Below are 72,089 nucleotides of genomic sequence, written 5' to 3'. Positions count from 1 at the left end.
GTTGTATTCTGATGCAACGAGGTAAGGTCATCACCTATGCCTCAAGACAGCTAAAGACACACGAGGTCAACTATACCACACATGATCTGGAGTTAGGAGCAGTAGTGTTTGCTCTGAAGATCTGGAGACACTATCTGTACGATACGAAAAGCACTATCTTTACAAACCCCAAAATCCTTCAGCATATATTCGACCAGAAGGAGCTAAACATGAGACAACGACGGTGGGTCGAGCTACTCAGTGATTACGAATGCAAAATTCGTTATCATCCCGACAAGGCCAACATAGTAGCTGACGCCCTAAGTCGGAAAGAATACTCTGGTCGTAGAGTCAAATCATTGACTATGACTATCCATTCACACTTGTCCACACAAATTAAGGAGGCTCAGCTCGAAGCCTTGAAACCTGAAAATGTGGTAGGTGAATCCCTAAGAGGGATGGATAAGAACTTGTTAGTCAAGGGCGGCGGAGTCTTATATCTCATGGATCGGATCTGAACACCGAAACACGTTGGTTTCAGAGACTTGGTCATGACCGAAGCACACAACACTCGATATTCCATCCACCCAGGTTCAGATAAGATGTATCTGGATCTTAAAAAGTTATACTGGTGGCCTAACATGAAAGCAGAGATTGCTACCTTCGTGAGCAAGTGCCTTACTTGCGCCAAGGTTAAGGTCGAATACCAGAAACCATCAGGTTTACTTCAACAACCGGAGATACCTGAATGGAAGTGGGAGTGGATCACAATGGACTTCATAACCAAGTTGCCCAAGACAACGGGTGGTCTCGATACCATATGGGTGATCGTTGACAGGTTAACAAAGTCCACACACTTCCTGCCTATCAAAGAAACTGACAAGATGGAGAAACTCACTAGAACATACATAAGGGAGATCATACGACTGCATGGTGTTCCCATATCCATTATCTCTGATAGAGATAGTAGATTCACTTCGAGGTTCTGGCAGTCGCTACAAAGTTCCCTTGGGACTAGGCTAGACATGAGTACAGCCTACAATCTGCAAACCGACGGACAAAGTGAGAGGACTATTCAAACTTTGGAAGATATGTTGCGAGACTGCGTGATAGACTTTGGGAAGGCATGGGATACTCATTTACCCCTTGTCGAGTTTTCCTACAATAATAGTTATCACACGAGCATAAAGGCTGCTCCATTTGAAGCCCTTTATGGCCGTAAGTGCAGATCCCCTATGTGCTGGGCTGAGGTGGGCGACACACAGTTAGCTAAAGGACGAGTTCTTGACAACACTCTCACAGGTCCGTAAATCATTCGGGAAACGACAGAGAAGATCGTTCAGATTTGTGAGCGATTGAAAGCCTCTAGAGACCGACAGAAGAGCTACGCAGACAAGAGAAGGAAACCTTTGGAATTCCAGGTGGGCGACCGTGTTCTATTGAAGGTCTCACCCTGGAAGGGCTTGATACGTTTCGGAAAGCATGGAAAGCTAAATCCAATATACGTAGGGCCTTAAATTCTCGCTAGAATTGGCCCTGTAGCTTACAAACTCAAACTACCTCGCGAACTCAATAACGTACATTTTACTTTCCACGTCTTGAACTTGAAAAAGTGACTGTCCGACGAGACTCTTGTAATCCCACTTGACAAGATCGAGATCAACGAGAGCCTCAACTTCGTGGAAGAACCAGTAGAGATCATTGACCGAGAGGTCAAGCAAATGAAGCAACGTCGTATCCCGATAGTGAAGGTTCGTTGGAATGCCAAGCGAGGACCTGAATTCACTTGGGAGCGCGAGGATCAAATGAAGCATCAAGGGTTTACAGCCGTAAATCCTTTCATGGCCATAAACTCTTGTGTTGATGGATGTTTTGGCCCTTAAACTCCCTTTTATTCGAGCCTAGAATCGAAAGCACTTGTTGAATGCTTGATATGACCATAAAACACCTCGTTTGCAAGTCCTCCCATGAGTGTACGGCCGTAAACTCCTTGACCGTACACTCTAGGGCCGTATACTCCCTTAGGCCGTAAACACAATGGCCGTAAACTCCATTGTGTGGTCGTAAACCCCTTAGATGCAATCCTTTGTGATTGTAACACTTCAATATAAGTGTTTCCTAGTTCCTAAGGTGAATCTCTATCATGATTAGTTGCTTATACACTAATTATATCCATATATGTATCATTATATGCTTATTAGGATCCGTTTGTGCTTGAGGCTTCACTTGACACTTAGCATCCTAAATCGATCTTTCATTCGTATCACTCACTACAGGTGAGTTCATACCCCTTAACTTATCTTTTAAATGATTTTAAATGCTTTTATGGGGGGGGGGGGGGAATACAAGTAGAACTATTATAGTTATTATATCAATCACATGTGATTAATAACTATCAAACAAGTGGATTTTTCTTATACTTCAAACTGTTTTATCAAGTAAACTATTTCAAAACACTTTATACACTGACATCAAGTCCTCGATAACCATTCAAATGGCCAAACCTTTTTATATGCTAAACTCTTTATTAAACTCTTTTAAACTTATATATTGTCAAAAATCATGTCTATATAGATATAGTTATATAAGTAAGGTTGAAAGGACTTAGGACTGATAACTCACTTTATTTCCTGTTCCTTGTTTGGTTGTGGACTTAGGGTATCCGGTTATTTGTCCGAGTGTCGTTTGAATCTTAGTTATATATTATGTATATCTGTATAGATATAAAAGTTCTTACATCAGCTCAACACCTTTGGGTAGCAAAGGTGTACAAACATACTCAGTCACTCAAACAACATTACTAGTAAACTACAATAGGTATAGTTTAAAGGTTTACTACTCACTATTTCTAGTACAATGAAACATACAAGAGTCAGTTCATTCATGAGTCAATACAAAATTACTATTATGAGAAACAGAAAGAACATACTATGATGAGAAACTAAGAGAACATACTATACACTAGAACAGAGAGAACATACAATACACTAGAACATACTATACAAACACTAGAATACTATAACATTAATGTGAGCCACTACTTCATGGCATGGCAATCTACTGCTGTGTCACGTTTTGTAACCAGAGTCTCCTGGAGGGTGAGCGTGAATTTGTGTATAGATCTATACGGGACTGACCGTCCTACACCTTGCTGCTAGCTACAGTGGGACCTGCAGGTCTACGGGTGACGAATGTCATACCATTTCGACGTCTTTGATTGCCGTGTTTTACTAGTCAATCAAGTATGGTTACAATCATATCACATTTTACCTTAATTAACAACCTGGTTTAAGGTAGTTAGTACATTGGTAGTTACCTATATACAATACTACAAGTACATCTTATTTATTTTCCCATTACATTCATATTGTGATCTTCTCACATAAACGGAAATGTAAACTATATTTTTGGTAAATGATAGTCTGTCATTGGGAAAACACTCACTTTTACAAAGGAACAAACATACAGAACATTCGGGCCTTGGTAGAAGGCTACTTTTTAGTAGAAAATATAGGATTTTCTAGGAGATACAAACATTTGCTACAAACACTTACAAACATTTACATCAAAAATTTACAAACACTTTCATACAAACAATGACACTAAAATACTTATGAACTCACCAGCTTTAATTTTGATCTATACTTTCAAAATAACTTGTATTCTCAGGTCACCAGTAGACAGGTACCGATGACCAGGTTTTGAGAAGACGGAGCTTTCAAGACTCGTCTTTATTTTGATTATTCATTTTTGGTGTCTTATAAACTACAGAACACACTTGCATTAAAAATTATATTATTAATGCAATCGATGATGTTTGTTGCTTGTTTACTATTATGCATTGTTGTGATACTGTACATGTCACACCCCAAAACCAAGAACGGCGGAAACGTTCAAGGGTGGAGGACGTCATGTAAAGTATCATAACATTGCAAAGTAGTAAACAAGCAACAACATCATCCATTGCATTAAAAGTAAAGTTTTAATACATGAGTGTTCTTTCATTGTAATAAGACACCAAAATATGTAAACAAAATAAAGACGAGTCTTGTCTGTGCTCCGTCTTCTCAAAACCCTAGTCATCGTACCTGTCTACTGGTGACCTGAGAATACAAGTTATTTTAAAAGTGTAGATCAGCATAAAGCTGGTGAATTCATAAGTATTATGGTGTCATTGATTCGAAAAGCTGTTATGAAAGACTTGTAAATGTTTAATGAAACATTTAGTATAAGTGTGAAAACCCTAGAAAGTCCCATATTTCCTACTAGTATAAAAAGTAGTCTTCTACCAAGACCCGGATGCTTTGAAGGTTTGCATTTCTGTATCAATGAAGATTTTTCCCTGTACAACTATTATTATAAAAATATAGTCTACCTCATCGTTTATGTGAATGTGTCACAAAATAAAAGTAATAGGGAAAATTATATAATCATTGAAATCGTATCCTTTTGCCTTAGGATAATCACGGCGTGGAAACTCGCCGAACAGTACAACCGAGAACATCCGTCGATGAACAGGTCCCGCTGTAGCTAGCAGCCAGGTGTAGGATGGTCAGTCCCGTATAGTATATATATAGTATTTCTCTCTGTATAGATATAGTATTTCTCTCTGGATAACATGTAATAGTATCTCTTCATATAGTAGTATAGACTCATGAATGAACTGACTCTTGTGTAATTCCTTGTAATAGGAATAGTAATTTGTATCCCCTAAACTATACCTATAATAGTTTACTGGAATGTAAATTGAATGTCCAAGTAGGTTTATACACCCTTGCTACTCAAGAGTTTTGGAACTGAAGAAAGAATGAAAGCTCTCATATCAATACATATATACATGAAACATAAGTGTATAGATATGGTTTTTAACAGTAAATTGAAAGAGGTTTTGTAAAACTTTTAAGAGTTTTGAACAATAAATAATAATGACTTGATGTCAGTTTATAAAATAATTCAAAAGTAATTTGTTGATAACAAAGTAAAAATAACCGAAAAGCATTGTATTTATCACATTTTGAAGTATGTGAAATCAGTTGTTTGAAAACACAGTTATAAATCACATGTGATTGATTCTATAACTTCCTGTTTTCTACTTGTATTCCCCCCCCCCCCATGAAAGCATTTAAAATCATTTAAAAGATTGATTAAGGGGGTATGAACTCACCTGTAGTGAGTGGTTTGGATGAACGGATGATGTAGGATGCTAAGTGTCAAGTGAAGACTTGTATACACACAATGATCCTAGTTAACATATAATAACACATATATGTATCCAATTAGTCATAAAACAACTAATTAACCAAATTTAAGACATCCTAAGACATGTAAAACACTTGATTTAAGTGCTATAAGTCCTAAGGATTGCATCTAAGGGTGGTAGGACCTTGCTATTGAGTTTAGGGTTCAAGGGTAAACTCCCTTGGAGTTTACGGTTTGGTGACCATAACTCATTGAGTTTACGGTCGTAAACCCATGAGTTTACGGCCGTAAACTCATGGTACTCGACCATTTTGTGTTTTGAAGCCATAAAGATCATAAGAAGCATTCCTACTTCATGTTTAAGCCTTAGGAAGAGATTAGGGCACCATTTCACTCCTTTAGGGAGTTTACGGTCCTTGGACCACTTCTCCTTGGATTTACGGTCTTAAACCCAAATGGTTTATGGTCTTTTGATGTTTTCAAGTACTAAGCATGTCAAGGAAGGGGTCTAGGCTAGTTTCCAAGGCTTGGTAAGGGACTAGGGCCACTTTGGCCCCTTTGTTAGGGTTTATGGTCCAAGGTGTTCTTGGACCGTAAACACCTTTGATCCTTTGATTCCTTGTGTTTTCTAGATGATTAGAAGTGTAACAAGTCTTATAATACACTAGGGTAAGAGTACTTACTAGGTAGAAGCTTCAAAAGGTGCTAAAAGTCCAAGAACACTAGTGTGTGTTCTTGGTGTTCTTGGTGAAACTTGAAGATCTACACTTTTGGAATGATTTCACGGATGGAATCATGTAAGATCACTAGATTAAGTAAGATATCAACTTTTTAGGGGTAGAAACACTTACAAAGTTGAAGATCTTGAAGAAAAGTCGGATGATACTTGAGAGAGAAATGGGTTTTGGATCTTGAAAATGTGAAAATTAGTAAATAATGACTAAGTGTCATATTTATACCCCCTTTTAGGGTTTACGGCCGTAAACACCTTTGTTTAGGCCGTAAACTCCAAACTCTTGTAGTTTTGGGACATTATTGTTGCACAATAAACCCTAGGGCATCCTCTCTCATGTTATCTCCTGAAGTACTAATCTTAAAACACTCAAACTTATTCCAAAAAGCTTGAAAGTTAGCAGAAACAGTTCTGACTTCTATTGAATTGAATGGTTGTACAGAATAGAAATTTCGGGTTGTCACAGTACATGACGTCCTCCGCCCCCAAACGTGTCCGCCGTTCCAGTTTTGGGGTGTGACATATGGTGAATAAGCTCTTAAAATTGGGTAGAAGGTTCGCATTTGTTAGGTTTTTACGAGTGTATGATGAATGGGCATTGGAGTTGAAACTTAGAACAAAATGGAGGGGGAGTTTTCATCGTTTTGAGCTTTGAGAAGGAAGTCAAGGTTAGGAACCCTATAAAAGCTTTCCATGGTGGCATCAACTCGCATGTAACTAATTTTAAAGGACGGGAGAAAACACCATGCTCTTATGCTAATGTTATGAATGGAGGATTATCGATGGAAGGAACTGAACCAATGAAACAAATTGAACTGTTTGATAATGAAGTTGATGCTAATCAGGAGCGAAAATGACATTATTTGGTAGGGTAAAGGATGTCAGAATCATTCCTAAACTTGTAATGTTGTTGAAAGAGGAAGGATTTTTATAGATCTTACAATAAAATATATTGGTGGAGATTAGGTACAAGTCCCTTTTGGTTCTATGGATGTGTGCAAGCGATTCCTTCAACATAAAGGGATCAAGTATTTGTTTTTGGGCTTGTAAACCTGTGATTGATGGGTTTCATGTGATTGAATGACCGGTTTAGTTTGATATCTCTTATATTCCTTAGTGTGCTTGGAATGATTCATGTTTCACCAAGGTGGATTCTCAATAAGGGGAGGCATGCTTCATGGAAGAAGATTCTCAATGTCCTTTGGAGATGAGAAGCGTGTGAATTAAATATTCATATACCCCCTTTTAGGGTTTACGGTCGTAAACACCTTTGTTTAGGCCGTAAACTCCAAACTCTTGTAGTTTTGGGACATTATTGTTGCACAATAAACCCTAGGGCATCCTCTCTCCTGTTATCTCCTGAAGTACTAATCTTAAAACACTCAAACTTATTCCAAAAAGCTTGAAAGTTAACAGAAACAGTTCTGACTTCTATTGAATTGAATGGTTGTACATAATAGAAATTTCGGGTTGTCACATCATCCCCCCGTTAGAAGGAATTTCGTCCCGAAATTAGAGTTTAAGCAAATAAGTAGTTACAAATAACTAAGTAAAAAGATGAGGATATTTCAGTTTCATCTGATCCTCTCGCTCCCAAGTGAATTCAGGTCCTCGCTTGGCGTTCCAGCGAACCTTCACTATCGGGATACGGCTTTGTTTCGTTTGCTTGACCTACCGGTCCATGATCTCTACTGGTTCTTCCACGAAGTTGAGGCTCTTGTTGATCTCGATCTCGTCGAGTGGGATTACAAGAGTCTCGTCGGACAGACACTTTTTCAAGTTCGAGACGTGGAAAGTAGAATGTACGTTACTGAGTTCGCGTGGTAAGTTAAGTTTGTAAGCTACAGGACCGATTCTAGCGAGAATCTCGAAAGGCCCTATGTACCTTGGATTTAGCTTTCCAAAGCGTATCAAGCCCTTCCAGGGTGAGACCTTCAATAGAACACGGTCTCCCACCTGGAATTCCAACGGTTTACTTCGTTTATCAGCGTAGCTTTTCTGTCGGTCTTCTCTGAACGATCTTCTCTGTTGTTTCCCGAATGATCTCCGGACCTGTGAGAGTGCTTTCAGGAACTCGTCCTTTAGCTAACTGGGTATCACCCACCTCAGCCCAGCACAGAGGGGATCTGCACTTTCGGCCATAGAGGGCTTCGAATGGAGCAGCCTTTATGCTCGTGTGATAACTGTTGTTGTAGGAAAATTCGACAAGGGGTAAATCAGTATCCCATGCTTTCCCAAAGTCGATCACACAGGCTCGCAACATATCTTCCAAGGTTTGGATAGTTCTCTCACTTTGTCTGTTGGTCTGTAGATGGTAGGCTGTACTCATGTCCAGCCTAGTTCCTAGGGAACTTTGTAGCGACTATCAGAACCTCGAAGTGAATCTACTATCTCTGTCCGAGATAATGGATATGGGAACACCGTGCAATCGTACAATCTCCCGAATGTAGGTTCTTGTAAGCTTCTCCATCTTGTCTGTTTCTTTGATAGGCAGGAAGTGTGCGGACTTGGTCAATCTGTCGACGATGACCCATATGGTATCAAGTCCACCCGTTGTCTTGGGCAACTTGGTTATGAAGTCCATAGTGATCCGCTCCCACTTCCATTCCGGTATCTCGACCTTGACCTTGGCACAAGTAAGGCATTTACTTACGAAGGTAGAAATCTCTGCTTTCATGTTAGGCCACCAGTATAGCTTTTTAAGATCCAGATACATCTTATCTGAACCTGGGTGGACGGAATAACAAGTGTTGTGTGCCTCGGTCGTGACCAAGTCTCTGAAGCCACCGCGTTTCGGTGTCCAGATCCGATCCATGAGGTATAAGGCTCCGCCACCCTTGACTTCCAAGTTCTTATCCATCCCTCTCAGGGATTCACTCGCCACATTTTCAGGTTTCAAAGCGTCGAGCTGAGCCTCCTTAATTTTAGTGGACAAGTGTGAATGGATGGTTAGAGTCAAAGATTTGACTCTACGACCAGAGTATTCTTTCCGACTTAGGGCGTCGGCTACTACGTTGGCTTTACCTGGATGATAACGAATTTCACATTCGTAATCCCTGAGTAGCTCGACCCACCGTCGTTGTCTCATGTTGAGCTCCTTCTGGTCGAATATATGTTGTAGGCTTTTGTGATCTGTAAAGATAGTACTTTTTGTACCATACAGGTAGTGTCTCCAGATCTTCAGAGCAAACACAACTGCTCCTAGTTCAAGATCGTGGGTGGTGTAGTTGACTTCGTGTGTCTTCAGCTGTCTCGAGGCATAGGCGATGACCTTACCTCGTTGCATCAGAACACAGCCGAGCTCTTGATTTGAAGCATCGCAATAGACAACGAAGTCTTCTATCCCTTCGGGGAGGGATAGTATTGGTGTGGTGCACAAGGCTCGCTTGAGCGTTTGGAACGATCTCTCTTGCTTCTCTTCCCAGTCAAAGGCCACGCCCTTCTGGGTCAGTGTTGTAAGAGGTTTCGCAATGCGGGAGAAGTTGTGAATGAACCTGCGATAGTAGCCAGCGAGACCTAGAAATTGACGAATTTCTGTAGGTGTCTTCGGTGCTGACCAGTTCTCAATGGCCTTGATTTTGGAAGGGTCCACGTGAATTCCCTCTTCACTAACTACATGGCCCAAGAATTCAACTCTTCGAATCCAAAATTCGCACTTGGAGAACTTCGCATAGAGCTTCTCCGATCGTAATGTTTCTAAGACTTGACGAAGATGTTGACTATGTTCCTCCTTACTACGATAGTAGATGAGTATGTCATCGATGAAGACGATGACGAACTGATCCAAGTAAGGACGACACACCCTATTCATTAAATCCATGAATACTGCGGGCGCGTTAGTTAATCCGAATGGCATCACTACGAATTCGTAGTGCCCATAACGAGTTCGGAAGGCTGTCTTGGGAACATCCTCCTTTAACATTCATAGTTGGTGGTACCCGGATCGTAGATCTATCTTCGAGAAGTAGTTGGCTCCTTGAAGTTGATTAAATAAATCGTCAATGCGGGGTAAGGGATAACGATTTTTAATGGTAAGCTTGTTGAGTTCTCTATAGTCGATGCACATACGAAACGATCCGTCTTTTTTCTTGACGAATAAGACCGGTGCTCCCCATGGTGAGAAGCTTGGCCTAATGAATCCCTTCTGGAGAAGTTCGTTAAGCTGACTGGAAAGTTCCTGCATCTCCGCCGGTGCCAGACGATATGGAGATTTGGCTACTGGAGTAGCCCCTGGCACTAAGTCGATTCTGAACTCGACTTGGCGTTGTGGTGGTAATCCTGGAAGTTCTTCTTGAAAGATGTCGAGACAGTCGCGTACTTCTGGGATGTTCTGAATATCTTTCACTTCTTGACTCGTATCGACGATGTGTGCGAGGAATGCATGATATTCCTTTCGCAAGCACTTCTGAGCTTGTATGCACGAAATGATGCAAAGGTTCGTACTAGGTTTGTCGTCGTAGATAACTAGAGTTTCGTTGTTAGAAAGGTTAAGACGAACTGCTTTTTCAAAGCACAAGATGTCGGCGCGATGAAGACTCAACCAATCCATGCCGATAATGACGTCGAAACTTTTAATTGGGACCGGCATGAGGTCTATCTTGAAAGTATGGCTATCTAAAGTTAGAGTACAACCTACGTATGTGCAGTTAGTACTTTCCATTTTCCCGTTTGCCATTTCTACAGTGAATGATTTATCTAGTGCACGTGGTTGTTGTTTAAGCAGGTGTGCAAATTTCTGGTTTACGAAACTTTTCTCCGCTCCACTGTCGAAAAGTATGCAAGCATATGAGTTATCGAGGAGAAACGTACCAGTAACTATTGTAGGATCAGCTACGGCTTCCTCGTGGCCTATGGCCAGAACTCTTCCTACTCCGCCAGCTATCCCTGCCTTAGGGCAGTTCCTCTTGTAGTGGCCCACTTCGCCACAACCGTAGCAAGCTTGGCCCACACCGGCGTTAGGAACTTGAGCGGCCGGCCTTGCTGGAGTCTTGCAGAAACGGGCAGTATGCCCCCTTCTGTTGCAGTTAGTGCACTGCATTTCCCGGCAAGGTCCGTTGTGATGGAAGGTGCATTTGTTGCACTTAAGAAGATTACCGGCATAAGGCTTCGCTGGTAAGGGATTAGCAAGGACAACAGGAGTTACCGTGGCAGCATTGATTGTAACTAGTTGTTGTCTCTTTGAGGATTCTTGCGAAGTCCCGCTTTTCCTCTTGTTCCACCCTTTTTTCTTGTTGTTGTTGTTGTTTCCCTTTTGTTGCTCGGGTGTAGAAATCGTTGGGTTCTGGTAGTTTCCGTGATCTATAAGAGATTGTGCCAGCTCTTTAGCGCTGTCAAAAGTAACAGGCCTTGATGCTAACACACTTGACTGGATCTGGGGCGAAAGTCCCAAAATATATCTCTCTATTTTCTTGCTCTCTAGAGCAACCATATCGGGGCAAAGAATTGCCAGATCACAGAATCTATTAGTATAGGTTGATATGTCAGAACCAACCATTACAAGACCCCAGAGTTCCTGCTCGAGTTTTTGAATTTCCCCTCGTGGACAGTACTCTCTCATCAGCATGGCCTTCAAGTTCTCCCAGCTTATCGAATTTGCCACTATTAGGGTCAGTGACTTAACGTACCCATTCCACCAAGTTAAAGCCCTGTCAGAAAAGGTACAAGTAGCAAACTTGACCTTATTGTTCTCTGGGCAGGCGCAGATTTTAAAGACTGCTTCTGTCTTTTCGATCCACTGCCTTAAGATCATAACCCCTCCAGTTCCATTGAAATTTTTGGGTTTGGCATTCGTAAAATCCTTGTAGGTGCATTCCCAGGGGCGCCCATGGCTCTCGCCATGGTTATAAATAGGTGCACCAGTTCCTGATCCACTAGGGACAGGAGTATTGATGTGGGACATGGCAGCCGCTACGGCCGCCGTGACAGCTGCTTGTAACATAGCAGCGTCGAACTGAGGAGGTGGTGGAGGTGGTGGTATCGGTGTTTCGTTATTATTGTTACACCTCGGATTTCTACGAGGAGGCGTCTTTTAACTATAAGTTTAGAAAGATGAAGACATTGATAAGAATTTAATAGGAAAGTTGATGAAAATGACTCATGGGCTAACTCTTCATAGCCCAACAGCACGATTGAATGTAGATCTAGAACTAACAGATGATAGCATTTGGATAATAATTTCCATGAGATTAGGTACCTGTCAATATTACTGGAATTACAGATGTAACAAGTTCGGGAAAAATGGCCTAGTAGGAGGCCTTACATCAACCAAGATGGGAAAATTTTTGACAGGACTACGACCTAATCAAGACCTAACAGGTCTAAGATTTACAAAGATAGGAAATTAGACCAGAGTTTTACATAACTAGGTTATATCCAAAAGAGAATTCGATGAGATTCTATCGGCGACGAGAACTACTAGAGTGAGTTCTTGATTCCGACAGAAGGCGTTCTATGTCCCTCACACGCCTGTCAGATCTTACTTGCTGAGCTCGAAGTTCCCTGACTTCAGCTTGGGTTCCAACAAGTTCTCTCTGCAGAGCTGCATTGTGGACCAGAGTCCTTTCATGAGCGGACTCTAGTTGGCGAATGCGGACTGTGTTAACGCCAGAGTTGGCGTCAATCTCCATGACTCGGTCGATAGGGGCTCGACCCTGTTCCGTGTTCCGGGAAATCCTACGAACCATGATGGGTAGGACCCTGTCAGCTGAACCTCCCTCAGTGAGGTTGTAGAAGCTTCTGTCTCCATTGTAGGGGATGGGTTGACTCTGTTCCTGACTCCATCTATTCAAGTTTGTGGCCCACAGAGGTGTGGGTCCTTGAAATGCTGGACGAGGGTTTGGGTCATGAGCAGCTGGGGGTAGATTGTTGACTTCTGGTTCTGAGTCAGAACTATCAGAAAATCCTTCAGCTTCGTGATCATCCAAAGGAATTGGGTGATCATTCTCTGGCTCTTCTCCGAGCCATCCAGCATTGTCGTGGTTAGGGTAGTACGGGTCGTTGTGGGGATGGAATCCAGCCATGATATCTATGCGAGAAAAGGGATATAAGAAGAAATTAATAGACGTACTAACTAAGATAATTATAAGATGATCTTTATCAGTTACTTCAATACTTGTTTAGTGCATACCAGTTATATGTACTCAGGACAGGATAGACCTTCGAATAAGTGACCCTAACTCTAAGCCCACAACCAAACAAGGAACAAGAAGTAAAGCAAAGATTCACAGATTCTAAGTCTATGACGTCCTAGGTGCATATAACGTTAGTGTATCCACTCAGCAACTATTGACCTACTGATAAAGACCTTTTAGTTCTCTGATAAGTAGTTATAGGAACACCAAATACCCCTATGGTATTTCATTGTGGTAATGTTGGTAAGTTTTTAGACTTGTTGTCATATCACAACCATTCTTGGGCATATGCTAATCACTCCTCGGACCAGCATAATTGATCAGGCTATGCCACTCCCAGGACTGACCATATATCCCCGAGCTTACTTGTGATATTCAACAATCGTAATACTTTTGTTTTTGTCGTTGTGACACTGATTTTAGTATGAATGCAGGCATGTATACTTAATTAAATATTTTATTATTTAAAAGTATAAACTCTTGGTCAGAGTCTTTTTTCCCATTGTATTTATAGTTAGTATATCTTTTATGGGTTGATATACTCAATTCATTATAAACAAAGCTCTGATACCAATCTGTCACACCCCAAAACCAAGAACGGCGGAAACGTTCAGGGGTGGAGGACGTCATGTAAAGTATCATAACAGTGCAAAGTAGTAAACAAGCAACAACATCATCCATTGCATTAAAAGTAAAGTTTTAATAAATGAATGTTCTTTCATTGTAATAAGACACCAAAATATGTAAACAAAATAAAGACGAGTCTTGTCTGTGCTCCGTCTTCTCAAAACCCTGGTCATCGTACCTGTCTACTGGTGACCTGAGAATACAAGTTATTTTGAAAGTGTAGATCAGCATAAAGCTGGTGAATTCATAAGTATTATGGTGCCATTGATTCGAAAAGCTGTTATGAAAGACTTGTAAATGTTTAATGAAACATTTAGTATAAGTGTGAAAACCCTAGAAAATCCCATATTTCCTACTAGTATAAAAAGTAGTCTTCTACCAAGACCCGAATGCTTTGAAGGTTTGCATTTCTGTATCAATGAAGATTTTCCCTGTACAACTATTATTATAAAAATATAGTCTACCTCATCGTTTATGTGAATGTGTCACAAAATAAAAGTAATAGGGAAAATTATATAATCATTGAAATCGTATCCTTTTGCCTTAGGATAATCACGGCGTGGAAACTCGCCGAACAGTACAACCGAGAACATCCGTCGATGAACAGGTCCCGCTGTAGCTAGCAGCCAGGTGTAGGATGGTCAGTCCCGTATAGTATATATATAGTATTTCTCTCTGTATAGATATAGTATTTCTCTCTGGATAACATGTAATAGTATCTCTTCATATAGTAGTATAGACTCATGAATGAACTGACTCTTGTGTAATTCCTTGTAATAGGAATAGTAATTTGTATCCCCTAAACTATACCTATAATAGTTTACTGGAATGTAAATTGAATGTCCAAGTAGGTTTATACACCCTTGCTACTCAAGAGTGTTGTAACTGAAGAAAGAATGAAAGCTCTCATATCAATACATATATACATGAAACATAAGTGTATAGATATGGTTTTTAACAGTAAATTGAAAGAGGTTTTGTAAAACTTTTAAGATTTTTAAACAATAAATAATAATGACTTGATGTCAGTTTATAAAATAATTCAAAAGTAATTTGTTGATAACAAAGTAAAAATAACCGAAAAGCATTGTATTTATCACATTTTGAAGTATGTGAAATCAGTTGTTTGAAAACACAGTTATAAATCACATGTGATTGATTCTATAACTTCCTGTTTTCTACTTGTATCCCCCCCCCCCATGAAAGCATTTAAAATCATTTAAAAGATTGATTAAGGGGGTATGAACTCACCTGTAGTGAGTGGTTTGGATGAACGGATGATGTGGGATGCTAAGTGTCAAGTGAAGACTTGTACACACACAATGATCCTAGTTAACATATAATAACACATATATGTATCCAATTAGTCATAAAACAACTAATTAACCAAATTTAAGACATCCTAAGACATGTAAAACACTTGATTTAAGTGCTATAAGTCCTAAGGATTGCATCTAAGGGTGGTAGGACCTTGCTATTGAGTTTAGGGTTAAAGGGTAAACTCCCTTGGAGTTTACGGTTTGGTGACCATAACTCATTGAGTTTACGGTCGTAAACCCATGAGTTTACGGCCGTAAACTCATGGTACTCGACCATTTTGTGTTTTGAAGCCATAAAGATCATAAGAAGCATTTCTACTTCATGTTTAAGCCTTAGGAAGAGATTAGCGCACCATTTCACTCCTTTAGGGAGTTTACGGTCCTTGGACCACTTCTCCTTGGGTTTACGGCCGTAAACCCAAATGGTTTATGGTCTTTTGATGTTTTCAAGTACTAAGCATATCAAGGAAGGGGTCTATGCTAGTTTCCAAGGCTTGGTAAGGGACTAGGGCCACTTTGGCCCCTTTGTTAGGGTTTACGGTCCAAGGTGTTCTTGGACCGTAAACACCTTTGATCCTTTGATTCCTTGTGTTTTCTAGATGATTAGAAGTGTAACAAGTCTTATAATACACTAGGGTAAGAGTACTTACTAGGTAGAAGCTTCAAAAGGTGCTAAAAGTCCAAGAACACTAGTGTGTGTTCTTGGTGTTCTTGGTGAAACTTGAAGATCTACACTTTTGGAATGATTTCACGGATGGAATCATGTAAGATCACTAGATTAAGTAAGATATCAACTTTTTAGGGGTAGAAACACTTACAAAGTTGAAGATCTTGAAGAAAAGTCGGATGATACTTGAGAGAGAAATGGGTTTTGGATCTTGAAAATGTGAAAATTAGTAAATAATGACTAAGTGTCATATTTATACCCCCTTTTAGGGTTTACGGCCATAAACACCTTTGTTTAGGCCGTAAACTCTAAACTCTTGTAGTTTTGGGACATTATTGTTGCACAATAAACCCTAGGGCATCCTCTCTCATGTTATCTCCTGAAGTACTAATCTTAAAACACTCAAACTTATTCCAAAAAGCTTGAAAGTTAGCAGAAACAGTTCTGATTTCTATTGAATTGATGGTTGTACAGAATAGAAATTTCGGGTTGTCACAGTACATGATGTCCTCCGCCCCAAAACGTGTCCGCCGTTCCGGTTTTGGGGTGTGACATATGGTGAATAAGCTCTTAAAATTGGGTAGAAGGTTCGCATTTGTTAGGTTTTTACGAGTGTATGATGAATGGGCATTGGAGTTGAAACTTAGAACAAAATGGAGGGGGAGTTTTCATCGTTTTGAGCTTTGAGAAGGAAGTCAAGGTTAGGAACCCTATAAAAGCTTTCCATGGTGGCATCAACTCGCATGTAACTAATTTTAAAGGACGGGAGAAAACACCATGCTCTTATGCTAATGTTATGAATGGAGGATTATCGATGGAAGGAACTGAACCAATGAAACAAATTGAACTGTTTGATAATGAAGTTGATGCTAATAAGGAGCGAAAATGACATTATTTGGTAGGGTAAAGGATGTCAGAATCATTCCTAAACTTGTAATGTTGTTGAAAGAGGAAGGATTTTTATAGATCTTACAATAAAATATATTGGTGGAGATTAGGTGCAAGTCCCTTTTGGTTCTATGGATGTGTGCAAGCGATTCCTTCAACATAAAGGGATCAAGTATTTGTTTTTGGGCTTGTAAACCTGTGATTGATGGGTTTCATGTGATTGAATGACCGGTTTATTTTGAGATCTCTTATATTCCTTAGTGTGCTTGGAATGATTCATGTTTCACCAAGGTGGATTCTCAATAAGGGGAGGCATGCTTCATGGAAGAAGATTCTCAATGTCCTTTGGAGATGAGAAGCGTGTGAATTAAATATTCTTCTACCTCCTTTATTCAATATTTGGTCAGGGTGGTTACATATAAGGTTGAATATGAAGTTTGGATACATAATGTGAAATCCCCATTTTCACGGCCAGAAAAGACCGATTTGTTTATGCTTCATTTTTAAAAATCAGAGTCTACTTTTTAAGAAAAGTGTTGCGAAATTTTGTTCCCAGAACAACATGATAAATATGTTATCAAAGCATTTCCGAAGAAATGTATTTTATTCATTTTAAAACTTTGGGATGTCAACGTCAATACAAAAATATAAGCATAAACAGAACTTACATTCATTTACACTAGTGATCCACATCTCTTTAATCTCTCGGTGTAGTGTAGCTTTATATCGACACCTATGATACAAATAAACTGAGTGGGTCGGGTTGGGAAACCTGGTGAGTACATAGGGTTTTCAACCCACAACAATATAGTTATTATGTTTAAACATCAAACAATCAACCCAATTATCATCCTCATTATCTTCTTTACTCTTAAGGATCTACCATAAGAATCATCTATCATTCCCTTTTTCATTCCTAAGGATTCTCCTAAGGAATAGGCACGAAGTCCATCTTTGCCTATGGCGCAACTGCCAATGTTCTCTATTAGGCGCAGCTGCCAATATTATCATATAGGCGCAACTGCCAGGATTATGACATTCTCTATTAGGCGTAGCTGCCGATATTATCCTTTTGCGCAGCTGCTAGGATGTTTAGAGTACATCGTAGTTTGAAAACATCTACAGGTTGTGGCGCAGCTACCAATATCCATATATATCATCTTTCACCCTCATCATTTATCTACCCAACATATTTGTAGATATAAAAAACATCTATAGTCTTAAATCTGAGAAAAGGTTCAGATCTGAAAACAAAATACATCTACAATTCAGATCTGAAGTAAAGGTTCAGATCTGAAAACAAAATACATCTACAGTTTAGATCTGAAGAAAAGGTTCAGATCTGAAAACAAATTACATCTACAGTCTAGATTTGAAGAAAAGGTTCAGATCTGAAAACAAAATATATCTATAGTCTAGATCTGAAGAAAAGGTTCAGATCTGAAAACAAAATACATCTACAGTCTAGATCTGAAGAAAAGGTTCAGATCTGAAAATAAAATACATCTACAGTCTAGATCTGAAGAAAAGGTTCAGATTTGAAAACAAAATACATCTATAGTCTAGATCTGAAGAAAAGGTTCAGATCTGAAAACAAAATACATATACGGTTTAGATCTGAAAAACAAAGAAGTTTAAATCTTTCATCTAGCACAAATCTCAAGTCAATATGCACACATAGCACGTAATTTATATAAAATACTTCATATCTATGTGTAAGATGAAAGTAACTATGCACTCACTTGATAAGGTGGTGATTCCAACTTGGACAGCGCTTTGCTTCGACGAAACCCGGAGGTTTGCTTGAAAACTGGGCTCTGCAGGGGCAGAGTTTCGAGCCGAAAAACTCTTTTTCTTGGAGCCTTCGGGCGCTCCGGAACTCGCTTCTAGCACTTAGGAAGTACTAGGGAATGGAAGAGAGGTTTTAGGGGTAATGGGAGAGAAAGAATGGTTTTGGTGTGAGTTTTGGGGGTGATCTACGCCTCTATTTATAGGCTATCTTGGGCCTCTCACGTCGTGAGCTTTGCGTAGGCACCAAGGCTTCGCCTGGTGCTGACACGTGGCGTCGGACGCAGGTAAAACAGCCAATTTTAAAAAAAAATCATAACTTTCACATACGAGCTCCGTTTTCGATGTTCTTTACAGTGACGGAGCTTGAAGTTTTTATTTGGGGGGGCGAAAGTATAATGTGTGTAAAAAATGGAAAATAGGGGGGACCAAAGTCAAATTTTATAGTTTTTGGCCTAATATGTAAATTTTTTTAATAGTAGAGGACTAATTCTAAAAAAAAACAGGGGGGCCACAGCCCCCCTAGCCCTAAAGAAGCTCCGTCAATGGTTGTTTAAATCCATGCGTTGGTATTGACAAGATCTACAACTTTCCTTTTGACTCCATTGGCTAATTCTTGACCGATTTTAAATTTAACAGTATGAGAAGATTACACTGTTAAACGACCGTCTAAAATTCATATCTTTTACATACGGACTCCGTTTTCGACTGTCTTTTTATCGTTGAGTTTCTAATAATGAGATCTTCAATTCTCATTTAGGTTGTGTCGGCTAAAAATCGATCGATCTAAAATTCGAATTTCAGGTTGTGCACTACTATGCTAAATCTTAGAAAATTCATAACTTCCTCATACGAAGTCAGATTTGGATGTTCTTTTTATGCACGCTCTTGGTTTAACGTATACTACGACTTTCATTTAGATCGCTAAGGCTAAAAAGTAATTTGTCAAAATTCACTTTTTACGTTATGCGGTGCCGTGCCGGTTTAGCCGTAAAACTTCGACAGGTTATAACTTCTTCATTTTAACTCGTATTTCGGCATTCTTTATATCTCCGGAATCCTTGTGACTACCACTACAACTATATTCATAGATATCGGGTTTATATAACATTTTATTTTTGACGCTTATTTTCATTCTTAATTTATTATATCATTATAAACAAGTATAAAGCACATAAATTCGCATAATTCACATAATACTCAAATAATTCCTTTTTATTACTTCAAAATAAGTTACGTTTGTTGACCCTAACTATTACATCATCATACTAATTCTTAGCCTAGAAACGAGGGCGTTACAATTCTCTCCCCCTTAGGATGATTTCGTCTCGCAATCATGCATCAACAAACAAATACGGATAGCGACTCATCATGTCACTCTCCATTTCTCAGGTGAGATTTGGCCCATTCGTATGTTTCCATCGCACAGGTCGACCATCTTGCGTCGCAACTTCTTAGTCTTACGGTCAACAATCGCCTCCGGCTCTTCAATTAGCCTCTTATTTTCATCCATCCTTAACTCTGAGATTGGAATTATGTCGGGAACTTCTCCCGTGAATTTCCTCAAATAACACACATGGAAAGTGTTATGAATACCATCTAGTTCTTGTGGTAGTTCTAGCTTGTAGGCTTGGTTCCCAATCCTCTTAAGAACTTTGAACGGTCCAATGAACCTTGGACTCAACTTTCCTCTTTTCCCAAATCTTATAAGTCCCTTCCACGGTGAGAATTTAAGCAAAACCAAATGTCCAACTTCGAATGCCATCGGTTGTCTCTTCTTGTCAGCATAGCTCTTTTGACGATCCTGAGCTGCTAACATCCTTTCCCTAATTACCTTCAACTTTTCAGCAGTCTGATGGACTATCTCAGGGCCCATAAACTGCTTTTCTCCAGCCTCAAGCCAACAAGACGACGTACGAAACTTCTGTCCACATAAAGCTTGGTAAGGTGCCATATTGATGTTCGAATGGTAACTATTGTTGTAGGAAAACTCTATCAGGGGTAAGTGCTCATCCCAGTTACCTTGGAACTCTAGGGTACATGCTTTTAGCATATCTTCCAGTGTTTGAATCGTTCTTTCGCTCTGATCATGAGTTTGTGGATGGTAAGTTGTACTTAAACACAACTTCACACCCATTTCCTCTTGTAGACTCCTCCAAAACCTTGACGTGAAACGACGATCATGATCTGATACAATCGTTAGAGGAACACTATGAAGTCTTAAAACTTCCTTCACTTAAGCATTTGCAAGCTTATACATCGACCATCTCTCATTGGCTGCTATAAAGTGTTCACTCTTAGTGAAAAGATCAACGACTACCCAAATCATGGCATGGCCGTTCTTCATCCTGGGCAGTTTAGTCACAAAATCCATGATAATGTCTTCCCATTTACCCATGGGTACAGCTAAAGGTTATAAACTCCCATACGGTTTCTGGTGTTGTGCCTTAACTCTCGAACAGGTTACACACTCGGCCACATACATTGCAACATCGAGCTTCATCGTCGGCCACAAGTAGTAGGGTTTCAGATCCTTATACATTTTAGTGCTGCCAGGATGAATCGAGTACATGGTCTTGTGAGCTTCTTCCATCAGAATATCTCTTACTTCCCCCATATTGGGCACCCAAATTCTATCTTGGGATACCTTCAATCCTTGATTATTCGTACCGAATGCCAATGTTTTGCCTAAACGTTCTTCCTTTCGGTCATTCTTCTCTAAAGCTTCCTCCTGAGCTTTCTTGATCCTTTCCACAATTGTTGAGACAACTTCTATTGATTGCTTTGATTATCTTTCACTTCAATCTTCTGGCTTAAGTCAGATGTTACATCGAACTTAGTTCTCTGAACCACGTAACATATTTATCTTAGTCGGACTCAATTTGATATGACCACTAGGGTCGGAATAACAATCATCTTCTTAGTCATTACCGAAACGATGGTAACGACTGACATGAACAAAACGGAATCAATTACTAGCTGCTTGGTAACCTTGTGACCTTCCCTAATCCAAGTGTGAGTCATGTGCTTCCGGTAGTATAGGTCTCTACTACCATTCACACCTACTCATACTCGTCCCAAGTATTGTCTCGCAGTTTTCCAAGTCACCATGCAAGAAAATCACATAACAACTCGACGCACCAAATAACAAAACCAAGGCTTATATTACTTCTTGAAATGATTACATAGATGTTAAAGTTCAACCTATACTATGCCTCTAATAGGCTACACCTCCTGATACTATCTGCATGGCTACTTCATAACTTGATCTTCGGGTATCAGCCCTCATTCTTGATTCCTTGAATTGTCATCTGCTTCATCAAGGATCATATGGAATGCTTTTGTCTTCGGCTTTGGTGGTGCATTTTGCTTTGTAGCTCCTTCCCTCTTTGGGCAGTCTTGCTTGAAGTGCCCTTCTTCATTACATCCGTAACACACCCTTTTATTAAATGTACACTCATTGGCATAATGCCCAGACTTCCCACACTTGAAACATGTCACCTTCTCGCCACATTTTCATGAGTGTTTCTTCTTGCACTTATCACACCATCTTACTTCACCTCCTCCTCCTTCGAACTTCTTCGAACCAGATTTCGAGAATTTTCTTTTCTCGTTGGACCTTGAGGATCCATCGAACTTCCTTTTCTCACCAATTCAGTTCTCTCCAGACCCCTTTCTCTTAACTGGGTCTCAACATTCTTGGCTGCTCTAACGGCTGCCTTCAACGTGCTTGTCATTTTGACTGTTGGGCCAAAGTCTGATGGCAATCCGCTAGCAAACTTCTCTATCTTGGCGAGTTCAGTGGGCACCAAGTATGGAAATAACTTCATCTTCTCGGTGAATGCAGTAGCATAGTCATCAATGCTCATTCTCCCCTTCTTCAAGTTCTGGAACTCATTGTTTAGATCTATCAGATCTATTTCGGAGCAGTACTGCATTTTCAACTGCTCCATGAACGCTTCCCAAGATATCTTCAAAGCTTCTCCTCGTGGCATTGTATCCGCTAATAACTTCCACCAGCTTAAACCTCCGGTCTTCAGTTGTCTGAACGCAAAGACGGTTTTATGCTTGTCGCTACAGTTACAGCTTTCAAATACCATCTCCATTTCGGAGATCCATTCCATCTCTACTGGCTTTGGGCTTTCGGAAAGACTTGGTGGTTTGGCACCCAAGAAGTTCTTATACATACGTCCATCTTTGTCGATTCCCCTCTCTAGGTCATTCCTTCTTGCCACTAGGGGTTCAACTTGACTGACAGTGCGGCTGTAATTCCCTTCCTCTGACTGTCCATCATTCAGTTCTGGTTGCTCAACAGGCATCGAAGGTTCATCCCTGTTGTTCAGCAACAGTTGCCTCATTTCTTCCCTCTGTTCAGCCATCATAGCCCGAATCATGGCTTGTACTCCAGCCATCGTGGTTGGCTCAGGTGCAGCTTCTACTATCGACACTTGCTCAATCACTTGGGGTTGAGGTCGCTGATTGCTGTTTTTATTCGCGTTTCCAGCTCCGATTCGGGTTCCCACCATGTTGATTTGTACACCAAAGTAGGTGAACTTAGATCTTTACATACGATTGACGTTTAAATCCTCCTTATCTGTGACAACCGTCAAATTCCATTCAAAGTTAAAGTCAACAAGTCTAAGTTAAAGTCAACAAGTCAAAGTCAAAGTCAACAAGTCAAAGTCAAAGTCAACAAGTCAAACCGGTCAAACTTAACTAGTACTTGTATGTTAAAAGTTATTCTATGTATAAAAATGTGCATTTGTATGTCAAGAATTCAAGTGTCTCGGAGAATCTATGTGTTTAGCAATGTAAAAACCCTAAAAAGGGAGTAAAACGCATCAAAACACGACTATGGACCCTTTTGGGGACTTAAAACAATCATAAACGAAGCATAACGAGGTTCACGAACCTTGCATTACGAGATTATACACTAATAATGACTAAAATTAAATCTCTCCCAAATCTCTCTCAAAATCTCTCTCAACTTTTTATAGTCATCCGGGTCATCCCGACCCTTAACTTGGCCAAAAACCGCTTGAATCGGGAAGTTATATCGAAAAACAGCGAATTAGGGCCGAAACCCCTCTTAGGAAACGAACCCTCTTAGGAACCGAACCCTCTTAGAACCGAACTGCTTGGAGCCGAAGGTCCCTTCATCACCGAACTCAGTCTCGGAGCCGAACCTCTTATGGACCGAAGTCAGCAGGACCGAAGCCTCCTGTCAGAACCGAACATAGCCATCTCGGACCGAAACCTCCATACACCCGAAATAGACCGAGCCCTCAGTCCATTTCGGTTCCCTGCCACCTTCGGACCCGAGCCTCCACCTTCGGTTCCTTCACCCATCTTCAATTCCTCCTTCTCCCATTCTCGGTTCTCACCTCCTAAGAGCCGAACCTCGCAGGTTTACTCCTTAAGCCCGATTTTCGACTACTTTCGCTTCCTAAGCCCGTTTTTGACGTTTTTGACGGGGATTTTTCACCAAATTCATATTTTTATCATTTTAAACTCCCTAAACTCATATTTTATTTATTTCTCAAGGATTTATTAATTATAAATCATTATTTTACATTAAGAGAAATATCTAAGGATGTTTACACCACAAGTGGGTCAAGTGTGCCCACTTGCCTTCCATGTATCATCTTCTCATTTGTCCAACCCTATCCACATCACACAAACCAAGGCAAACATCCTTTCAACTTTGCAACTTGCTCCAGCATCGTCTATATAAAGAAACCCCTGGAGTAACTTCTTGAATTCGTTGATCATTTCCTTCACTTACACACTCCTCTTACCCTTCAAGAAAGCTTCTTTTCTCTCTACTTCCAGCCACTTTTTGGAAGTGTTCTTGAGCTATTACTTCACTTTTTGTTAAGTATTCCATCTAAACTCAAGTGTTATTCCATGTTTCCATAACATCCTTGAATCATCTACACACATTTAACACCAAAAATCGTTCTTAGGATCATCCAACACTTCACGTGTTCATCAAGTGTTCTTGACTTAATACTCCTCATCTTCGACCTTCCACTCTTCAATAAATCACCCAAGGTGAGTTCATACCCCTACATTTTCTAGTTTTCTTTAGTTTTCAGGGGGGGGGGGGGAATACAAGTTAAAACACCAAAACATGTTTGAACTTAACTTGACAGCTTACAACAGAAAAGTTGTGACCTGTTCACGAACTGTTTTACCCAACTTAAACTTAATATTTTTCAAAACTGTTTAATATGAAAATCGTTCAGGTGTATACCTTTAAAATGACTACTTCCACATCTCCATACGATTTTTCTACAATTTATGGTGATTTTTACAAAACTGTCTATCACTACAGCAACAAAGTCGGACCAGGTTGTGAAGATGAACATTTTCACCCTGGTTTGAGACCACCAAAAATTATAGGAAAATTTATGAATATAGTAGCCTCTTTTTCCAAACTCTCTGAGTTTATGGATTCAGTTTTCGACTTACGATGATTGTTCTATAAATACTCTAAAACAGTGACAGTTAAGGGTAAAAACTGTCAAACACAAGTTTAAGAGTTATTCACACCTTGTAACATGCTGAGCAAGGTGTGTAAGATTTACACTTAGTAGTTTCAATGTCATTTTTGTTGAAATACAAAGTCATGCATATCAAGGTTTCATTAAAACATAATACACAACTGATAAACTATAATAGGTATAGTTTGAACACCTCATTTAACAAAGAAATGGTAATACAATCGATTTACAAAACGGGTATTTCATTACAAACAACGTGAACTTGTTAATGAATAAATTTTTGAGACATTCACCTTCGGGGTACTCTTAAGTACCACAGAAAAGTCCTGTAGTTATAATCAGAATCTCTTGGAGGGAGAGCGTGATAGTTGTGTATAGATCTATATTGGGTCTGACAAACCCGCTCCTAAGCTGCTTGCAACAGCTAGACCGGCAGGTCTGGGGTGACAAGTGTCATAACAATTCTGACGCCTGAAGAACGTCGAGTACGAGGTCTTCGAGTTTTAGTATGGTTATAACATCTCACATGGGGAATTAACAAAACACACAGTTCACGGGGATTTAAGGAGTTTTATTTATATATATATAATCACACATAAGTATGCCGATTTACTTACATATACTAAGTCTTGGTTCAGTTAAGACTACATCAAACCTTTTAGAAAATATTGGATTTTCTGGAAACAAACTTGTAACAAACTTTAAGGAACAACGTTCATCTTTCATTCATAAAACTGCTTATGAACTCACCAGCTTTATGCTGATACTCTTTCAAAAACAACTTGTATTCTCAGGTATTCAGTAATACAGGTAACCACAAGATTTTTGAAGGCAAGATGCTAAGGCGCAGATTTCTTTTGAACTATTTTGACATCATATGTAATTTATTTGGAAACATGTATTTTTTTGCAACGATGTAACCTTTTAAATTATATTTATGATGGTTGTGTTTACTTTCTTCACTATGGTTATGATACTGAGCATGACGTCCTCCGCCCCCGAACGTTTCCGCCGTTCTGGCTTGGGGGTGTGACATTTTCACTCCGAAACGTTACATGCTAGTTCTAATATCGTAATCGAACGCTTAGAATCTTAAACACGTAAGGTTTCCAGATCCGGTCGGCAACAGACCATAGATCCAAATAAATAATAGAATATACGACAAACATAAAGCATTTAACACATAAAAACATTTTATGCATCTTTCCTAAAATAAACTAGTGCCCGTGTCTAACATGTAGTAGACACTCATCTCACAATCATCGCTTAGCATTCTAAGTTTAAGTCTAGAAATCATACAAATTCCTAGTTCGCTTAAACTAATGCTCTGATACCAACTGTGACATCCCTATTTTCACGGCCAGAAAAGACCGATTTGTTAATGCTTCATTTTTAAAAATCAGAGTATACTTTTAAATAAAAGTGTTGCGGAATTTTGTTCCCAGAAAAACATGATAAATATGTTATCAAAGCATTTCCGAAGAAATGTATTTTATTCATTTTAAAACTTTGGGATGTCAACGTCAATACATAAACATAAGCATAAACAGAACTTACATTCATTTACACTAGTGATCTACATCTCTTTAATCTCTCGGTGTAGTGTAGCTTTATATCGACACCTATGATACAAATAAACTGAGTGGGTCAGGTTGGGAAACCTGGTGAGTACATAGGGTTTTCAACCCACAACAATATAGTTATTATGTTTAAATATCAAACAATCAACCCAATTACACATCCCCATTATCTTCTTTACTCTTAAGGATCTACCCTAAGAGTCATCTATCATTCCCTTTTTCATTCCTAAGGATTCTCATAAGGAATAGGCACGAAGTCCATCTTTGCCTATGGCGCAACTGCCAATGTTATCTATTAGGCGCAACTGCAAATATTATCATTTAGGCGCAGCTGCCAGGATTATGACATTCTCTATTAGGCGCAGCTGCCGATATTATCCTTTTATACAGCTGCTAGGATGTTTAGAGTACATCGTAGTTCGAAAACATCTACAGGTTGTGGTGCAGCTACCAATATTCATATATATCATCTTTCATCCCTCATCATTTATCTACCCATGTTCTACCCAACATATTTGTAGATATAAAATACATCTATACTTTTAGATCTGAAGAAAAGGTTCAGATCTGAAAACAAAATACATCTACAGTTTAGATCTGAAGAAAAGAGTTCAGATCTGAAAAAAAATACATCTACAGTTTAGATCTGAAGAAAAGGTTCAGATCTAAAAACAAATTACATCTACAGTCTAGATTTGAAGAAAAGGTTTAGATCTGAAAACAAAATACATCTACAATCTAGTCTGAAGAAAAGGTTCAGATCTGAAAACAAAATACATCTACAGTCTAGATCTGAAGAAAAGGTTCAGATCTGAAAACAAAATACATCTACAGTCTAGATCTGAAGAAAAGGTTCAGATTTGAAAACAAAATACATCTATAGTCTAGATCTGAAGAAAAGGTTCAGATCTGAAAACAAAATACATATACGGTTTAGATCTGAAAAACAAAGAAGTTTAAATCTTTCATCTAGCACAAATCTCAAGTAAATATGCACACATAGCACGTAATTTATATAAAATACTTCATATCTATGTGTAAGATGAAAGTAACTATGCACTCACTTGATAAGGTGGTGATTCCAACTTGGACAGCGCTTTGCTTTGACGAAACCCGGAGGTTTGCTTGAAAACCGGGCTCTGCAGGGGCAAAGTTTCGAGCGGAAAAACTCTTTTTCTTGGAGCCTTCGGGCGCTCCGAAACTCGCTTCTAGCACTTAGGAAGTACTAGGGAATGGAAGAGAGGTTTTGGGGGTAATGAGAGAGAAAGAATGGTTTTGGTGTGAGTTTTGGGGGTGATCTACGCCTCTATTTATAGGCTATATGGGGCCTCTCACGTCGTGAGACTTGGCTCTCACGTCGTGAGCTTTGCGTAGGCACCAAGGCTTCGCCTGGTGTTGACACGTGGCGCCGGACGCAGGTAAAACAATCAATTTTTTAAAAAAAAAAATCATAACTTTCACATACGAGCTCTGTTTTCAACGTTCTTTATATCCACGTGTAGGTATTGACAAGATCTACAACTTTCTTTTTGACTCCATTGGCTAACTCTCGACCGATTTTAAATTTAACAGTATGAGAAGATTACACTGTTAAACGACCGTGTAAAATTCATATCTTCTACATACAGACTCCGTTTTCGACTGTCTTTTTATCGTTGAGTTCCTATTAATGAGATATTCAATTCTCATTTAGGTTGTGTCAGCTAAAAATCGATCAATCTAAAATTTGAATTCCGGGTTGTGCACTGTTATGCTAAATTTTAGAAAATTCATAACTTCCTCATACGAAGTCAGATTTGGATGTTCTTTATGCACGCTCTCGGTTTAACGTATACTACGACATTCGTTTAGATCGCTAAGGCTAAAAAGTAAATTGTCAAAAATTCACTTTTTAAGTTACGCGGTGTCGTGTCGGTTTAGCCGTAAAACTTCGATAGATCATGACTTCTTCGTTTTAACTCGGATTTAGGCGTTCTTTATATCTCTGCAATCCTTGTGAAGACCACTACAACTTTCTTCATAGATACCGGGTTTATCTAACATTTTATTTTTGACGCTTATTTTCATTCTTAATTTATTATATCATTATAAACAAGTATAAAGCACATAAATTCACATAATTCACATAATACTCAAATAATTCCTTTTTATTACTTCAAAATAAGTTACATTTGTTAACCCTAACTATTACATCATCATACTAATGCTTAGCCTAGAAACGAGGGCGTTACACATGAGGTATCTATGTAGGAACCAGATACTGAAGAAAGTGGGGATGCAGATAGTGATATTCTTTCTCTATCGGGTGACTCTGATGATGATGTCACTTCAATTGGGAGTCATTGTGTGAAGTATAAGGTTAACATGTTGCATGAGGAGTAGAGTATGTTGATGGATACATGGAGGATATGGTGAGCGAAAAAGATTATACCACAAATGGTGAGTATGGTGTTGGTGTTGTAGACCGCTCACACAAGTACTTTGACACTAGTGCTATTAAATCAAAGGCTAAGGAGGTGGTTCATGGGTCTCATGCTGATTTCTTTTGAAGGTTACAAGTGAAAATAAAAAGGACCAGAATGTAGAAATGGGTTTGCAGTTGCATAAGGTTACTGCCCCGAGATTACCCTCGGTGGAACATCAATGTGGTAGTGTTGATGGTGACTCATAAGCCTTCAAATCCTTGTCAAAACCATTTAGGTTCAACATGCCTATTTACGATTTACAATAAGGTAAACTTGGGTCTCAGCAAGTCAGCAAGTTAGTATGAAAGGGACATCAAAGAGCAAGGGATCACAAGGAAGTTATGTTAGGAATTTATAGCATCAAGTACACAACTCATAGGTAGCAGAATTATCAAAAGATATACCTAAGTGCATATGCATCCTAGGATCAATGTTTTACTAGTTATAGCAACCTACTTTGAAAAATAACAAAACTTAAGGATTACCAACCTTAGGTTCACTTTCGTGTGATCTTGTACGTGATTTGTTGCAAAGATGAAGGATCCGAAGGAGCACCCCTCTAATGGAATCAAACCCACAACACCAAAGAGAAAAAAGATTTAACCCAACTTAGGGTTTATTCAAAAATCACCAAACCCTAGGAGAGGGGGTGTGGTTTTCGTCCAAGTAGAGAGAGCGAGAGAGAGAGAGAGAGAGAGAGAGAGAGAGAGAGAGAAAAAGAGAGAGAGAGCTTGGACGATTTCTGAAGAAGGAATAATTGGCTCTAGAGTATACCCTAGCAGTCTATTTATAGTTGAGCAAGGAGTATTCAAGAAGGACACAAACTCTAGGGTTTATCCTTATTTGAATGAAAATGTTATATCCCTATCTAAGGGATTTAGAAATCGTCCCTAACATCTCTCTAGGAAGTTCTGGAGTATTTCAATTAATTCCTCAAATGAATTATTATTCAAACCTCCTTAATTAATTAAATCCTTTTAATTAATTTATCAGAATAATTTCTAATTAATTTATTAATTCCTTAATAAGTTAGCATATTATTAATCTCTTTTTCCTTATGCTATTTAGGTCATGAGACCAACCCAAAGGACCCTGCTATTATTGGAAATATTACCAAAATAGTTAATAATTTTGGACACCATTTTCAACAGTCTCCGACTTGTACATGTCATCAACTTTTTAGGATCAAAATATTTCGTAATACTCAACAGAGAGTAGTCATCTATTGCAATTTCCAAACTCATATTAGAACTCGGTCCTTAGACACGTGATCAATTTGTTCCTTTGTTCTAGATATCTCTATGAACACGAGTCAATCTCAATGTTCAACATTTTGTTTCCCGATTAATGATTTCCAGCATTACATCTGACTAGAAAATTAAAAACATCAATTTAGTCAGGGATCAACCAAGAAATTAAGATGTCAGTACTAGATCATTGAGGGCCCCATAGGTATCGTTTTCTAGTTATGAGAAGGAACAAATAAACTTTAACTACATAGTTTCTGTCTACTTTTCTAATCATATATGGAAATGCCCTTTATGACTACCAGTTATGGATAGCGTTGGAGCACACCAATGCACAATAGATTTTGTAAACAAAACACATATGTATCTTGGTTTGAAGAATAAAAGATATTGTCGCTCAAGAATTACTCGTGACTAGATCCATGAAGTAATCTCTAAGTGCGGGTTGCTCTAATACTTTAAAATGTCTATTTTCAAGTACTCATACCGTATTAGCACCATTTCAATTGAAATGCCCAAACAACTCCAATCAATCAATCAATACTCATGACAGTCTTTAATTCAAACATTCACTTCCAAAAACACGACTGACTTTGGAGTTTTAAACATAATTAAATATTTTGGAAGTTTATTCAAAACATACAAAAGTGAAACACAATATATGAATTAACAAGATTTTGATAGCAAATTAATACCTTTTATTAAGACTTATCAAAATAAACATCAAGACTGTTACAATTCATACTGTTTCATAATAATTCAAACTAACAATTTATAAACTACTAAAATTTAATAAAAAAGTAACTAACTATAATATAATACAAAACTATGTAAAGCATACTAATTAATTTTATTTTAATAAAACTATAAATGCTTGATAATTGTTTTAATTTTCAACATATTTAATAAATAAATATATACATAAATGACATCATTTTAGGTATGTCATTTGGTTTGTTTATATTTATAAAATAAAATTAAACTGAAAATCAGTTTTTTATGGAACGAAAAACAAAATTGTCGGTTTTTTAAAATGGTTTGGGTTTTCAGTTTTGGATTTATTGTACACCCCTAGAAGTATAAGTCTACTTGAATAGAATCATGTTAATAAAATCTTTTTTGAACTTATTATCTTGACTATAAAAGAAAAACAACTTTCTGCATCTACATTACTAGCTTGGACAGTTAAAATATCTTGTACCATTATAGCTAAGGGATAATGACTTAAAAGGGTATTTTTTTTTTACTACACATTTAGTCACTGACTTTTTTTTCGTTCACGTTTACCCCTTCAACTTGTTAAACTGTACACATTTAGTCCTTATGACCGGCTACTCCAGGTTAGCCAGTAAAAATGACTTAATAGGGTAATATATTTCTCACTTTGTACACATTTAGTCCTTAATATTTTTGTATACATTTAGTCTTTAATATATTTTTTTGTTGCAAAATAAGTCATTTTGTTTTTGTACGCATTCAATACTTATAATATGATTTTTTTAGGTTTTTCTCACGACATCTTACGTGGGATAACCATATGGTGGTAGGATAGATTGAGGTGGTCCTGCTATATGCTGTAGGCCAAGACACCTGGTGCAGGTCGGCTGTAAGACGTAGGCACGGAGGCTTGAGAAGAGCAGTTGGGTTAAGGCGGCATGCCGGCAAACCCTGCGTATTCTAGTCCGATGACTGATTGGACCTGTTGCATGTTGGCATTCCAGTCCGATGACTGATTGGTCCAATGTATTCCATTCTGATGAGTGTGGGCCCGTTATGCATGATAATACGTTTGTTGTATCGAGTATTTTGGGAGAAACTCATTAAACTTTGTGCTTACCCACTTGTTTATGTTTTCAGGTTCTATGGTTGATCGTGGGAAGGCGAATGCATGACTGTACACACTCATCAACATTATTCAGGATTCCGCGTTTCTTATATTGCTCTGATTTTCGATAAATGTATTTTAGAATAAACGTTTTTTCTTAATAATGGATTTATAATTAGGGACTTTTGCCTTATTTAAAAATGAAAAATTTTTATTGTGAAAATGAGACGTTACACATAAACATCAACAACCCCACACACTTCATCAATGATTGTCCCACGTAAGATATCGAGAGAAAAACCTAAAGAAATCATTCATAAGTACTGAGTGTGTACAAAAACAAAAATGACTTATTTTGAAACAAAAAAATATTGAGGACTAAATGTGTATAAAAATATTAAGGGCTAAATGTGTACAAAATGAGAAATATATTACTCTATTAAGTCATTTTTCCCGTCTAACCTCGAGTAACCGGTCATAAGGACGGAATGTGTACAGTTTAACAAGTTGAAGAGGTAAATATGGACGAAAAAAAACTCAGTGACCAAATGTGTAAAAATCGAAAAATATACTCCCTCCGTCCCAAAATTATAGTTCATCTTTCCTTTTTGGTTTGTCCCAAAATAATAGTCCACTTCTAAAAATAAATAACATTTTTACCAAAATATCTCATCATTATTACTTAATCAACTAAGCATTTAATGAAACATTAAATGCAAAGTAAGGACAAAACTGTCATTTTATTAAATAAAGTTAGTGGTAATTAATGTTTTTCGTAATATGTGTGTTTTTTGTCTGTGGACAATAATATTAGGACAAAGGGAGTATTACATTTTTAATTCATTATCCCTATAGCTAAAACATGAAATAGTTGGTTGCTTTTGCCATAGTTTTCAAATATCAAAACTAATCTATTATGCTACTTCAAAACATATAGTTTGTGCTGATATAAATTGATAGCCCGTGTAAAGACCATTACGATTGATCGATTTTAGTTGTAAAAATTTCAAAACCAACCAATATGATTTTTAGATTTTTTTTTTTTTTTGACAAAAATTTGACGAAGACGCACCAAAAACGACATTCATGTACTATTATTACCGTTTTCTCATGTAGATCATGTTTTATAAATAGTATATAACTCTTTAAAAATATATTGAATTAAATGTCGGTATTATGTTTAATAGTTTGAGAATCATAACCTAATGTCTTGCTCATACTTTCAATAAGGTCAAAAATCAATCTCTATTTCTGCACGGGTTTAATACCAAGCCATCATTAATAATGGTGGCAACTCACTAAGATATTTTGCTTAATTTTTCGTTCATGCTACCTATTATATTTATCCACCTATGATGAATAATAAATTGATAGTAAATTTTGAAAATAACAGGTAAATTTAATAGAGTAAATTATACGAATGGTCCTTATGGTTTTGGATAATTTGCGTGTTTGGCCCCTGACTTATTTTTTTATTTTTTTAATTTGGAAGGTCCCTACTGTTTCTTTGTGTTACACGTTTGGTCCCTGTCTTACCTAAAAATATTATTTTGTCTTTGATTTTTTAATTTATTTAAATAAACACACCACCAACCCCATTTCATCACCTTACCTTACTTACCCCACCATTTTTTTCTATTTAAATAATAGTCTTTTTAGGTAAGACAAGGACCAAGCGCGAAACAAAAACAAACGGTACGGACCAAGAGCGTAATAAAAACAAACAGTATGGACCTTACGAGTTAAAAAAATAAGTTAAGGACCAAGCGTGCAAATTACCTCAAACCATAGGGACCATTCGTGTAATTTACTCAATTTAATAAAACTTGAAACAGTTAGAGATTATGTATACGACAAGGATTTAGTTACTTCGCAAAGAACACAATATATTCTTTCTTTTTTCGAAATGTCAATTAAATTAATTTATGGTGTAAGACCAAAAAATTTCTCTTCACCAACCTACAAACAAATCTTCAACAAATATCAACAAACCATATCAACCTCTTTTATCACATTCAACAAAATTCAACCAACATTACTAATCTAGTTTACAACAATCAATAAAATTCAACTATATTCAACTAAATATAACAACATACTTTATAACATTCAACAAAATTCAACCAAAAATAATAATCTAGTTTATAACAATCCATAAAATTCAACTATATTCAACTAAAGATAGAAACATACTTTCTAACAACAAAGTTTTTCATAATAAATCAACCAATTTTTTCCATTTTTATATTTTGATATATATATTTTATAAGTTTGAAGCATCATTGGTCCAATACAAAACATACATGATTCATTACTCTAATTTTTTAAAGTAAGTTATATATTTCAAAAGTTAAGTTTTTAACATGTTTTTATATCAATAAGATGAAGAATTATATGGGATAATAAAATACCAAGTTAGGTGGGCGGTGGTGGGTGTTAGGTGTTAGGTGTGATTTATTTCATATGGAGGGTTTATATTTCCAATTATCTAAATTCGGATTGCATAAAAGGCTTAGTTAAATTTTGAGCTTTTTGAACATTTTACCCCTAAGATAGTACAAATAGATGAGTGATGTATTTCTTTGACCACGTTTAAAACAATGAATTCTCTCCACCCCCACCAAACTTAAACGATTGAGTCTAATCCCTATAAAACATTAAAACTTACTAGCTTCCCAAATGGTTGTAAGGTGACAGGGATGATTGAGGAAATGAAAGTATATATTGTGTGATCAATCGTACCTTATTATTAAACATTTTGACACTTTTAAATGTTTTATAAATATAGATTTTCTGATGTTAATTTGTGATGTATATGATCAATATATGGTGAAATTTTTCTATATTTCCAAATTTTGCCCTGCGAGGGGTATTTTAAAATCCAATGGTCAAACCCGTTTGATGTGATGTGGTAATTCGGGTCTTACCAACTTTTAGCAACATTTTTCAAACTGTCGCAAGATGTACAAGTCTCGAAGCTCCTTTTACTACCTCTTTAATGTACCAATCCGCCACACCATGCACGATACATTTTAGTGACCAAATACATATTTGGTCACATTTTTGTGTTATTTCCATACACATTAAATGCTTGTACAACTTATAGAATTAAATACAATCACATTCAAATTGCATCTTACTTTCAATTTTTTTTTTTTCCAAATCCAAATATTTTATTAGGACCCTGTACTTAAAAAAAGAAAAACTGTTCTTGTGAGCTGTGAATATCTCCATATTCAAGTGATTCTTGATCTTCAATATCAAAAAATAATAATAATTAAAACTCATTTATAGACATCATTCCAATATCCCCATACTCGCTCTCTCTGCTTCAACCTTAAGCTAAACTAGCATATGCATGAGACTTGTCCACAAAGCAAAACCAGCTCAATATCATTATATCATTTATCAACTCAAACATAAAATATGCAACTAAACACAACATATTGACCATATCTTTCAAGAACTTGGAATAAATCCACTGAAACTACAATTCTACAAACATCTCATTTCCTTGATGGCTATTTTCATAATGATTTTATTGATTACATTCCATGTTTTATTCACCAATAGCCAACATCACCCTTTAGATCCTCTAACTCCTAACGAATTATCCCAAATCCAACGTATCATAACAAACTCTCATATTTCTTCTCTTCCAAATCTAACCTTCCATTTTGTTGATCTCAATGAACCCAACAAAAAAGACGTAATCCAATGGCTCTCATCTCCCCACAAACAAAACCAGTCTTTCCCTTATCGAGAAGCCATGATTGTGATTCGTGGTGGTGGTCAAACCCATGAACTCATCATAGATTTGACCACTTCTTCCATCACATCAGACCATGTTTATACAGGCGATGGCTACCCTCCAAATACCTTCACTGAGCTACTTCAAGCAGCAAGATTACCCTTCAAAAGCTCTAAATTCAAAGCTTTGATCTCAAAAAGAGGCTTAAACATATCGGAAATCACGTGTTTTCCATTCACTATAGGATGGTTTGGAGAATCCGTCACTAAAAGAGCTGTTAAATTATCGTGTTTCTACCATGAAGGAACCACTAATGTTTTCTCAAGACCTATCGAAGGTTTAACCATTTTAGTAGACATCGAGTCGATGAAAATTCAGAAAATTGTAGACATCGGAAGTAGAAGAACTCATTTGCCTCGAGGTGAAGGTACTGATTTACAAAGTTCTAGTGAAAGTTATGATCCTAACGTCGATTGTGAGAAAACTCATGAAAAAGGATTCACGATTGAAAGAAACGAAATTAATTGGAAGAATTGGAGATTTCACGTGGGGTTTAACGCACGTGCGGGAGTGATTATATCAACTGCATCGGTTTTTGATTCTGGGAAAAACGAATGGAGGAGGGTGATGTATAGAGGACACGTGTCAGAAACGTTTGTTCCATATATGGATCCAAGTAGTGAATGGTATTACAGGACTTTTTTGGATGTAGGTGAATTTGGGTTTGGTAGATCTGCTGTAACACTTGTGAATTTAACAGATTGTCCAAGTAATTCGGTTTATATTGATGGGTATATGAGTGGGGCAGATGGGATGCCTCAAGAAGTGCCTAAAGCTATCTGTATATTTGAAAGGTATGCTGGAGATATTGCTTGGAGACATACTGAAATTGGTATTCCAGGAAAAGTGGTAAACTTTTATCATTTTCAATAAAATTTCCTATTTTGAAAGTTGATTATTCATGAATTATGATGTTTATTATTAGCATGATGTTTGTGTAATTGTGTTATGTGTATGTAGATAACAAGTGGAGAAGCAGAAGTTAGTCTTGTAGTCAGAATGGTAGCCACAGTAGGAAACTATGATTACATTCTTGATTGGGAGTTCAAGCAAAGTGGCTCCATAAAAGTTAAGGTGAGAGTAAGATTCCTAAACAGTTTGACTATATTTTAGGTGTTGTTTTTTTTTACTTAATGGATTAATGTATAAAAAAACTTAGTGGTTCGTCTATATATGATTGTTTCTTTTTAATTTAATGCTAACAAAATGTCCTAGTGGATTAAATTAGGAATTGGGTGTCCTTAACATTAAGTCATGATTGTATATTTAGTTTTCTTGAATTCCTATTAAAATTTTAATATATATATCAACAACATTGTATAAATTATCCATTCCGGACTTGATAGGAAAAAAAACGGGGCATTTGTCTTGTGAGATAAGCATTTTGTTATAGTCTTATAATTTTCCCATTTTCCAATAAATTTAATCTAAATTCAAATTATATTGATCTTGAAGGTAGGACTTACGGGTGTTTTGGAAATGAAAGCAACAAGATACACAAAAGCCAAAGAAATCAAAGAAGAAACCTATGGACCACTAGTAGCAACCAACAGAATAGGAAACAACCATGATCACTTCATAACATACTATCTCGACCTTGACATTGATGGCGATGAAAACTCTTTTGTAAAAGCAAATTTAAAAGTCAAAAAAGTCAACACATCTCCAAGGAAGAGTTACTGGAATGTGGTTAAGGAGACTGCCAAAACCGAAAATGAAGCAAGAATTAGGCTCGGGTTGAAGGCATCCGAACTTTTAGTGGTGAACACAAATAAGAAGACCAAATTGGGAAATGATGTTGGGTATCGGGTGATGACAGGGCAGCCAGCTGTCTCTTTATTATTGGATGATGATTATCCACAAATTAGAGCTTCTTACACTAAGTATCAAGTGTGGGTGACTAGTTATAACAAGTCCGAGAGATGGGCTGCAGGGTTTTATGCTGATAGGAGCACAGGAAAAGATGGGTTATCTGTTTGGAGCCGAAGGTTCTTTTTGTTTTTGAAAAATTTTGTGTTTTTTTTTTAATTAAAGTAAAGTTTCTTGAATTAAAGATTGTGTTTTGGTGTTGCAGGAATAGATCGATTATGAACAAAGATATAGTTTTGTGGTACACTGTGGGATTTCATCACAACCCCTGTCAAGAAGATTTCCCAGTGATGTCAACATTATCTAATGGATTCGAGTTAAAGCCTTCAAACTTTTTTGAAAGAAATCCATTGATCAAGACTTGAAAAGAAGTTAAAGAAATCATTTATCTCTTTCATCAGGTTTCTATGGCGTAACAGCTAGAAAGTAAGAACACGGTTGAAGGGCATCACAAAGATTTGAGTGTAGTTAATTATTTCAGTGATTTATTTGACATTTTGTTGAAATTTCTATTTTGTGTGTCTATTGATTAAATGTATAGTATTTCATAGGGCTCTGATTTCGTTGTCAGTGTTGCCTTCAAACAAAAATTGATTCTAACAACATCAAGTCGCAATGAACAAACAAAAAAAAGTTCAACTTATTATGATAATTCGAACCATGTATGAACAGCAATAATATATATACAAAAAAATGTGTTATAGTTATATCCCAAAAATGGTTATATTAAAGTCTATGTTATATTTAATTTTTCTCCACCTTGAGATCCTTGTGTAACACAAGATTTGAAAGCTTGAAATGGGCTGTACTGTAGGCCCATTGGGCAATCCAATTATGCGGTCACAAACATTTTTGACTTTCATGAGATTCAATGCTTTATTGGTTAATTTTTCTTTATCCGGTAGGTATCTGAAAGAAAAATAACAAAAAAGGTTAGGAATTTCTTAATGATAAAAAGAGATAATGTTCTAAACTTACAGTTTTTTCATTTTTTTCATGACATAAGCATCAGTATATCTTTCAATCAATGTCTCCTTCTCTGGATGGCGATCTGGTAAACTGTCCATCCTCCTAATGCAGTGATGCATATATTGTTCCGATTCCTTTATGTGGGCGTCCGTTTCATCCTTGATAGGAGTTATCTGGATAACAATAAAAATAAAGGAATATCACTTTCAGGAACAAGATCATCCAAACTCTAATCGTTACTATACCTCATTCAATTCTGCCGTGATGTCAGTCATTTTACCTACATTCAAACAAAATCCCAAAAAATTAGGTCAAAACTGATATGTAGAACCCTAAGCGATGTTTTGTTAAAAATCAAATACAATTTCACACGAAAAACAATAATCAAAATCTCACCGATTATACAACTTACTTTCGATGCGTTGAAAGAGGCTAGAAGTTTTTTCAGTCGACGGAAGAGGGAAAAAGTGAAACCGGATGAATAACGACGCCAGTTATCTTATTTCCATCTAAATCCCAATAAAATAGCTGTGGGCATCCACAAAATTTTCTCAGATTCTATATCCATATTTGAAATCGATTTCAATATCTACCTTATATATCGCATTCTCTGTGTATTTTTATACACCTCCAATACGTAAAACACAACCTCCACCCACATAAAATTGATTTTACCAATTGCGATTGTCTTCTTCATTATGATCGACCTTCACCAACAGAGCCTATTTGTTGTTTCCAATCATTTTCTCTGTCAAACCTTCCAAAGTATCGGCAAAAGAAAGGATAATGACTTTTTAAAAAAAGGTAATATATTTTTGACAAAACTTCAAAAATGGTCCCTGTGGTTTTACAAAATCTGAAGTTTGGTCTCTAATTTACAAAAACCTCATGGATGATCCCTGTGGTTTCAAAACTTTTAATATTTAGTCCTTCCGCCTAACTCCGTCAGCTTTCTACCGTTAAGTGAGGGGCATTTTCGTCATTTCAATACCCAGGACCATTTATGAGGTTTTCTCTATTTTAAAAAAAAAAGAAAAAAAATATAATTATTTAATTAAAGGGTCCCACCCACCCCCTCTCTCTTTCTCTCTCTCTCTCTCTCTCTCTCTCTCTCTCTCTCTCTCTCTCTCTCTCTCTCTCTCTCTCTCTCTCTCTCCTTCGAGACATGTGCACAGATCTTGAGCCCACTTCTCTCTTCTTCATCCTCGCTATCCCTGTATAATCATTAGCACTACCATCGCCCAACAAATGCTCAAATTCTTCCAAGAAGAAGAAAAAATGGAACGAGATTACCCACAACAAGATTACACCTTCTATAATGGCAACAGTTTCACTTCCGCCTCCACCGCTGCTGCTTCTGCTTCTGTTTTTTCAGATGTGATCGGGAAATCGAATCTGTGGGATGAGGTTGAAGAGCAAGATGCCAACGTTGATGAGCTGTTGGCGGTGCTTGGTTACAAAGTTAAGTCGTATGATATGGCTGATATTGCGAAAAAGATCGAGCATCTGGAGGTTGTTTTGGGGAACGACGATGGGTTATCTCAGCTTGCTTTCTGATTCTATTCATTATAACCTTTCAGATCTTAAATCAATGATTTGTGGGTTGAACCCCACAAATTAACCACCTGTTATCGATGATTCGTTTATGAACAACACCGCCTCTGTAACTCTGTCGATTGTAGAATCATCTTCTATCTTCGTTGACAATCTACAGAGGATCCCCGGAAACGCAATTGAAAGGAAATAAGATCACTATGTTTCTCTGTTTTGTGTTTTAACCCATGACTGATTCCTTACACATGGGTATAAGCGATTGATTCAAGAAATCATAAATTCGTTTTTATATGTATATTTTCATTTTCCTTGATTGTACATTTTTGTGTATTGAGTCCACCTACAAGTTGGATTTCAATTAGAAGTAAAAGCAAAGATTCCATGGTAAACTTCTTAAGTTGCACACCAACTGTTTGTGGAAATTCCCCAATGACTTCAATTCGTTTACGCCCCAACCTGGTTGTTTCTTGTTTCACAGCTTCACCATATTAATATTAGACATCACTTTTCAAAATTATCAAAACCTAGCTATTAAGAGAAACTAAAACACATGATAGAGAGAAGGGGATCAGTGGTTTCTTACGCGATGATGGTGGTGGTAGATACTTTAATAACGAAGATGATTATCAGATGATCAAGGTGGAGAGATGTTTATGTTTGTGTGTACGTGTTTTTGAGAGAGATAGAGAGACCCTTTAATATTAAATAATTATATTTTTTTCTTTTTTGTTAAATAGAGAAAACCTCATAAATGGTCCCTGGGTATTGAAATGACGAAAATGCCCCTCACTTAACGGTAGAAAGCTGAAGGAGTTAGGCGGAAGGACTAAACATTAAAAGTTTTGAAACCACATGGACCATCCGTGAGGTTTTAGTAAATTAGGGTCCAAACTTCAGATTTTGTGAAACCACAGGGACCATTTTTGAAGTTTTGTCTATATTTTTTGATTTGTACACGTTTGGTCACTGAGTTTTTTTTTTCGTCTATATTTATCCCTTCAACTTGTTAAACTGTACACATTCAGTCCTTATGATCGGTTACTCCAGGTTAGTCGGAAAAATGACTTAATAGGGTAATATATTTCTCATTTTGTACACATTTAGTCCTTAATATTTTTGTACACATTTATTCTTTAATATTTTTTTGTTTCAAAATAAGTCATTTTTGTTTTTGTACTCATTCAGTACTTATGAATATGAGACAATCATTAATGAAGTGTGTTGGGTTGTTGATGTTTATGTGTAACGTCTCATTTTCACAACAAAAAATTTTCATTTTTAAATAAGGCAAAAGTCCCTGATTATAAATTTATTATTAAGAAAAACGTTTATTCCAAAATACATTTATCGAAAATCAAAATAATATAAGAAACGCGGAATCCTCAATACTATTGATAAATGTGTACAGTCATGCCTTCGTCTTCCCACGATCAACGATAGAACCTGAAAACATAAACAATTGGGTAAGCATAAAGTTTAGTGAGTTTCCCCCAAAATATCTGATACAACAAACGTATTATCATGCATAATGTAACAACCCAAAAATACGACCCAAAAATTTTTGTTTCAGCATTACTAAAAATCACAACATCAAATGTCATATCATAAAATCATGGAACGTGTATCTCAAAAAGTTATAATCAATGTATCAAATCAGAAAATGTGTCAAATCATATCAAAACTATCAGAGTGAACTCCCAGGCTAAACTGAAGATGTGGTGTGTGCCATGCCATCATCCCGAGCTCTTCCCCTTGCTAGCGGAAGTACCTGAAACCAAAACTGAAACTGTAAGCACAAAGCTTAGTGAGTTCCCCCAAACTACCACATACCATACAATAACATATAAAACAACTACTGGGCCTTGCCCACTGCATCGGACCGAAGTCCGGAAACTGCATCGGACCAAAGTCCGGAACTGACCAGGGTCATGCCCTCTGCATCAGACCGAAGTCTGGAACTAACCAGGGCCTTGCCCTCTGCATCGGACCGAAGCCCGGAAACTGCATCGGACCGAAGTCCGGAACTAACCAGGGCCTTGCCCTCTACATCGGACCGAAGTCCGGAAACTGCATCGGACCGAAGTCCGGAACTAACCAGGGCCTTGCCCTCTACATCGGACCGAAGTCCGGAAACTGCATCGGACCGAAGTCCGGAACTGACTGAACATAACATAGCATCATCGCAACTACTGGCTTAAACACATATATTGCATACTGCATCGGACCGAAGTCTGGAACACATAACACAAAGACATGCTTGAATCATAAAGACCTCAAGCACACTAAACTACTGCATCGGACCGACGTCCGGAACTACTGCTAACTAAACGGGTCGGCATTGTGGCCATAGACCCGTTCCTACTAAAAGGAAACTCACCTCGTAAGCTGGATGGTGAAAAAGCTACTCGGGAACTGTCTGTTGCTGCTCCGGTATCTCCCCGGCTACAATTCCCATAAATATACTCAATCAAATATTGATAACTAAACTGAGGGTGAAATGACTATTTTACCCCCGGTCAAAGTCAACTTCCTGGTCAAAGTCAACTCCCAGTTGACCGGACTCGCCGAGTTGGGCCGCCAACTCGTCGAGTCCCTTTCATCCGTTCTAGTCCTCTACTCGCTTCTACTCGTCGAGTTTGGCGAAGACTCGACGAGTTCTTCTTCGATACATAAATCGAGTCTAGCTTCATCCGACTCGCCGAGTTATATGAACAACTCGTCGAGTTCTCCTTCATCATATGAACACGTCCAGTCTGCGACTCGCCGAGTCGTAAGAACAACTCGTCGAGCCTGAAGAACAACTCGCCGAGTCCCAAGCATGCTATTACTATACAGTCGATTCTAATCGATTTCAGTGCTTCTAAATCATAGGTCTGAGCTTCTAGGACTAGTTTTACACGTAAAGTTTCCAACTTTACGTGCATGCACAAGGGTATGAGGCTAAAATACCCAAAATCATCAACTACTAAGCACTTAGGGTTTGGAACAAGGCCAAGATTGCATAAAGGTGGCTATAATGAGCTCCTGGAGTTCAAGAGGGGCTAGATCTGAAGTATAACTCGATCATAAGGCTTTATTACAAGAGATTTGGGGTTTTTGAGCTTAATATCAACAATTTTGGGGACAAACTAGATCTATTAGATCAATAAACAAGATGGAGACTTTATTACCAGAAAAGATGACCACAAAGGAGTGTGTCCCGGATCTACTTCTTCTTCCTTGAACTCTTCAACCTTCTCCTTCTTCTACTTGCTCCAAAATGCACCAAAAGTTCCTTCACAAGGCAACAACCACTCACACACTCTTTAAGGAGGCTAGGGTTTTATAAGAAATGTTCTGAGGGTGATGGAGGCGAGGTTGGGGCGCATAAATGTGTTTAAATAGGGTGCAGACCCTTAAAATTAGGTCTTCATCCAGACAAGCGGACTCGCCGAGTCCCAGCATATGGACTCGCCGAGTAGCCAACTTAATACGCGTGATCAACCCGTCTCTACTCGACGAGCTGGGCTACAGACTCGTCGAGTATCCCTTAAGAAAATGAAAATTACTTTATTTAAATCACATACCAGAAATGGGGCGTTACAACTCTCCCCCACTTATCTTAGACTTCGTCCTCGAAGTCTGCTTCTGCTGAATCTATAAACAACTCTGGATAATGCTCCCTCATTTCCTCCTCGGCCTCCCACGTCCACTCTGAACCCTTTCGGTGCTGCCACTGCACCTTCACTACCTGGACTACCTTGTTCCTCAGAGTCTTCGTTTTCCGATCCAAGATCGCAACTGGTCTCTCGATATAATTCAGGCTGTTATCAACCTGAATATCCTCCAAGGGTACAACCGCTGACTCGTCCACCAAACACTTCCTCAACTGAGAAACATGGAAAGTGTTGTGGATCTGGCTAAGCTCTGCTGGAAGATCCAACCGATAGGCGACCCGACCTACTCGGGACAAAACCTTAAAAGGACCAATGAACCTGGGGCCCAGCTTGCCCCTCTTTCGGAACCTGATAACACCCTTCCAGGGTGATACCTTCAGGAGGACCATATCGCCCACCTGAAACTCCAAATCCGAACGCCTCCTGTCGGCGTACGGACCTGCTGGATCAACTCTGTGGTCTTGAGCACCACCTCAGTGCTTCCGATGACCCTCTGACCGACCTCGCCCCAACAAATTGGGGTCCTACACTTCCTCCCGTAAAGCATCTCAAAAGGAGGACAGTTAATACTGGCGTGGTAACTGTTGTTATATGAAAATTCCGCTAATGGAACATACGTATCCCAACTGCCACCAAAATCTAGAACACATGCCCGCAGCATGTCCTCAAGAGTCTGAATCGTCCTCTCGCTCTGCCCGTCCGTCTGAGGGTGGAAAGCGGTGCTGAAGTGAAGACGAGTCCCCATCTCGTCATGAAACCGCTTCCAAAACCTGGAAGTAAACCGGACATCTCGGTCTGACACCACCGAGACAGGCACTCCATGTCGTACCACTACCTCGCGCACATAAATATCAGCTAGCTTCTCGGCCGATATACTCTCCTGAATCGGTATAAAATGCGCGCTCTTGGTCAGCCGATCCACTATGACCCAAATCGAATCAACTCCACGTGCGGTCCTGGGAAGCTTAGTGATGAAATCCATGGTGATATCCTCCCATTTCCACACGGGAATGTCTAACGGCTGCATCTTGTCGTGGGGTCTCTGATGCTCCGCCTTGACCTTCCTGCAGGTCAGGCATCTCTCCACGTACCAAGCTACGTCCCGCTTCATGCAGGGCCACCAATAGTCAGGTCGAAGATCTTTGTACATCTTCGTCGCCCGTGGGTGGATGGAGAACCGAGACTTGTGGGCCTCATCCATCAGTACCTGTCGTACTCCTCCCCAGTACGGTACCCAAACTCTCCCATGAAGGGTCAACAATCCTCGACTGTCATAGTCAAAGGAAGCTACTCGGCCCACAATCCTCTCACACTTCTGTCTCTCCTCCTTCAGGCCCTCAACCTGTGCCTCTCTGATCTGCTCCAACAATGGAGTAATCACTGTCATCCTCAGACAAATATCCCTGATCGGGGCGGCTACCGCCTTGCGGATCAGGGCGTCGGCCACTACGTTGGCCTTGCCCGGATGATAAAGGATCTCACAATCGTAGTCCTTTACCACATCTAACCATCGGTGCTGCCTGATGTTCAGATTCGGCTGATCCATGAGGTACCTCAAACTCTTGTGATCCGTGTAAATGATACAGCGGACCCCATAGAGGTAATGTCTCCAAATCTTGAGGGCAAACACTACTGCCCCCAACTCTAAGTCATGTGTCGGATAGTTAGCCTCGTGAGGCTTCAACTGTCTAGAGGCGTAAGCTATCACATGCCCTCGTTGCATCAACACTGTTCCCATACCAGTGATCGAAGCATCACAGTAAACTACAAAATCCTCTACTCCTTCTGGCAGGGTGAGAATCGGCGCCTCGCACAATCTCTGCCTGAGGGTCTCAAATGCTGCCTGCTGCTCAGGCCCCCAGCGAAACACCACCGACTTCTTGGTTAGTCGGGTGAGCAGAACTGCTATCTTGGAGAAATCCTGAATGAATCTCCTGTAGTACCCTGCTAATCCTAGGAAGCTCCGAATCTCAGTTGGAGATCTCGGGACCTCCCACTGCATCACGGCCTCTATCTTGGCCGGATCCACTAGTATACCCTTCTGGTTGACGACATGTCTAAGGAACTGCACCTCGCGCAACCAGAACTCGCACTTGGAGAACTTCGCGTAAAGTTTCTCCCTCCTCAGCGTCTCTAGCACCTCTCTCAGGTGCTCCTTGTGCTGCTCCTGAGTCTTGGAATAAACCAAGATGTCATCAATGAACACTATCACAGACCGATCCAGCATCGGTCTGCATACGCGGTTCATGAGATCCATGAACGCGGCTGGAGCGTTGGTGAGCCCGAACGGCATCACCACAAACTCATAATGACCATAGCGGGTCCTAAAAGCGGTCTTCTGCACATCCTCATCCCTGACCCGCATCTGGTGATATCCTGACCGTAGATCAATCTTGGAGAACCAAGATGCTCCCTGAAGCTGGTCAAACAAGTCGTCTATCCTCGGAAGTGGGTAACGGTTCTTCACCGTTACCTTGTTCAACTCCCGGTAATCTATGCACATACGGTGCGACCCATCCTTCTTCCTCACGAAAAGGATCGGGGCTCCCCATGGTGAACTACTCGGCCTGATGAAACCCTTGTCTAGCAGCTCCTGCAGCTGCGTAGACAACTCCTGCATCTCTGGAGAAGCCAACCGATACGGTGCTTTGGCTATCGGAGCCGCACCCGGAACCAGGTCAATCCGAAACTCGACCTGTCTCTCCGGAGGTATTCCAGGCAAATCCTCTAGGAATACGTCCGGGTACTCTCGTACTACTGGCACATCGTCGACCGTCGCCTTACCCTTCTCCCGGGCATCTATGACATAGGCGACGTACCCTGTGCAACCCTGCTGAACGTAGCGCCTCGCTCTCGCTGCTGAGCACAGTATCGATCCGCGTTGTGGCCTCTCGCCCTGAATCACTAACTCTCCCCCACTGGGAGTGCGAACCCTCACTAACTGCAGCTCACAATCAATCACTGCCCCATTAGGGCTCAGCCAATCCATACCCACTATAACCTTATTCCCTCGCAGGGGAATGGGAACCAAGTCCACTGGAAACTGTTAATCGAATAACTGCAGCGAACACGCCCTATGAACTCTCGCGACCCTGACGGTCCTGTCATCAGCTATCTCAACCTCTAGGGGGCAATCCAGCTCCCCGGAGTTCTTCTAAACCTCTTGCTAAGCGCAAGAGACACAAATGATCGGGTAGCCCCCGAGTCGAACAATACTGTAGCTGAAATGCCGTTCACTAAGAACGACCCTATACGAAAACATATAACCATGAGAAACGATCAATATCAATAAGGAGATAAAAGGAAAATATATACCTGTCACCACATCAGGAGTCGCTCGCGCCTCCTCTGCTGTCATCTGGAAAGCTCTACTCTTCGCCACTGGCGTCTCACCCCGGCCCTGACGGCCGTTTGTAATCCTCAAGGTAGCAGGGGCAGGTGTTGCCACCTTCCATGCTGCTGCTAAACTCGGGCACTGGGACTTTTTATGTCCCCTCTGATTGCAATGGAAGCAAATCAGATCAACTGCTGCGGTGGCGGTAGTAGTAGTTGTACAATCTCTACTCATATGCCCGGTCCGGCCGCACTTATAGCAACCGGCACTACCTGCCTTGCACGCCCCATCGTGCAATCTCCCACACTTGCCACACCGACTGTGGCTCTGCTGTCCTCTGGATCTGTGATCTGACACCTTGGGCTTTTTGCCCGAACTCCCTGTACCAGAAGCCACCTCTGGCTTCCTCTTCCTCTCCATCTCCAGATCTATCTCCCTCTCCCGAGCCCTCGCAATCATATCATCCAGCGTTTTACAGCTGGACCGGCTCACAAACTGGCGGATATCACTCCGCAACATCTCATGATAACGGGCCTTCTTCATTTCCTCGTCAGCTGCGTACTGAGGAACAAGAAGAGCCCTCTCCCTGAACTTGGCGGTAATCTCCGCCACTGTCTCTGTAGTCTGGGTGAGATCCTGGAACTCCCTGGCTAACTGCTGCACCTCAATAACCGGTGCAAACTCGGCTCTGAACCTGGTAGTAAAATCAGCCCAAGTCATGGCATCAAGCGCTGCGTCATCCCCGATGACATGCCCGACCTCCTCCCACCAATATCGTGCCATGTCCTTCAGAAGACAGGATGCTAGTCTGACCTTGTCCCCCTCGGGACATCTGCTGGTGCGGAACGCATTGGCGACATCCGCCAACCACCTGGTACTCGCAATGGGATCTCGTGCCCCATGGTAGTCTGGAGCTCCACAAGCCCGGAACTCCTTGAAGGTGAGTGTGCGCGACCCCATCATAGCCGCCACCTCAGCACGGAAGGTGCTCAACCTCTCGTCCATCAGCTCTAAAATACCCTCCTTGATCGAACCGAAGATCACAGGAGTCTGCTCAAGTATAGTGCGAGTAATCTCTGAAGAGAGAAACTCCTTAGTCTGCTCGTCCAACTGTCCGGCCTCCGGGCCTGATCCTGATACCTCTCCGGCACCTGAACTGCTGACTGCTGGTCTAGGGCATAAAACCACCATTCTGAAAACACATCATGACAAACGTCAGAAACACTGATATATCTCGAGGGATCGCTACTACTACCGGTTTCCTGGTCTCATCTCAGCTTTCCTTGGTTCAAGTACGGATCCTCTGCTTTCAGTAGTACGGGCCCATACTACCTTCCACATCTATCCGTACTTTCCTCAAGTACTGCCTCGACTCCACAAAGTCACTTCTACTGCTACTGATCTCTGCTACTCTCATCCTAGGCTTGCCCTAGGGAAATCTCTAACTCCACCCAATCCAGTCCTCAGCTGCTGAAGGCCTCCTTGTAATGCCAATTCGCCATCACCTGAATACCATCACATGGAACGTGTATTTCAAAAAGTTATAATCAATGTATCAAATCAGAAAATGTGTCAAATCATATCAAACTATCAGAGTGAACTCCCAGGTTAAACTGAAGTTGTGGTGTGTGCCATGCCATCATCCCGAGCTCTTCCCCTTGCTAGCGGAAGTACCTGAAACCAAATCTGAAACTGTAAGCACAAAGCTTAGTGAGTTCCCCCAAACTACCACATACCATACAATAACATATAAAACAACTACTGGGCCTTGCCCACTGCATCGGACCGAAGTCCGGAACTGACCAGGGCCGTGCCCTCTGCATCAAGCCGAAGTCCAGAAACTGCATCGGACCGAAGTCCGGAACTAACCAGGGCCTTGCCCTCTGCATCGGACCGAAGTCTGGAAACTGCATCGGACTGAAGTCCGGAACTGACTGAACATAACATAGCATCATCGCAACTACTGGCTTAAACACATATACTGCATACTGCATCGGACCGAAGTCTGGAACACATAACACAAAGACATGCTTGAATCACAAAGACCTCAAGCACACTGAACTACTGCATCGGACCGACGTCCGGAACTACTGCTAACTAAACGGGTCGGCATTGTGGCCGTAGACCCGTTCCTACTGAAAGGAAACTCACCTCGTAAGCTGGATGGTGAAAAAGCTACTCGGGAACTGTCTGTTGCTGCTCCGGTATCTCCCCGGCTACAATTCCCATAAATATACTCAATCAAATACTGATAACTAAACTGAGGGTGAAATGACTATTTTACCCCCGGTCAAAGTCAACTTCCTGGTCAAAGTCAACTCCCAGTTGACCGGACTCGCCGAGTTGGGCCGCCAACTCGCCGAGTCCCTTTCATCCGTTCTAGTCCTCTACTCGCTTCTACTCGTCGAGTTTGGCGAAGACTCAACGAGTTCTTCTTCGATACATAAATCGAGTCTAGCTTCATCCGACTCGCCGAGTTGTATGAACAACTCGTTGAGTTCTCCTTCATCATATGAACACGTCCAGTCTGCGACTCGCCGAGTCGTAAGAACAACTCGCCGAGTTGAAGAACAACTCGCCGAGTCCCAAGCATGCTATTACTATACAGTCGATTCTAATCGATTTCAGTGCTTCTAAATCATAGGTCTGAGCTTCTAGGACTGGTTTTACACGTAAAGTTTCCAACTTTATGTGCATGCACAAGGGTATGAGGTTAAAATACCCAAAATCATCAACTACTAAGCACTTAGGGTTTGGAACAAGGCCAAGATTGCATAAAGGTGGCTATAATGAGCTCCTGGAGTTCAAGAGGGGCTAGATCTGAAGTATAACTCGATCATAAGGCTTTATTACAAGAGATTTGGGGTTTTTGAGCTTAATATCAACAATTTTGGGGACAAACTAGATCTATTAGATCAATAAACAAGATGGAGACTTTATTACCAGAAAAGATGACCACAAAGGAGTGTGTCCCGGATCTACTTCTTCTTCCTTGAACTCTTCAACCTTCTCCTTCTTCTACTTGCTCCAAAATGCACCAAAAGTTCCTTCACAAGGCAACAACCACTCACACACTCTTTAAGGAGGCTAGGGTTTGATAAGAAATGTTCTGAGGGTGATGGAGGCGAGGTTGGGGCGTATAAATGTGTTTAAATAGGGTGCAGACCCTTAAAATTAGGGCTTCATCCAGACAAGCGGACTCGCCGAGTCCCAGCATATGGACTCGCCGAGTAGCCAGCTTAATACGCGTGATCAACTCGTCTCTACTCGACGAGTTGGGCTACAGACTCGTCGAGTATCCCTTAAGAAAATGAAAATTACTTTATTTAAATCACATACCAGAAATGGGGCGTTACACATAACGGGCCCATACTCATCAGATTGGAATACCTTGGCTAGTTGGCTTAATCAGTCATCGGACTGGAATGCCAACATACAATAGGTCCAATCAGTCATCAGACTGGAATACCCAGGGTTTGTCGGCATGCCGCCTTAACCCAACCGCTCTTCTCGAGCCTCCGTGCGTACGGCTTACAGCCGACCCGCACTAGGTATCTTGGCCTACAGCATATAGCAGGACCACCTCAACCTATCCCACCACCATATGGCTATCTCACGTAAGATGTCGCGAGAAAAACCTAAAGAAATCATTCATAAGTACTGAATGAGTACAAAAACAAAAATGACTTATTTTGCAACAAAAAAAATATTAAGGACTATATGTGTACAAAAATATTAAGGACTAAATGTGTACAAAGTGAGAAATATATTACCCTATTAAGTCATTTTTACCGGCTAACCTGGAGTAGCCGGTCATAATGACTAAATGGTACAGTTTAACAAGTTAAAGGGGTAAATGTGGACGAAAAAAAGTCAGTGACCAAATGTGTACAAATCAAATAATATATTACCCTTTTAAGTCATTATCCCGCAAAAGAAAATAAGAAAAGGCACTGATTCTTCCACGAGGGGTTTTAATAAAATCCACATAAATTATAACTGTATGGCAATTATGCCCCTGTTTAAATTTGTAAAGTATTTTTTTATTCATAAGCTAATTCAACCAAAAAAACATTCATTGACTGTTTATACCTTTTTTTTCCTTATTTAAAATCTATGATACCATATTGAATTTAAATATCAAATTATAATATTGACGAACTCTAATATTGACGGTTATGATTATGTTTACTCCGAATATCAAAATAAATATATTAATTCCTTGATTATGATTAGGGATGTTATCCGGCCGGTTTTATCGATTATCAGTATGTTCAATTTTGTTCGATTGTTTTTTTGACTGCCAAAATATTAACAGAAACCAAACCAAATAAAGTTCGATTTAGTCATTTTTGGTTTTAACTTGGTTGATTTAATTAGCTCGGTTTCCGTTAAATAGTTTTCGGTTTTAATTTTGTTGGTTTAATTGGTTTGGTTTTTGTTAAATCCAAATAACAAACATATAAACAACTAGTCACATAAGAATGTTTGACTCATATTCCATGCGATCAAACTTGTAAGAAATAAAAACAAGTTAACAATAACAAAAGAGTGACTAAACTAAAAGCAAAAAATAACATAAAGTGACTAAAATTAATAATGTGAATAGTCATGGTCTCGTTGAAATATAACATCAACATAAATAAGGAGTAAAGAGAAAAAATGACTAAAAAAATAAGTAATAAAATGAGGGGTGAAATGTCAAAAATATATACGGTGGTTTAATTAAGGAGTAAAGAGAGAGAAAAAAGGAGGGTATAAACTGTCTATGAAATGTTTTTTTTTTTTGTATAATCAACTCATGATAATTAGCATCGGGAAAATGTTAAAATACACTACAAATTTAAGTGAGGACATAGTTGTCACTACACTTATACTTTCAGTGGATTTATCAAACTAACTGTTGAGGGTAACTAACTGTTGCGTTTGTTCTCATTTGGTCACTTTCCTTTTTTTGTACTCAATATACCATCGAACTTGTTGTTTGTGTTCACCATAACCCTTTTGACCGGCTTTTGACCTGTGATAGCCGGTCAAAGGGTTATGGCTAACACAAACAACAAGTTCGATGGTATATTGAGTACAAAAAAAAAGGAAATGGACCAAATGAGAACTAATGCAACAGTTGGTTACCCTCCTGATTCATTTTCCCTTTACTCATTTACAGCAAATCACATGTCATCTCCTGCTGATATTAATGACTTTATGAAATTCCTTATTGCTTCTCTTCAAAACATAACCCACGAAAGAACATTATTCATACTTGTACAACTTTGTAATGCACTTGAATATTTATTAGGGAAATTTTGACTAAGCAGGTACATTTCATGAATACATTTATATGATTTATCGTATCATGGATTCTAGACAAGTCTACAAACAAGTGGAATCACAAGTGTTGTGATTTTTTAGTTTACTTAGCTTTAAGATCGAATTCATGGGATAAGATACAACATCAATATGTACAACATCATGTGGCATTTGCAGACACATCATCATAATATACCTTGAGGTAAACGTTTATGCTGATAAATATACCTCTCATACGCAGTTATATCCTTCAGCAGAGAGGTGTTGACATCTAACCACAGTAAGCATAGCATAGACCATGTTTTAACGAAGTTACCCCTCCGAAATGCTCTTCATATACGTTATGGCCAAAGAAGGTTGCAGTCTTTGATAATTTTGCAACTTTAATTTCATTTAACTTTTCGGGGAAAATGACTCAGGAGGGTAACCAACTATTGAGTTTGTTCTCATTTGGTCCCTTTCCTTTTTTTGTACTCAATATACCATCGAACTTGTTGTTTGTGTTCACCATAACCCTTTGACCGACTATCACATGTCAAAAGTCGGTCAAAAAGGTTATGGTGAACACAAACAACAAGTTCGATGGTATATTGAGTACAAAAAAAGGAAATTGACCAAATGAAAACAAACGCAACAGTTAGTTACCCTTATGAATCATTTTCCCAAATTCTCCTTGGAAAAATCGACATTTTCTCTCTCGAACCTTCGATCTCAATTGCGAAGTCCTATTCTGATTACTCTGTCTCCAAAACAAAATAAGAAATCCAAGTTTTTGGCTCCTTTCTAATGGGTTGGAAGAATTATCTATAAGTTATATTGTTTAATTTCATTATATTAGATTATTACGGTCATTTTCTTTTGTAGCTTCACTTATTTTGACGAATTGCTTCCTAACTGGTGAGAAAAAATCTTGAAGGGTGTTGCTTGGGTTTGAGTACCAAAACCTTTTGTTGATCGTTTTGCGCACCAGGTTCCAACATGAGCCGAAAAATAAAGCAATTCTAGTTTCCAGTTTCCACCAAAATCTGAAGCATCATCATTCCAATTAATATTTCGAAGCAACTCACTACAATCGATTTCGTTCTCGCGACTACATACCCAAGGTGAGTTTTTTCATTTTCTCCCTCTTTTATTTTATATGCTTTAACTTTTATTATATACAATGAGAGCATTGTATGATTTAAGTGTGGGGTATGGAGATTGGAAAAAGGACAACAAACATGTTAGATTTTAAAATATATATGCTAGAAAAATATTGAAAAATAAAGACTTGAAAAATGGTCTAGCATAAAAAATCTTGTTAATTTTTAGAAATTTGTTTTGATATTATTGTGTTAGGACTAAGTTTGTTAGTGTTATGTGAGATAATTTGATGTGAATTCTAAGATTTAGTTGAACCAATTTGTTACAATATATTTGTGGCTTCTCAATTATAATGAATCATGAGACAAAAACGCGAACTTGTGTAGTTTGAGTGACATAATATATTTTGCATCGTGTACCTGAAATTTATCCAAAAAAATTTATGTAGTCATTACACTTTAGACTAATACCTTTAACCAATAAAGGTTGATGTTAAGTTCTCTTGCTTAAGCATATGTTTTTCTTTTAGGTTTTAGTTTGAGAAAAAAAAGTGAGTTATAAAAAAAATGAAAAAAAGAGTTGTGAAAAAAAAATAGAAAATAAAAGAAAATAAAGTTGTAAAAGTTTTGAGTTAATAAAAGTTATCAAATTATGAAGATCTTGAAGAAAGTGAAAAAATAAGGCAAATTGCCAAAAGCCAAGGGATTAGTAGTCAAAGTTGTAATTTTTGTTTCTAAGTTATTTTATCGTATATATGCTTGGGAACTTATCAAAAATACATTGAGGTTAAGAAATTTTTCGGAGGATGTATTCAGAAGGATGCAGAAATGAATGTTGTTCAAAATAAGTGAGGAACGTTTATGAGGAATGTGAATATTTAGGATTTGGGAAGTAATTAGGCTTTAGACACAAATATATGCATTTAGTTGAAACATAATTGGTGAATGCAAATGGGGTTATTGTGTGTGGTGTTGGTGAGCAAGGTTTTGATGTGTGGTATTGAAATGAAATAATAACGAATCAAGTTTTGCTTGGGGACAAGCAAAAGAATAGTATAAGGTATTTTGGTATGACCATATTTAGCTATATAATTTAGGTCATTATCTTAATATATTTGAACATTTCACAGTACCTACGCCATGGCAAAGCCATTCCCACGACATGATGACATCATGAAATTTCGTGGATGCGAAGAAACCATCTCCCACGGCGTGGCAAATCTTTTTCCAAGTCGTGACGACGCTGACACCCATAAATAGAGCCGAAAATTAACCCTAATTACATATCTTCAACCCTAATTTGTCCCATACAAAAATAAACCCCAAAGAAGCCGTTTTGAGGGTCTAGAAGGCGGTTGGTCGTTAAGATGATATAGAGCGAAGATCTGAAGGATTCGAGATTTGATTCATGACAAGAATCATTCGGTTTGCTATTCTGACCATGATTAGAATTCTAGTTGTTTCTATTTGTGTTTTTACTTTCTGAATTTTGGTGTTAAAACATGTTGCTTTCGTTTGGAGTAGATGAAACTCGATTTTATGTGTTGATTTTAATGATTTTGGATTTTATTTGTTTGGTTATTGATACGTATTTGGAACGCTCCAAGAGTCCACAACATGACTTGGATTCCCAAAACCACTATTGACTTAAAAACTGGATCTTGGAATCGAATTTGCAGTGGAATAACCCAATAAACAAGAACAAAAGACAAGAACAAGAACAAATGACAAGAAAAATAAAAGGATAGTATGAAGATCAAACTAGACCTATAGCTTGAAACTTCGGTGAAAACAAATCAAGACTTATTGATTTAATTTCGGTGAAAACAAGTTAAGACCTATTAACTTGAGTTCAAGATCAGAATCAGGAAACATGTCCCAACAAAGACCAATTTCGAATTGTACGCAACAACTCTAATGAACAACAGCTCAACTTTATATTTTCAACATAACACATCTCACAAATGATATTTATATAGTCTTACAAATTATCGGTTAAAGAAATCAAAAGTCACCTAATAACTATGCCAATTAATGGCTCTATTAAATGCTAAATTTAAAAGAATAAATAAATGTTGGAAGTTAGTCTTGGAAAATAACGTCTTGGGAAGTGGAAAAGGCAGCCTTGAGACTTCCAAGGCTTCCTGAAAATCCCAACTATCATCACAGGAAACAAGCACCCTTCGCAACCCATCACAACCACCATTCCTCTAGCATCTATTTTCGCGTCCAACACTACTTTCGCACTCATCAACCTTTTTCGAAGTTTTCCCATTCGCATTCAATACCACTCGACTAGATAACATTCCAAGACTCGCATTCACATCCCAAAACAAGTTGCAACCAAGCAACCCATCGCGTCCAAATATCCCCCTAGAACCAAGTAGTCCATCGGAACCAACAACATGTAGCAAGCAGCCCATCAAAATGCTCTTCATCGCAACTAAGCCCAATCGGAATGCAAATGTCTATAGGAACCAAATTCATCGGAATGAAAGATGTATTAGGAATTACAACTGAGAATCTCAAGTAAGGAGCCTCCAAGAATTGAAAATGAACACGATTTATTGGACTTCGACAACATGGAACTCCAAATCGTTCCGATGGTTTGGAACTAATCGCAACTAGTTGCAATCGCATTGCCTTGAATCCCATTCGGAATGACAACTACCAACCAAACCCGATGCGATCCATTGTTCGCAACAGTCCAACTGTGAATGCAACGCTTTGTGAGCGTTCGCACCCAATTGTACTCGTTCGCATCCAACCACCAGTCGCATCTTTTTATATCAAAACAGTCATATTTTGAGTTTTGCCACTAATGGTTGCTGGAATCGGTTTCAATCCATATCATCTCTAGAGTCGCAATTTGAAGCGTCTTCCAAATTCGTATAAGTTATTAATTGTGTTTGATTGATCAAAACCTATCATGTTAAAGTTATGATTTTTATTGCCTATTGCTGAGTTATGTGTAGTTAAGAGGACCAATCTGTAACACCAGTCAAAATAGGTCAACAATAGTCACATATGATCATGTCAAACAAGTAATATAATAAACTTACCTTGTAGTTCATGGCAAATTCTAATACAAATATGAACTTTCGTACACACCTTATGGTATAAATCAAAGTACACGTTCAGACAATTCCAAAAGATTTTAACAAATATCAATCTAACTTCGCATGAAGAAGTTATGATAAAACTCTAACACTATAAATCTCTATAATAAGAATAAATTAAAAAATAGTGAGAATTAGCTATTAGAATCTAAAATAAAGTTGTAGTAGTCGGAAATACCTACGCGTGGATATGAAGAACGTCAAAAACGGAGCTCGTATGCAAAAGATATGATCTTCCGAAGATATAGCAGCCTACGAACATGACACGTGGAAGAAACCCTAATCAGCCATGCTTCACGACGTGAACATAAAGGTTCACGACGTGAAAGTGATCCAGGACACTTCTCAAGGCTAGAATGCAGATGACAAGTCTACGGGAGTGATGTGTTTAGACTTCACGACGTGAACATAAAGGTTCACGACGTGAAAGTGTTATCCAGACACCTTCCGAAGCTAGGACCCAAATGGCAAGTCTACGAGGTAATGCAGATATGCTTCACGACGTGAACATGCAAGTTCACAACCTGAACTTGTCTTGGACATCCTATAAATAGCAAGTCCGACCCTAACCCTCCTTACACCAAAATTTCTTTTCTCTCTCTCGTTTGCTGAAGGCATTCCTTGTCCCGAGCCCGACAATCACGAACCGATGACCGTTTCTAGTTAGATTTTATCAAATCACGCTACTAGGTTGAGTTTCACAGCCCCACTTTTTAATGTTTTCGGGGGGAAATGCATGCTAAATATTATATATAAGTTAATATGATAGTATGTTCGTATCAACATAAATAGTTATATTAACCGAGATATAGTTGTTTTGTATCATATATATCTAGAATATATCTGATATTTTGAAATCATACAACTATCTTAAACTTGTAAGCATGTTGTTGTCATAGATTTTACTAATTTTGCCCCAAGTTATACTCGGGAGTTCTATATAATATGTTATGTTATAGCCCCAGAATTGCACTCAGGATTTCGATATAGACTTGTTAAGTATGTCGCTCTTATTGGTTTTATGTTAGGTAAAACCCGGTTTTTACATCAAGTTATAGTTGTTGTACTGCCTAAGTATTATAAAAATTAGGAGTAATGTTTAAAAGCATAGTCTAGTAACTTAGGGTTTTAGACACGAATATGCTTTCACTATTAGTACTAACGGAACTCGAAAAGTCTACATGAGCTATTTTATTCATCAACTAAGACTGGAAATCTTAGGGGAAATCCTCTGACCTGTAACCGCTAATCCTGTGAGAGCAAGGAAGTTGTGTATAGATCTATACGGGTTGACACCCCCACCCATGGTTTCTAGCTACAACCAAACATTTGGTGGGTGACGAACTTGCCTAATTTATTCTATTCCGACGTCGATGAAGTGTGCGGAATCTATCACAAGGTGCGACACTTGTAGAATCAATCAGAGGTTTGAAACTAGTAATATAGTTGCGGTTATGGACTCATGGTAGCACAATTTTACTCTAGGAACACTATACTTTGTCGATATACAAGTAGTAATGTTAAGTATAAGTTTCCCAAACACTTATACTATAAGTACAAGGAACATGTAGGTATTCTACTTATTCATTAAGTAAACAATTATACCTAGTATACATACTCATATAGAATTGAAATAAGATTTATACGTAGAAATCTTCCTTGATACAGGATTACAAATACTTATACTCATAGTATAGGGAATTTATAAGCATGTCACTTATTCAGTAGGTCAACCAATATACCTAGAATATATACATTATGTCGAAAATAAGTATGAGTCAGAATGATACTTTCAAACTATGTTTTTATACTTTTCAAACTTGGAAAAAGTACTATTTTTACTCATAGTCAAAGCCTGTGGACTCACCAACTTTATGTTGACGTATTTTCAAAACGCATGTGTTTTCATGAGCTTGATAAGCTGGAATGATACTCGAACAGGGGAAGTTTTACTGTTATCCTTTCTGTTCATATGGAACATATATATGTTAATACATGTGCGATAATTCGGATACTATGTAATAATCACTAGGAAACAGGAATAATGTAACAAAGACCGGCGTTTGGATGTCGTTTCAGTCGGGAGATCGGGAATCAAGTCGAGGCCGCCACCGTTGATATCAACGAAGGTGGAGCGCGTTTGTGGCCGTCGTTGTCCAATTTGGAAAAATGGACCTTGGTTGAATATTTGTCTTTTGGGCCTTCAGGGTGTGAGTTTGGGCCTTGGTCTTGGACCAAGCTGGGTTAGGGGTAAAATGGTTTCTTTACCCCAAGTTTGGACTTATGGTTATGTATTAGAACCCAATTGTTCATTGGGTGTTGTTTTATTATTGATAGTTTGGAGAGTTGTTAGCCAGTAGCCAAGGTTCGTACGTGAGATTCTAAAGTGTGAGTTAAGTCTTCTCACTATGTCCATGGGTCGAAGGCACCAATGTCGGCCCATTACTTGTTATGTGGAATACTAGTTATCTCTGTGATACTTATATGAAAGACCATGGGGGCATGACATTTGGATACAAGACCATGGGGGGAGCCCATGAAATTTGGATATAAGACCATGGGGGTGCCCGTGGCATTTGGATATAAGACCATGGGGGAGCCCATGGCATTCCTGGTAAAGACCATGGGGGAGCTTGATGCGTGTATGGGGACTCTTTTCGGATGGAAGGGAGAGAGAGAGGTAGAACACGAGATTATGAGGGTAGGGAAGAGGATAGGATTACTTCTTACCTCAAGACCTATTGAAGCAAGAACTAGGTTGAATGCCAAGACCTATTGACACACAACAAAAACACAATAAGAGACCTATCTTATGTGAATAAGAGAGCAAAGTGCAACAAGCTTCAAGTCATGTTTTATTCATGGAAAATCGGCCATATATATAGTTGATAGGAACCATGAGTTACAAAAGTGAAAAGGCTCATCATTAAGAGCTTTTATTTAACTAGTTCATTAACTACTTTAATAACTACTAGAAACTCCCAAGAACTCTTCAATTTTCGTCCATGCTACACACAAGACTAGGAAATGGTTCAAATTTCTTCCATGATCACCAACAAGTCCAAAAAAACATGGTCACAACTTCCTTGTAGCCAAAAACAAATCGGCGCACCCCATTTCAAGCCCAAATCCACGAAATCAAGCACACTCCAAAGCCCAAATTAGTAAAGTCCACCTCCTTGGCAAGTAATCCACTTTTAATTGGGCTATCTAGGACCAAACATATATCATCTCTTCCCCCTTTGAAAGGAATTGAACTCAATTCCGCAAGGCCATCATCATCAAGATAAGGGGAGAGATCTCCGGCGTTGAAAGTTGTGTGCACTCCGTATTCTCTCGGGAGTTCCACCTTGTAGGCATTGTCGTTCACACGTGTGACTATCTTGTAAGGACAATATGCTCAGGGCATTAACTTGTTCTTGAGCTTTTCGGGGAACCGCTCTTTCCTTAGATGAACCCAAACCAAATCGCATTTCGAAAATATCTGAGCCTTTCTGTTCTTGTTGGACTTCTGCTTGTACGAGGCATTAATGGCTTCGATACGATCACGAACCTGAGTGTGTAGCTTCATCATGGACTTCAGCTTAGCATCTGCGTCTTTATGTACTAACTCCTCCTTGGGAAAAGGGATTAGTTCCAATGGTAAATAAGGATTCTCGCCGTAAACAACCTCGAAGGGAGAATGGCTTGTTGCGTAGGTAGGCGAACTCGGTGTGCGCTAATTTCACATCCCAATCTTTCTGTGTCTTGCTCACCAATCCACGCAGTAAGGTGCCCAAGGTTCGGTTCGTGACCTCGGTTTGGCCGTCCGTCTGTGGCTGGTGTGATGTGTTGAATAAAAGCTTTGTCCCGACTTTCCTCCACAATGTGTTCCAAAAGTAACTCAAGAATTTGGAGTCACGATCAGAAACTATTGTTTTCGGAATCCCGTGCAATCGAACGATCTCCTGGTGGTATAAATTAGCAACCACACTAGCATCATCGGTTTTGTGACAAGCAATAAAATGGGCCATTTTTTAGAACCGATCCACAACTACCATAATTGCATCTTTACCCCTTTGAGTTCGGTGCAGGGCCACAATAAAGTCCATGGATACGTCCTCCCAGGGGCGAACTGGGACGGGTAAGGGAGTATATAAGCCCGGTTTGAATGAGCTTTTAGCCAAGTGGCACGTCACACACTTGCTCACGATATTAGTTACATCCCCCAACATCTTGGGCCAAAAGAAGTGTTCTTTGAGCACCTCTAAAGTCTTGACCACTCCAAAGTGACCTGTTAATCCACCCCCGTGTGCCTCACATATCAATAACTCCCTGATGGGGTGTTTTGGGATGTAAAGACGGTTCCCTTTAAATAGGAATCCATCCTGCACCAAGTATTCTCCCTGTGAACCACTATTACATTTTACAAATACATCACCAAAATCTACATCATTTACATAATAGTCTTTCAACGTCTCGAAGCCTAGCAAGCGAACATCGAGTGTAGCCAGTAAAGCGTAACGCCGAGATAGTGCATCCGCCACCACGTTACTTTTGCCATTTTTGTACTTTGAGGAAAAATGGAAGGACTGCAAGAACTCCACCCACTTGGCATGTCGCGGGCTCAACTTCTGCTGACCATTGATGTATTTTAGTGACCCGTGATCTGAATGCAAAACAAAATGGTTAGCACGTAAATAATGGCTCCAATGCTCCAGAGCTCGCACAATGGCATAAAACTCCTTATCGTAGGTGCAATAGTTCAAACGAGCTCCCCCCAATTGTCACACCCCGAAACCATGATGGCGGAATCGTTCCGGGGTAGAGACGTCATGCGTAGTATCACAACAATTGTGTCATAGCAAGCATAGTAAACACAACCAGACATTGAATACATATGTGAAAAAGGTTTACATTGTTTAATACATAGTTTTATTCATATCAAAAGTAAAATAGACAGACGCGACTCTAACGCTTCGTCTTCTCCGAACTCCTTGGAGTACCTGTTTACTAATTCCCTGAGAATACAAGCAGTTTTGAAGGAATATCATCATAAAGCTGGTGAGTTCATAAGCATTTAGTTTTAGTGAGAAAATGTTCTTTGAATCCATTTGAAAAGTGTTCTTCAAGAAAATCCTGTATTTTCTTATGAAAAGCGGTCTTGAAAGAGTGTCTATTAGTAGAAAATAAACCATCAGTTTTTAGAAAACATGTTATCCGTCCTAGAGGTAGAGATGTCAGTTTAGAAGTCCTTGATTACTAACAGCATATATAAAAGTAGTTTTATTACTTAAAATAAAACAAATGAAGAATAGAGTCCGTAAACAAAGTTAGTTTATACTTATTTGCGAGTCATATAACCATACTTGATATGACCGAGAGACCTTTATAACGTTCTTCAGGCGTTAAGCTAAATGACATTTGTTCACCCCAGGCGTTCCCGTCTAACTGTAGCTAGCAGTTCAGGTGTGGGATTGTCAGTCCCGAATAGATCTATTCACAAATCTCACGCTCTCCCTCCAGGAGACTCTGGTTATACTAAAAGGATTTATCACTATACACCTAAGAGTACAGTGTTGAAGTAGAGCCTCACAATTCTGTATAATCTAGTTTACTAGCGAGAAACAGTATAAAACAATAATTATCCTTGAATAATAGTACTTTATACTCCTGAGAAAATATATAACATAAACTAAATCTGTCATAGTTTATATATATTCATTTATGAAATCTGATTAAGTAGAGACTGCCTACAGGGTTATCCCAAACTATACCCATTATAGTTTATTAGAGTTGATATGGAAAATGCTTTGTAAAAACCTTTCTGAAAGCTATGAAGTTGGATTTCCAAAATAGAAGTTTCCCTTATGCTCAACATATTACAAAAAGAGATAAAATATCTGAATATGTTATTAAACATGGAAATCGTTGGACTGTATTAATAAGTTTAAAACTTAACAAAATACTTAGAGTTTGGCTTGTATTCCCCCCTGAAAACATTAAAAATACGGAAAATGTAGGGGTATGAACTCACCTCGGGTGATTTGAATGAAGGATCGATACGAAACGTTGGATGTTCAAGTGAAGCCTTGAACACGATTTGATCCTAAATTACATGCAATGACACATAAAGGAGTCAAATGGAGGTATTTCCCCACTAAATGTGATGGAGAACCACTCTAGGAACTTGGGACTACTTGCACTAAGGGTTAGAGCCCTAAAGGATTGCATGAGGTGAGTGTATGGCCACCTTTAAGGTGTGTGCGGCCATGGGTGTGCGGCCCAAGGGGTGTGTGGCCATACACCCATGATGGAAGGTGTTCTTTGCGTGTTTCAAGGTCCATACTTGCAATCCATGAAATGTTCTAGGGTCTTAGAAGTGGGTTTGCGGCCCTATGGTGAGTGTGTGGTCGCACACTTGAGTGTGCGGCCGCACACTTGGAGTGTGCTGCCGGACAGGTGTGTATGCGGCCGTACACAGGTGTGTGCGGTCGTACACCCCACACCAAAATGTCCAAAAATGCTATTTCCAAGGTGTAGCAAGGCTATGGGCATGTCTATCTCGAATATGGAAGTCAAACTCTCACTTTGGAGGTTGTTTTAGGAGTGTGCGGCCAACCTTATGAAGGTGTGCGGCCACACTCCTTCAAGGGATGAAGAACATGATGAAACTTGATGAATCAAGGCTTAGATGAAGTGGTTCTTCAAGTACAACAAGCTAAGGGATGTATTACTCACGTTTTTGAAGCCTTGGGAGGGTTTGCGGTTGAAGAAGCTTGAGATAAATGGTGTTGTGTGCTGCCAAGGTGTTAAAGGAATGAAAGGAAAGGGGTCTATCCTTTATATAGGGTGGGTGTGCTGTCAAGAAGGGAGTGTGCTGCCAGGAGGTGTGTGTGCGGCCGCACACCCATGTGTACGTCCGTACACTCCCTCTAAAGGTGTGTAGGGCCTTGTTTTGACAGTATACGACTTGCTGACTCATTCCTAGACTCAACCTTGGTCACACTCAAGCTTATAATCACTTAAACGAACCCTCAAACAGTGCAAGAAGTCAACAACACAAGTTTAACTTTGATTGAATTGACTAAGTGAGCAAGGTAAAAGTTACGGGTTGTCACATCATCCCCCCGTTAAAGGGAATTTCGTCCCGAAATTCAAGAATAAGAATATAACTCGTGGTCCTGGAAAATATGGAGGTACTTAGGGTTCATGGGACTCTCATGCTCCCAAGTGAATCCAAGTTCCCGTTAGACATTCCAACGGACCTTCATTAATGGGATGTGACGTTATTTCGTTCGCTTGAATCCTCGATCTGTGAGCTCGGATGATTCTCTCACAAAGTGTAGACTCTCGTCTAACTCGAGGCTGTCGAGGGGAAATCGTAGGCATCTCATCGGACGGACACTCATTTTGGTTCGACACGAGGAAGGAGGAATGGACTTTGTGGAGTTCTCGGGGTAACTAGAGTTTGTATGCTTACGGGACCGATCCCAGTAAGGGTCTCGAATGGTCCAATGTATCTTGATTTTAGCTTTCAACGCTTCCCGAAGCGTATTAGGCCTTCCAAGGATAAGACTTGCAAAAAGGCACGTCTACTAATCTGGAACTCCAAGGGTTTTTGTCTCTCATTGGTCGTAGCCCTTTCGTACGATCTTTTCTGCCGTCTCTCGGATGATTTCAGGACTCGTGAGAGTGCTGTCGGGGACTTGACTCTTATCTATTTGCGTGTCGCCCATGTCAGCCCAGCACATAGGGGATCTGTACTTATGGCTATAGAGGGCTTCGACCGGTGCAACCTCGATACTGGGAAGGTCACCGTCGTTTGCAAGAAGTTCATTTAAAGGTAGATGAGTGTCCCACGACGCATCTTCAATCGTATGAATCGCCTTCTTACTATGTCCATCTCTCTGTGGATGATACTTTTCACATGAATACTTTCGGGTTTCGAAGAGACATGAATTTTTTTCGTAGTTCGCATCTAGTTGTCGTCACGAGCAACGGGAGTTTCGCGATCGAACGATTTACGACAAAAGGGTTTGATGTAACATAGACTCGGTCGAGCTAGACAGGATGGTGTCGTAGAATCGCGCGTCAAGTTAGTCTGGGAGGATCGTTTTGCTAGCACATTGGCATCCCTAAATGAACGTCTCTGGTATTTTCTGCGTTTGATTTGGATTTGGTGGGTACTACTAATGTGAGGGTCCAGATGTTTTGAAACTATGGGTTCTCGATGGAATGGTTCTCACTAGATTTTCCTATGATTGCTTGGCGTATACAAGTCATGTATAATCACAACTGACTCTAATGTATACACTAGGCTACCATAATTTACCCATTAGGGCATCAACTTTTAAAAGTAAGTTGTGATTTAATTTGGACGGGAAAGAAATCACGATTATGAATGATCATTGAGGTTTTTGGAAACGTACCAAAACAAGGCAGGGTCCTTCGATGCTTCCTCCTTCACTGAGGTCAGACTCCTCCGGTTTCCTCATTGTTCCTTTCTGTTAGGCAGTCTATTGTGAAGTGTCCCATTTCGCCACATGTACCGCACACTTGAACTATGCTAGCGTCGGTAGTGGAAGTGATGTGCTCAGTCGGGGTCTTTGCGAAGCGAGCTTCCTTGCCATCCTTAGCCCTTGGACAATTTCTTTTGAAATGTCCTACACTACCACAGAGGTAACAGGTTGGACTAGCCCCAACATTGGCATTCAGAGTGACGAACTCGACTAGGGTCCTACACTTGCTGGAGGTGTGCCCCTTCCTGTTGCATCTGGTGCAATGCAGCATTCGACAGACTCCATGATGATGGTAGTTGCATTTGCTGCAGTGCGGGAGATTTCCCAAGTAGGGTGTGGTTGAGGTTGGAACAGTAGGGCTGACTGGGGTATTGACTGTCCCAATTCGTTGCCTTTTAGTAGGTCCTTGGGTTGAACAACTTCCTTCGAACTTTCGCTTCGGGATGTTAGGTTGGGGATCAAGGGTGTCCTTTCCAGTAGGCACTTATTGTTGAGGTTGGTTAACACCAAGGTTTGGACTGCCATTAACACATCCACCCACATTTGTGTTGTTAGCGTTAAGAACAGCCAGGGCGGCTGCTACGGCTGCTGTGACAGTAGCTTGGAACGTAGCTAAATCCATCTAAAGGATTGGGGTCTTACCGGTGGGTTGGTTACGTTTATTTGGAGGCATGATCTGCTACATGTCAAGAGAAGAAGCTTGTGAGCAATAATGGTTGCCTCTGGATGTATCCTAAATGTTTATCTATGCCTTGAGGTTTCCCGTTTTGCTTATCTGACTCTCATTGATTCGACCCACATCCCCATGATGTGGTCTTAGCAAGAATAGAAAAGATCTGAACACAACAGAGTTCACATAAAATAAGTTTACGAACTCCTGGTTGCTCAGCTCCTAGGGTTGGATGAGTAACTCTCACATTTTCGTTGGCTCTTGACGATATAGAGATTTGGCTATAAGGGTAGCTCCGAGGATCAAGTCGATATGGGATTCAACTTGGCACTCGGAAGAAATCCCTGGAATGTCTTTGGGGAAGACATCGGGAAATTTGTAGACTTCGAAGATACTCTCGAGGTCCTTTAACTTCTTGCGCAGGAAATGATACGAAGGTTCGAAAAATCTTGTCACTGAGATCAGTGAGGATTTCGTCGAAGGAAAGATTGAGACGAATCGCTTCCTCGAAGCAAGGGACATCAGCATGATTCGAGGCTTAACCATTTCGTGCCGATTAGGATATCGAAGCTGATGCGAAATTTATGGGGAAAAAGGAATAATCATTTAAGTACATCTTATAATTCATGTTTTGAGGACAAAACAGTGATAAGATTTTGTTAAGGTTGCTCAATTTAAATGCTACCGCTCTACGGTATACTTTTGACAATGAAAATCTTTAACTGAAATATAATAGTTGCCACCATTGTCGATATTAAGATTACACAGAGTTTGGAAAATTTGACCTAGGAGTAGGTCTACAACATACCAACAGAGGAACAATTTGACAACATAAAGAACTAGTGAATACTGCAAGACAAGAATGTCTACAGAGAAAGGAGCTACTTAGAACATAAATAGGAAAGCTATTCTTTAAACCAAGAGGACGGACAAGTAGAATATTTCCTACTGGAGACGGGCACTCCTCGGGCGGAACCTTAGGTTAGTCAACTGGCGCTCCATGTCAAGCAGGCGACTCTCGTATACTGATTGGCGTGCTCGGAGCTCTACGATCTCAGCTCGAGTTGCAGCTAGCTCTCGCTGCTGGGCTTCGTTGTCTCTCAAAATCCTCCCATAAGCAACCTCGAGACTGCAAATACGGTTTGTGTCGGCATCCGAGTCTGCCTCGAGTTCCACAGTTCGTTGAATGGCTGCCACGTTCATTTCAACATTGCGGGCCACTCGGCGGACTATGATTGGAAGGGCTCTATCTGCGGAGCCTCCTCCGTCCACATTGTAGAAGCGGCGATCCCCATTATACGGGCGGGGTTGGCCTTGTTCGTGACTCCACCTATCCAGGCTTCCGACCCACATAGGCGTTGGGCCTTCGAGTACAAGCTGAGGGTTGGGATTTTGTATTGGGGCCACTGGGGGTAAGTTCTCGACTTCTGGTTCCGAGTCAGTCTCTTCAGGAAATGGTTCGGCAATGCCATCGTCAAAAGGGATTTCATGGTTTCCTTCTGGCTCTGGTTCGATCCATCCATCGTCTCCTTGGTTAGGAAAGTACGGGTCGCTAGGAAGATGGAATCCAGCCATGCTATCTACGCGAGGTGAGGGTAAAAGAATAGTTAATAGGCATCGGATCTATTAATACTTCCAATGTATTATAGCTACATAACTAGTTCTTGAAGAATTGATTCTTGGGTAAGTTTCAGGTTTGGTTGTTATAGCATCCTAAATACTCCTATAGTATTTTAATCCTTATGTTTGGCTCTAGAACTCCTCTAGTATCTAGGTAAGTTTTAGACTTGCTGCAACACCATAGTCACTCCCAAGCACATGTTGGTCATGTCTCGACTGAATATAGTTGATCAGGCTATATTCACCCTAGACATGATTACATAACTGCCCACGTTTAACCGCGATGTCCAACATCCAAATACTTTTGTTTTGTTCTACTTACGACACGGATTCTGATACTCGGGTATACTTATATACTTTTATAAAAATACTTGTATTTTGAAAGTATACTTTTAGTTTAGAGCACTTAGGCCCCTTAGTATTTATAGTTGTATACCATGTAAGTTTCGGTATAATTAATTCGCTATAAACAAGGGCTCTAATACCAATCTGTCACACCCCGAAACCGTGATGGCGGAATCGTTCCAGGGTAGAGGACGTCATGCGTAGTATCACAACAATTGTATCATAGCAAGCATAGTAAACACAACCAGACATTGAATACATATGTGAAAAAGGTTTACATTGTTTAATACATAGTTTTATTCATATCAAAAGTAAAATAGACAGCCGCGACTCTAACGCTTCGTCTTCTCCGAACTCCTTGGAGTACCTGTTTACTAATTCCCTGAGAATACAAGCAGTTTTGAAAGAATATCAGCATAAAGCTGGTGAGTTCATAAGCATTTAGTTTTAGTGAGAAAATGTTCTTTGAATCCATTTGAAAAGTGTTCTTCAAGAAAATCATGTATTTTCTTATGAAAAGCGGTCTTGAAAGAGTGTCTATTAGTAGAAAATAAACCATCAGTTTTTAGAAACCATGTTATCCGTCCTAGAGGTAGAGATGCCAGTTTAGAAGTCCTTGATTACTAACAGCATATATAAAAGTAGTTTTATTACTTAAAATAAAACAAATGAAGAATAGAGTCCGTAAACAAAGTTAGTTTATACTTATTTGTGAGTCGTATAACCATACTTGATATGACCGAGAGACCTTTATAACGTTCTTCAGGCGTTAAGCTAAATGACATTTGTTCACCCCAGGCGTTCCCGCCTAACTGTAGCTAGCAGTTCAGGTGTGGGATTGTCAGTCCCGAATAGATCTATTCACAAATCTCACGCTCTCCCTCCAGGAGACTCTGGTTATACTAAAAGGATTTATCACTATACACCTAAGAGTACAGTGTTGAAGTAGAGCCTCACAATTCTGTATAATCTAGTTTACTAGCGAGAAACAGTATAAAACAATAATTATCCTTGAATAATAGTACTTTATACTCCTGAGAAAATATATAACATAAACTAAATCTGTCATAGTTTATATATATTCATTTATGAAATCTGATTAAGTAGAGACTGCCTAGATGGTTATCCCAAACTATACCCATTATAGTTTATTAGAGTTGATATGGAAAATGCTTTGTAAAAACCTTTCTGAAAGCTATAAAGTTGGATTTCCAAAATAGAAGTTTCCCTTATGCTCAACATATTACAAAAAGAGATCAAATATCTGAATATGTTATTAAACGTGGAAATCGTTGGACTGTATTAATAAGTTTAAAACTTAACAAAATACTTAGAGTTTGGCTTGTATTCCCCCCCCCCTTGAAAACATTAAAAACACGGAAAAAGTAGGGGTATGAACTCACCTCGGGTGATTTGAATGAAGGATCGATACGAAACGCTGGATGTTTAAGTGAAGCCTTGAACACGATTTGATCCTAAATTACATGCAATGACACATAAAGGAGTCAAATGGAGGTATTTCCCCACTAAATGTGATGGAGAACCACTCTAGGAACTTGGGACTACTTGCACTAAGGGTTAGAGCCCTAAAGGATTGCATGAGGTGAGTGTATGGCCACCTTTAAGGTGTGTGCGGCCATGGGTGTGCGGCCGTACACCCATGATGGAAGGTGTTCTTTGGGTGTTTCAAGGTCCATACTTGCAATCCATGAAATGTTCTTGGTCCAAACTTAGTTGTAGTACAAGCCTAGGGTCTTAGAACTGGGTTTGTGGCCCTATGGTGAGTGTGTGGTCGCACACTTGAGTGTGCGGCCGCACACTTGGAGTGTGCTGCCGGACAGGTGTGTATGCGGCCGTACACAGGTGTGTGCGGTCATACACCCCACACCAAAATGTCCAAAAATGCTTTTTCCAAGGTGTAGCAAGGCTATGGGCATGTCTATCTCGAATATGGAAGTCAAACTCTCACTTTGGAGGTTGTTTTAGGAGTGTGCGGCCAACCTTATGAAGGTGTGCGGCCGCACTCCTTCAAGGGATGAAGAACATGATGAAACTTGATGAATCAAGGCTTAGATGAAGTGGTTCTTCATATGAACACAAATTCATGTCAAGCAATTTCAAGAAAATCATATAAACATATACAATACTTGAAAATTGATAAAAGTCATGTAAAATGGGTTAACATAATCATTGTCATTTTGAAAAACAGATTTTACAAGTCCAAAACAGATTGGGATAATGATCTTAATCCATTTTCAGCAACAAAACTCGAAAAAACTGCCCAGCACGCTCCTACTCGTCGAGTGCATTATTCTACTCGTCGAGTAGGATGAATTTGTTCATGGACTCGGCGAGTCCTCCCCATGGACTCGGCGAGTCCAGTCGTCAGAGTGCAGAATTTTCGATTTTTAAGCAGTTTTGCATCAAGTATACAAAAAACAATCCTAGGCTCTGATACCACTGATGGGTTTTGAGCATTCTAACACTTCCTAAGTGTACATGCAACCCTAATAACCTTGAATCTATGTTTTCTCTATATACATGCAAATTTCTTTTCAAGGTTATTTCCTAACTAGCATGGCATGGGGATTACATAGAACATAAAACTAGTAGAAATACATACCTTGTTGTTGCTTGGATTCCTTCAAGACTTTGTGAGCCTAGCACCCCAAATGTTGTGCCTCAAATGCTTCACACAACACCACAAGACTTGGAATAACTTGAGAGAATACTTCTTACACTTGAAAATCGGTTATGCCCTCACTAGAAAAACTAGGTCACGATTTTGCTAGCCATAGGGTTCCTTTTATAGTGTTGTCACAATTAGGGTTTACATATGAATGCCCTTAATTGTCATGACTCTTGATTTCTCATGACCCATGGGTTTGTAACTCCCATGGACTATCCATGGAGCTCCATATGGTTATAACCAAACCCATAAACCATGGATCATTAATCCACCATAAAAGAATTGATGATTGTCATAATCAACCCTATATATTTAATTAGTCTCACTTTGATCACCAAATTAATACTAGATTAATACTTGATCAATACTAATTAAATAATACTATTATTAATATATTAGAACTTATAATATATTAATAATCATAAGTGCCTTATTCTCTCATCTAGTCTATCCAAGTATTGCAATGCCATGCAACCCAAATGGACCATGCCGGGTCGGGTCAAGTACATACCAAATAAAGTTATGGACTTAGACACTATATCCAACAGTCTCCCACTTGGATAAGTCTAATAACTATATTTGCAAATATGACTTCAAAATCCGACTAGCAATCGTAGCTCTTTCAAAGTCTCTCAGAACTGAGATGATGATGATACGCCATTTAAGATAAGTGATCATATAATCCTCTGTTCTCATGACATCAGTCGGACAAACACATGGAACATGGTCTTACTTATTGTCCAGCATTTGTTTCTCGATCTCTGATTTGTTTCGACATAGAACTAAATTGAACACATCAATTAGGTTCTGACCGGGCCCGGTACATAGGTCAAAACCAAATCATCGAGGGGCCCAGATATCGCTTCTATTTCTAGAAGGAACAGATAAACTTCGACTGATATGACAAAGGCACGTTTTATGACATCGAGTTACCAATGCGTTTTCGTGCAATCAATGAATAACCAACTCATAGTCAACAACTCATATCTCTAGGTTTGAAGATTTATATGATATTACCGTCTCACGATCACTCGAGATAAATTCCATGAAGTGATGCAAGTGAGCGTGGGTTGGATCCAATACTCAGCCCTTATGAGTACTCATGAATGTTGTAGCAACCATTGCATTGTCCAAAGCACTTTTAGACAAATCATACAAGCCAAATTCATGACAGTCTTAAATCAATACTTACTTCCAAAGTTTGACTGACTGTGGATGGTTTGAATAATCACATAATTATTCTGGAAGTAAAAACATGCAAAATTGAAACATAGTAAACAATCAACACAAGATAGTACCACCTTACTCATAAATAAATAACAACTTTTATTTATCATCAAATGTCAATTACATTTTACAAGTTTCAGGAATCTAATTATTGAAACTAATATCATCCTTCAGCCTAATGCGCCTCGCATGCTGTAAATGCTTAACCCTCCTCAGTCCCTTCGTGAGGGGATCTGTCGGGTTCTCATCTGATGATACCCTCTTAGCCACGAGGAGTCCTTCTTCTATTCGATGTCTGATGAAATGGTATTTTCTGTCAATGTGCCTAGATCTCCCGTGACCTCTCGGTTCCTTAGCCAAAGCAACCGCACTTTCGCTGT

The 72,089-nt window shown here is 39.3% G+C and overlaps 2 protein-coding genes across 2 annotated transcripts; one reads left to right on the top strand and one right to left on the bottom strand.

Annotated features, from left to right (window-relative positions):
* Nucleotides 1-35,270: 35,270 nt before the first annotated feature.
* Nucleotides 35,271-38,285, top strand: AO1 (amine oxidase 1). The gene is made up of 4 exons (XM_079061308.1): nucleotides 35,271-36,613; nucleotides 36,725-36,838; nucleotides 37,220-37,752; nucleotides 37,839-38,285. The coding sequence occupies exons 1-4, from the start codon at nucleotides 35,471-35,473 to the stop codon at nucleotides 37,996-37,998; spliced, it is 1,950 nt and encodes a 649-aa protein (XP_078917434.1). The 5' UTR covers nucleotides 35,271-35,470; the 3' UTR covers nucleotides 37,999-38,285.
* On the bottom strand, nucleotides 38,274-39,367 carry LOC145125901 (uncharacterized). The gene is made up of 4 exons (XM_079061309.1): nucleotides 39,015-39,367; nucleotides 38,848-38,882; nucleotides 38,612-38,775; nucleotides 38,274-38,542 (listed from the first exon to the last, which is right to left on the bottom strand). Exons 2-4 carry the CDS (start codon nucleotides 38,875-38,877, stop codon nucleotides 38,338-38,340), a joined length of 399 nt encoding a protein of 132 aa, XP_078917435.1. The 5' UTR covers nucleotides 38,878-38,882; nucleotides 39,015-39,367; the 3' UTR covers nucleotides 38,274-38,337.
* Nucleotides 39,368-72,089: the final 32,722 nt, after the last annotated feature.

This window comes from Lactuca virosa, chromosome 7 (assembly GCF_052849685.1).
Source record: "Lactuca virosa cultivar CGN04683 chromosome 7, Lactuca_virosa_CGN04683_v6, whole genome shotgun sequence".
NCBI classification, from domain to species: Eukaryota; Viridiplantae; Streptophyta; class Magnoliopsida; order Asterales; family Asteraceae; genus Lactuca; species Lactuca virosa.
The sequence above is the reverse complement of the archived record's forward strand: the minus strand, read 5'-3'. Positions and strand labels throughout refer to the sequence as shown.

What these genes read in the sequence shown, in the direction of transcription:
- AO1 (XM_079061308.1), top strand. Translation starts at nt 35,471, where the DNA reads ATGGCTATTTTCATAATGATTTTATTGATTACATTCCATGTTTTATTC. An exon ending in TTGGTATTCCAGGAAAAGTG is followed by an intron (nt 36,614 to 36,724) that starts GTAAACTTTTAT and finishes ATGTGTATGTAG; the next exon opens with ATAACAAGTGGAGAAGCAGA. An exon ending in GTGGCTCCATAAAAGTTAAG is followed by an intron (nt 36,839 to 37,219) that starts GTGAGAGTAAGA and finishes TTGATCTTGAAG; the next exon opens with GTAGGACTTACGGGTGTTTT.
- LOC145125901 (XM_079061309.1), bottom strand. Translation starts at nt 38,877, where the DNA reads ATGACTGACATCACGGCAGAATTGAATGAG. An exon ending in TCACGGCAGAATTGAATGAG is followed by an intron (nt 38,776 to 38,847) that starts GTATAGTAACGA and finishes ATTGTTATCCAG; the next exon opens with ATAACTCCTATCAAGGATGA. An exon ending in ATGAAAAAAATGAAAAAACT is followed by an intron (nt 38,543 to 38,611) that starts GTAAGTTTAGAA and finishes TTTTTCTTTCAG; the next exon opens with ATACCTACCGGATAAAGAAA.